Below are 72,089 nucleotides of genomic sequence, written 5' to 3' on the forward strand. Positions count from 1 at the left end.
GGAAGTCTGCCGTGTAGATTATACCGGCTGCTTTCCTTCCTCTAATTGAAGATGTCTTCACGTTATCAAACAAGACCTCAGTCTTAGTTAACACCTGACCTTAGTTCTGCCTCCGCGGTGTTCCCTCAACCTACGCACCTTCTCGGTATCCTGGTACATGGAGATACAGGCGCTCTCTACGCTGCAATAAGCAAGAAGAAATAAAGAACGAAAAGCCCCATGCGTTAAGTCTTCCTCAAAGTACACACTGCATACGATGCCCATCTGCGCGCCCTATTTCCGAACCACGAAGAGGCGCCAACAGATGGGGCCTTAGACTCCGAGGGTGAAATATCAAAGCAAGCCCGGCAGCATGGTTTGCGCCGCGGAGATGAAACCTACCCCAGCGTTTCCTATCGGAGTCTGTGCTCCGTACGGAAAGAAGGAGTCGTGGCGCTTCGCAGCTTCGTCGTGTAGCCGCACTGCGATCGATCCCGTAGCCTCGACGCGCCTGCTATCGTGTAGCCTCGTTGCCAGCGTGCAGCGAGCGATCCGCCGTCTGAACATGGCGTCCTCGGTATAAACCAGCGGTGCATATTCGTATGAAAGCGTGCTTCAGAGTGGTACATTCCAGTGGCGTGTGTCTAGTCGGCGACTCGGTCGCGCTGTGTTTGCGACGAGCGCGATGACTGAGCTGCGACGCTACGTGGGGCCGATCATTCCAATCGCAGCAGTGTTCGCGGGAGGTGAGCTGTTTGGAAACTCCGAATTTCGACCCCTCCCGATCACACTTCTTGTTGCGCGCATTGTACTAACCTGCCTCAAGATCGAATGTCGTGTTATTCGACAGTACAGCTAGATATCTAGCTTTTTTACGAGTAATCAATGCCAGCTTTCAAGCTAATTGGTTCTCGTTGCAAACGTCACTTCCTGGTTCCAACTGACGTTGCATGCTGCGCTTCCAAATTTGAGTCCCTCTAAATGAATATTAATGTTTTGAAAATTGTAAAACTACTTTGTTCTAACCAACCCACGCGTGCTCCATTGTAAAACAACATTTGTGCCATGCATATGTCATCGGCATAGTTTAAACCTAAGTGATGCGCATTTCATACAAGCCTATCATCTCTAGATATTTCTCAATTTAGCACAAATCCGTGCGTTACACATGAGAACGCGAAACTACCGTAGGCGCGAACGTAGACACTTAGCAAAGTCAGGTCAGGATCCCGAACTCTCTCAGCCGTTTGTGCATTTAAGCATGTTCACGTGCACTGACGCAACTAAACCTCCCTGCAGTGCAAAGCTGGCTTCTCCGCGTAACTAGTCTTAGTGAAGCGGTGCACGCTTTACAGGGACATTCTGTTACGAGCGTGATGGATTTCATTGTGCTGGAAACTTGCGAGTGCTTTCGAACTACACCCGAGCTATAACCTACAAATACAAAGAGCACCCCCTCGGCCGCACTAAGCTAGCTGGAAATTCGCGCACTAAAAGAAAGCATAGGTCACAAGTTCATCCATTACACATGAGAACGCGAAACTACCGTATTTCATTTCATTTTATTACCTTAAAGACCCCAAAGGGGGTATTACATAAGGGGTGGGAATACATTAGTACATAATTTGCTTAATGCACGACTAAACACAAAAAAGAAAAATACATGCACTAAAGCACATAATTTGCATAACACGTAACTGAACTCGAGAAAAATACAGAAACATACATGGGCTAAGGTGTTACATACGTCAGCACAAGTACAATAAATAATACGTTAGCACTAGTACAGTAAAACTATAATTTCACTTTTTATTGCGAAAAGTGCGCAGTGATACTCTCCACAAACGAACACGGGCAAGTGATGGCGGCGATCTGGTGGGGAAGGTTGTTCCAATCTGTAGTGGCATGTCAAAAGAATCAGGCGGAAAAGGTAAGAGTGCGCATGCAAGGGCGGCCCACTTGGAAAGTGTGCCGTGTACGATGAGATGCTCGGGCTGCGGGAAGGATATAGGGTGGCTGATGAAGCGAGGTGTGATAAAACTTGTGGAAAAGAAAGAAGGCTGCAGTGCGCCGGCGCGTAATAAGGGGAAGCAAATTCAATTCTTTCGTTAAGTAAGATGTGCACGTCTCATATGAATAATTATAATGAATGAACCTTGCGGCACGATTCTGAACGGCTTCGAGTGCGTTAATGAGATATTTTTGGTGAGGATTCCATATGACAGATGCATATTCCTGTTTCGGACGGACTTTTGACTGGTAGGCCAGTAGCTTAACCGGTTTGGGGGCGCATTTTAGATAACGCTTGAGAAAACGAAGTGATTTGTTAGCAGAAGAAATGATGTTAGTGACGTGTGTGCGCCAGGACAAGTCGTTCGATATAGTAACACCTAGGTACTTGTAAGACTGCGCAGAACACATGGGAATGTTCCTGATTGTGTATGTGTAAGGAAATGGGTCGTGCCGACTTGAAAATACCATCAGTTTGCATTTCTTGGGATTAACTTTCATTAACCAACGGTTGCACCATTGCTGTAGACGGTTGAACGTGCAAAGGCAGGTCATTGATGTATATTAGGAAGAGTAAAGGTCCGAGAACAGATCCTTGCGGTACGCCGGAGGTCACTGGTAGGGGGCTAGATGCACGGTTGTTAACTGTAACGAACTGAGATCGGTTTGTCAAGAACACTTCAATCCATCGCAAAATTTCGCGGTTAATGTTCGCAAGAGCAAGCTTTAGTAATAGACGTTGGTGTGGTACCTTGTTGAACGCCTTTGCGAAACTTAGAAATATCGCGTCTGTCTGGAGGTTAGAATCTAAGTTGGTATGAATATCATGCAGGAAAATGGCCAGTTGTGTTTCGCAGGAAAAGCATTTGCGGAACCCATGCTGTGAAGAATGAAAGTATTTGTTCGAGTCAAGAAATTTCATAATTTCTGTGTACCTGACGTGTTCCATGAGCTTACAGGGCACACTCGTTAATGAAATGGGGTGATAATTAAGCGGGCAATTCCTGTCACCTGCTTTGTGGATTGGAACAACCATTCCCACCCTCCAGTCATATGGCATTTCAACCGTTGAAAGTGACTGCGAGAACAGCAAACACAGGAAAACCGCGGTGACATGTTTAGTATTCTTTAACAGTTTCGAATTAATCCTATCCACGCCGGCTGACGATGTGAGTTTAACCTTGTCGATGAACGATCAGATGCCATCTGGGAAAAATGTAATGTTTGGCATATGACTTGTTGCATTGGTACGCAAAAAAAAGAGGGGGCGTGGTGAACTCTTCTGTAAACACAGACACAAAGGCTATATTAAAAAGGGTCGCGCATTCTATATCGTCGAACGTTTCACCTTCTTCATTAGTAAGTGTTACGCTGTGCCTTTCTTAAGGATTTATCACCTGCCAGAATTTTTTTGTGTTATTGATGAAAAGTTTCGGAAGGTCATCGCAAAAGAACGCATCTTTCGCCTTGCGAATTGCTGATAGGTATGCTCGTTCAGCAGTGTAGTATTTTTTCCCATGCAAACGTGTCCATCCTGCATTTAGCGGCGCGATACATGCGTTTCTTTTTGTTTTCTAGTCTTTTGAGCGAATTATTAAACCATGGTTTTTGTTCATGCGTTCGAAAGGTAATTTTTGGTATGTACCGGTTCGCTAAGTTGTTTATTTTCTCTTTGGCATGAACACCGTATGCATGAACATAGACAACTAACAAAGTCAGGTCGCAATCCCGAGCTTTATCAGCTGTTGTGAATTTGCGTATCTCCACGTGCACTGACGCAACCAAACGTCCCTGCTGGGCAAAGCTGGTTTCTCCGCGTAATTAGTCTTACTGAAGTGGTGCATGCTTTACAGGGGCATTCTGTTACGAGCGTCATGGATTTCATTGTGCTAGAAACTGGTGAGTGCTTTCATACAACAATAGAGTTATAACCTATAAATACAAAAAGCAGCCCCTTCAGCCACACTAAGCTAGGTGGAAAATCGCGCACTAGAAGAAGGCATAGCTCACAAGTTCATTAATTACACATGAGAACGCGAAACTACCGTAGGCGCAAACGTAGACACCTGATATGTGGGGTTTAACGTCCCAAAGCCACCATATGATTATGAGAGACGCCGTAATGGAGGGCTCCGGAAATTTTGACCACCTGGGGTTCTTTAACGTGCACCCAAATCTGAGCACACGAGCCTACAACATTTCCGCCTCCATCGGAAATGCAGCCGCCGCAGCCGGGATTCGAACCCGCGACCTGCGGGTCAGCAGCCGAGTGCCTTAGCCACTAGACCACCACGGCGGGGCCGAACGTAGACACCTAACAAAGCCAGGTCGTGATCCCGAACACTCTCAGCCGTTTGTGCATTTACGTATGTTCACGTGCACTGACGCAACTAAACCTCCCTGCTGTGCAGAACTGGCTTCTCCACGTAATTAGTCTTATTGAGGCGGTGCACGCTTTACAGAGGCACCCTTTTACGAAAGTGATGGATTTCATTGTGCTAGAAACTTGTGAGTGCTTTCATACTGCAATCGAGTTATAACCTACAAATACAAAGAGCAGCCCTCTCAGCCACAGCAAGCCAGCTGAAAAATCGCGCACTACAGGAAGGCGAAGTTTTAGGGCACAGGCCTGCACTGATTTAAGCGCGAGTCACTGTCAGTGGGTTACTCTCGTTTCTCAGACCAATCAGTCTGTATGGTACATAGTCGAAATGTTTTTGTACTTTAGTTGAACGATGTCATGCTTTTATAGTCTTTGTGTTGGCATATTGCACTTCGTTTCTATTAACTATTTCTTACGTAAAGGCTAGCCACCAAAATAAACTTTCTCTAGTTAACCTCTACATTTTTAACTGACCTATTTCTTTCTCTCACTACATTTTATTCTCAGTTTAGTAAAAAATATAATAAACATCATGACCTATAAAGTAACGCTAGCTGAAGCACGAAGATATACCATTAAAAACTACGATTATGAACTTTTTTTCATTTTATGTGCTTACGAATATACGTCGGCATGAGTTCTGTAATAAATGCGAGCTTTCAAGTGCCACAATAAAATGTTGTATGAAGTTTATTTTGAGTTTACCATGCCTTTCCTATGCAGCTGAACTGTACCAAGAGCTTAATTAACAGAACTAGGACGATGATGCTTTTGACTTTTACCGATAACAAGTTTCGTAGTCCCTGCAAACTCCACCAACATGTATGACATCACGGCGATTGGTGCAGGAATATTGAAGTGACGTCGCCACCTCCAAATTTTTCGCGCGTGTTTTTTTTTTTTCACTTGCCAAGCGTATTCTCGCAGTAAACGTTGTGATTCTCTATTGTGCAAGAGTAATTCGCCAATACAAAAGAAATTGCTTTTCTTGTTAGTGTGCCTTTCAACGTAGAGCGTCTCAATCTCGTTTTTCTGTTTCTTGCATCCCAGTCATCCTTTGTAGCTACCTCGTTCAAGCCCTCGACTACGAGGAGACCATTGTTTGGCAGCCGGACCCCCAGCACAAGTATGTCGCGCTGCGGGTGAGTGTTCGGCACGTTCCTTCATAAAAGAAGTCTTCACTTCGGTCGGATAGGGTTATTGATTGCACGAGATAACTGAGTTAAGCCAGTACCAAATCTACACAATCAGTAACAGCCTTGTAAAGCACAGTCACAGTTAGCCGTAAAACAACAACAATAAAGCAACGTCTGGTACGTTTAAGCTACAGAGTTGGTGTATGCATGTTGACCAGCCGATGAATAAACGCTGACCAGAAGCGAGGTTGTCTACATCTAAGTGAGCTTAATAACTTATAATAAAAATATTAGTCCCTTTTCCCATTCCCACAGCGCAGGGTAACCAACTGGGCAAGTGCCTAGTTAACCTCCCTGTCTTCCCTCTTGTTGTTCTTCCTCCTCAACTTGTAATACATACACCACGAGGATTCTTATGTGTAAATTAAGTAGGCATGAAAATGATAACCGAAGTGGACCCAACGGTGGTGAAGGGTTGATGGCTGTGACTTACAATAGCCACTGTTCAGGACTACTAATACCTCAACTGTACGACGGCTAGACAGAGAACTAAACATATTGGAGATTTACAGTACAAAGGAAAAAGTAAAGGCAAACAAGAAAAGATACACGAGAGTTGTGACTCCGGGTTGCGAAGGCCTGGTGCGTGTGATCTTTATGTTGAAACACAGGAAATCTTACTCGAGACAGAATCTCGAAGCGGAATTTTCACACAGCGCTTCACTTCTTGTCGCTATGATCGCGTGTTGACATGAGCCTTCGGTTCGCGCGTTGTAAAAAGCTGCAATTATTCGCAGGAGGTCAAACCACGAGTCCAGAGCCGTGCCGACGATTCAATAAGCACTGATCTGAGAGAGGAGACAGACCAAAACGGTAAGCTTTGTTTTTTGTTATTTTGCTATGCGACGTGCTCTTTTTCAGAATTGCATTTCAGTGAAACCAAAATAGCCTTAGGCTGCGGACTCAGATGCTTTTGTACAATTATTACATTCTTGTAAGTTGTTTTATATGAGAACTTCAATTTCAAATTTTATCAATCCAAATAGTTTCAAATTTCAGAACTTTCACTTTCATACTTTCAAATAAAAAACACCAATAAACAAGTAAGAGTATACATACCGGCCAGGAAAAGTGCGTTTTTCGGCCTACTACTGCAATTGCTTAGTCGCTTAGTGCTTAATCAAGCTGCAAAAACTGCAGCTTTTTTGCCGTCTCCCCATTCTTCGCCATTGTATTTGTTTTGGTGAAAATAAAAAAAAATGAGAGGGAGCGGTAACAACGATGAAAGCATGCGATCTCGAATTATACTGTAGACACTGCCGAATTCTGTCACGTTGTCAAATTTATCTTATTTGTGTAGGCTGGTTGACCCATGCGGGATTGCACGTGTAGTGATGTTTGGGCGTACTCATAGAGCAGACACATGTATTTTGATTAAAAGAAACAATCATTTAATCAAAACAAGGGCAACGGCAGGAGTTAACAGGAAATACGTGCGATGAAATAACAGCTACAAAACAAACTTTGCTCTAAAGGACATAACAACACAAGGTACAACACAACGTGGAATGTTAATAAAATAACAATATAGTGGAACTGCAAAGTGACACAAAGAAGAATTCAAGAAATTATTGCTCGCGCTTCGGAGTTTCTCCGTTAGACTTAGCGCACGCGAACACGTTATTTAAAGCAGGGTATAATAAAATTACGGTTACAAAAATTACAATAAAAAGTTCCACGCGAACCAAATCAGCTCCTGGTGCCCATAGGGGAGTTGACAAGGTGTTCCTGAAGGTCTGACCAGCTTCGGTAGACGACGAGGGTGCCCGGTGTTGCAGCCGACTCAATTCGCAGCACGGGACACTCTGTACTCGCCCCCTACGCGAGACTCGCGGCACGGATGACAGCTCTCTTCACTGGTTCAACGCCTATTGCTGAAGCAGTCAAATTATCTTCGGGGCGTACGCATCCTCCTTTTAGATCATTTTTCTCCCGAACACATGCGTTCCTTTTCGCGGCACGTGACGGGAAGACGCGGCGGCGCCGTTGCCGAGTTGTCAGTTGGCGGAAATCTGTTTCCCAAAACAGCGGCATCCTCCCTTCGATGAAGGGGCGCGGGGTCGAGAAATCCAGACGTTTATGAGGATAACACTTCTCCAGCTAGTTGGTCGTACATTATCCAGAATGGCGCCCAGCCCGTTGACACGGTAGTGCAAGGAGTTGCGTTTATTACGAGCCGGCGCACACTAAGCGTACCAGGTATACATTCGTATATTTTTTTCGCATTGGAGCTCCATCCGCGATTGATGCTCGCGCTGACGCGCGAAGCAAGAGCGAATCCCAATAGCAACAAGTTGACTGAAGATCGCGGGCCATCAGGCATCATTACAAATCTACAAATTAAAATAAGTTCATATTCAACGTGCCTGGCTGGACCAAGGGAGAGTGTAGATTAGTCTACGAAGTCACCTTGGATCATGCGATTACCCTTGCTACAGTCTCCAATTGCACTTCGGGCAGCGTTATGGAAACAAAGTTCTCACTCATTTATTAGCCGATGCTTGCGCAAAGATAGATTATATTTAGCTGGGAGTTTCACCGCACTTATTGATGCGATAGAGTTAATGAGTCCATGTCACAGAAAATGTGGATTCGGCGTAAGCGAGCTGAGCGAAATATAGGTGTTGACAGTGAGCGAAAATTTCCGATGCATGCAAAGAATAAAGATGGGGATTCAAGCCGGAATGAAACCCAGGTAATGTGCGTCAAGTGTTCTAACATAGAGCCACGACATCACGTGAAACTTAGGAAGAAGGAGCTATGCAGTGGCGATGCGGGGCAAAGAGCCACATTGGTATTACCTAGCATTGATTGATATGTGGGGTTTAACGTCCCAAAACCACCATATGATTATGAGAGACGCCGTAGTGCAGGGCTCCGGAAATTTCGACCACCTGGGGTTCTTGAGCGTGCACCCAAATCTCAGTGCACGGGCCTACAACATTTCCGCCTCCATGGGAAATGCAGCCGCCGCAGCCGGGATTCCATCCCGCAACCTGCGGGTCAGCAGCCGAGTACCTTAGCCACTAGACCACCGTGGCGGGGCGGTATTACCTAGCAGAAGCGTAGAATCGTGGGGGGTGCCCCACCACTCGAGCTGCCTAACGAGTGGGCTGTGAAAAGCTGCCAACCTTTTACAAAGGGCTGAGATATAGTTCATCGTCATCGCTGTCAACATCACTCGCAACATCAACAAAGTGTGCCTTATAGACTACGCTTTACAGTTTTTACGAACTCCAAAGTATCTTCGTTCATCAAGACAGAATTTTTTTACGCCAGTGTCAATCAGTCACTTTTGACAGCAATATAACCTTATATGGGTCAAATTTCTTGATCGTGATTGGTTCATTTACGCAAGCTGCAGAAGGGAGCCAATCACTGTTGAGCAATATGATCAGCATTGGGCTGAATTGCGAAAAGCAGTGCACCGTTTGGCACCAGTATTACAAGATTTTCAGCGGCCACGCCATAAACTCAAATTCTCTTGCGCAGACACGGCGTCAGCCGCAAGGGTTCCGCCTTCGGACTCGCAGAAAGCGGAGCCTCCTGCCAACGGTGAGACGAGAGGAGATGCTATACGATACACAACGTTTTTGTTGTTTGTTTGACTTACAACACCGCAGTGCGTGGACGCAAGAGTTCACAAATTGCGCATGGCAATAGCTTTTATTTTCATCACTAAACGCGTTTCTCTCACTTGGGTATGATTCCAAATAAGAAAATGATATTTAGTTGTTTCATTAAAAACAAGTTGAAGTCATGCGCAACATTTGAACTCCTGAGGCCACGCGTTCTCGAGTCTCAAGTCATATCGAGCGCACCTGTACGTGGGTTTCTGTAAGGGGGCCCTGCGAGACAATTTAAGCTTGTTGTTTTGATCGTTTCTGCTGGAACGGCGGAATTTACCGATATCTTTCGCGCGAGTGGCAACGCCAAAAACGAAGCTGGTATAATTTTGTGCAGAATAACAAAAACGCCGACCAAGGTGAAATACACAAAACTTAAAAAGACGTTTCGGCTCCCCACACGGGAGCCTTGTTCACAGTGACCGCAAATGGCGTAGTGCGCTCTTCTTATGCATGTTTCATGACGTGTTGCAGACATCGCGCGTACACATTTTAATGACGTCAAGAACAAGAAAGTAGCTTCTAATGCCCTCGCAGAACATGTTGCGTCTACTGGGCACGCTATCGACTGGGATAAAGCCTGCATCATTGCCCCGAAAAGAAAGTTGTTACCACGATTGCACATGGAATCTCTGGTGATTCAAACTACTGCGCATACGTTGAACAGAAGTATTGGGACTCTTGGCCTGGTATAATTTTATTCCAACGGAGAAACCACAACGGAGAAACCCGGAAGTGACGTTTCATCACTTTGGAGTGACGGCACGGGCGTTTCGATCGGGTTAATGCGACAGGTTTCATGTAAAATTCATATTGCCCCAGCTACGCCACACTATTGTGTGCCAAAAAAACATAGAAGCGCTGCTTATACTTCCTAAGGTCCAAACGTTTTTTGTTTTTCATTATGAAACGTTGAAAACAATTCTAAAGCAAAGATAAGTGCGCTGTGCAACTGCCACCACCAGGAGAGTCGGTACGTCTCTGTAAAGGGCGCGCAGCGATTGGAACTGGCGTTTGACATCAGCGGGAAAGTGCACTGGGAAAGAACGCTTTTTTTTTTCCTTATCGACTGCGCCGGTATTGAAGTTCGAAGAATAGTAACTTCCGTTACCATGCCCCAATTTTGACAGTTCTTGTTGTGTTCTTCTCAGTATTCAATTCAAATTTATTCCACACCTGTCAGATGTTTGCAGCACGAACAAAAAGCATGCGAAAGGCTTGATTAAGTTCGTGCTTGGTACACAGTGATGGGGATTACATATTACAGCGCTTACAAAACTATGCATCATAACTATACATGAAATAGCATGTACATAAGGAAAAAGCTTGAATATATAACGAAACGATAAATTCACTATATTACAAACGAAGGTAACACACTAAAGTATTCAGCAACAAGAACAAACGAAGAATTGTACATTATAGAGACATGACAGCTGTGATGAACATTCCGAACATCTCGAGTATTCAGCACTATAAACACTCGCCAGCGCTGCAAAATGCTGACGAAGAAACGCCGCAGGGCCCTTTTATGGCGAAAGACTTGCATGTCTCGTGTGAACGTGGCCTTGAGAGGAAATAAATTCCGAGTCTTCGATAAGCGCCGCTTCTATGAACGCTGCCTTTCAGGACCATCCGCGGCGGCCGCTGCTGGCGGAGGCGTTGCGGCGCCAGCCCCGGGTTCCCCCGTGGTGCCCCCGAAAGCGCCGATACCGGAATTCTCGTTCGGCGTGTGGAACGCTACCGACGGCACTGTCTGCATACTGGCAAAGTTCCAGGTCTTCTTCACCATCACGTACGCCAGCAGAGGCGGATTGCAGGTGCTCTTAACCTACCAGCATTTGCTTCCAACTAGCCGCATTTCTCCTGTGTTGGTTTGCTCTAACTAAAGCAAGGTGTGGAAGTGGGCTAGTTGGCAGTATTCTCGAGAACAGCTCACGTAGAACATCACACGGTCAGATGCATTTAAGTAATGATGACAAGAAAGATTTTTTTTTCACATTCAATTGAAAAGATGGGCTGCTTTACGGGCGTTGTTGATGACTTGTTTTGATCAGTTCGCGCAGATTGGAACTTTGTTAAGTGAATGTTTTTTTTTTTTGAAAAGTAAACCAGTTGTTGGATAGCGCTCCTCTTTGCGTTGCTCCACCTTGTACCTGGTTTGTTTGGTGTTTTTTTTTGTGCAATGTCGCTCAGATGATTAAGAAAATAGCTTTACGAAATTCCGCAATATAGGTGGAAACTGGTTATGAAAGGGAATATATTGCCATCCTGAAGAGAAGACGCTCCCTCAAGCGCCAGAGTCTAATTGCACGGTTCTACACCTACGTCAATACGGGTGTCCAGGCACCACTGAACCTCAAAGGGTAGCTCACCGCAGAACGCGAGAGCTGGCGGACTACGTCTAGATGGTTCCTTGGGAGGACCCCTGAGCTGAACTAGACAGCCTGACCGGATACAACGGCACCACAATGATGTATCATCCAGCCGGAAGAACATTCCCATTACCACACCAAGGCCTAAAAAGGGCACAAGCAGTGGCCCTGCGCAAACTACAAGTACCTTACCGAACTCGTTTCACCCCAATTAGATGTTTCCAAAGACACACGCAAGATATGCAGACAGGAAAACATGATGTGGAAATGCAATGCCCAACACACCGACGAGTCGAACTCCGAGACCCTATAGCGCTGAGGTGGGCCAACACTCTGCACAGCAATGGCCTCGGCGACCAACTCTGAGCCATCCAGCAGGCCTGCGAGGTGGTGCTGAGACAATATGTTGACGTACTATTGTGGGATACCTGATGACGGATCACCCAAAACCCCACAGGACAGTGTTGCCACCACTACTTGTTTTTTTAGCAAGAATATTGATTTGAAAGGCTTCCAGCTTACTGTTTGGTGGATAAATACTTACGGCTTGATATGAAAGAGAAGTCTTTTGAAGCAAAATGCATATTTGACGCAAAATACAGCCTAAAAAAGCAATAGAAAAAAAGTACTGCCATCTTGGCCCATGGCGTCGCCTGCATTCTATGTTTGAAACACAGTGTCTTATTTTGCCACGCCCGCTTAATTTTATAGTTTCATGTCACTGAGCCGTCGCACATTTATTCACTGCCCTATGTGAGCCGCACCAGAATTTCCGGATCATTTTAGATCGTTCTGATTAGCTTCAATGCACAACGCGAACAGTTATTTTAGATGTAACGTGATTACCAATGATAAAGCCGGAATCTTCGATGTGATATGTCCAACGCCGCTTACCGCTGATAACTTTACTGACGGTCCCGATTGACTGCCGCTATGAGTGTACAGCGTGCTGTGCTTGATCTGCGGGTTTTCGTTTTACGGACAAAACTTGGCCCAATAAAGAGTTTCATTAATAGTCGACTGTTGCCGTCTTCGTCGTCACGACCAGTTGACTATAACACCATATAAGTCCCGCTTTAGAGGTGAAACTGATTATTTTTTTTTCGTGTATGGCAAGGACGTTAGGATGTTAATTATAATTTTGGTTATGATTTTGCGAATAAGTTAGCATGAAAGCGAATTGCGTCACTAGACCACTTCCGACTACAGCGTTAAATGATAGAACGTCAGTGTGCACAAAAGTAGTAGGTCGCATACTTTTACTTCATTCTCAGTGCTATTTTTTATGTTACTTTTCGAAACGCAGACGGTAACCCTGAAGATGCCCGAGAGCGCCAAAGCCAAAGGAATCTGTGCTACGGAAGACCAAGAGCCCGTTCTGGAACTCACGTGGCCAGTGTTCCGGTTCATCCTGATGTTCTCCAGAGTAAGTGTTGTAGAGGGGAAGGGGGGTGCTATCACCCTCCGTAAGGTCGTTCAAGCCTCGCCACATTTATTTATTTATTTATTTATTTATTTATTTATACTTATACCTACAGCGCCCTCTGGGGGCATTGTTGTAGGGTGGTTTACAAATTCAAAGTACATTTAAATCAGTGGGGACAAGTTGAGTGGGGACGTGTTTTGCGGATAAGCCACATTTAGGGTTCACAACCATCGCGCGGTAGGTGGCGTTGTGCTCGCTAGCTTTTTACCACCACCATCATTGATTGATTAATGTGATGTTTAACGTCTCAAACCACCATATGATTATGAGAGACGCCGTAGTGGAGGGCTCCGGAAATTTCGACCACCCGGGGTTCTTTAACGTGCACCCAATTCTGAGCACACGGGCCTACAACATTTTCGCCTCCATCGAAAATGCAGCCGCCGCAGCCGGGATGCGATTCGGGTCCACCACCACCATCATCATCATTGTTAGCGCGTGGCGCCAGCAGTAACGCCTGGCAGTGAGTTAGTCTGGGTGGAGGCACATGACACATTAGCGAGTCCTAATTGGCGCGCTGGCTGGCGGGAACGGTTGCCTCCCGTGGCGGGTTCATACTTGGACGAGACCAGGGCCGTACCCAAAATTTCTTTTCGGGGGGAGGCACTCCCTTAACATGGCAATTTTACGCTCTCTATGCCATGGTGAAAAAAATTAAGGGGGGGGGGGGGCGGTGCATGGTCCCGGTGTGTTACTCCCTGGCTATGCTGTGGGCCCTCGTGGTGAGTCGAACGTTGGCGGTGCCACCTTCGTGCTATCTTGTGTTTGCTGTTATGTTTGATTGAGTGTATCGGAATATTGTGTAAGGTTGATTTAGCGTGTTGACCACAAGTGATGTATTCATTCGGCTTGTGATAACGTCGTTCTAAACGTAATTGAATAGATGTGTTGTCTGCGTTGGTTCGACCGCGTATGCTGTGTCCGTGTGTTCTGAGAGCGGCGATCTAATTTCGAGATCCCACAGTATGCATACGCAGGCCACGCATGCGCACGAAGTCTCCTTGGAGGCGATGTGGATTAACCAATGGGCAGCAGAGTGAAGTCACGTCGAGCCCGTCTGCCTCACACACCCAATGTCTTCAAACGCTCGTTAATGCGGCGCTCTTTCTGTGTTCGTCGTGATCGCACGGGCGATCAAATTGAAGATGGCAAAGTTATAGAAGTTCGCGCTGCGTTAATTAGGCTTATCGCCCCCTCCCCCATGTTAGGTGACTTTTGTTAAGAAGCGGACACCACCCTGCCCCTCCCCCAACGGTCCACGCCTATGGACCGATGGGAAATGCATTCGAGGAAGGCAGAGAGATGAAGCGACGAATACTAAAAAGGTCCCAGTTATTAAAATGAATCAGATCGCATAGGATAATGTAAATTGAGGTAAGGCCTTCGTCCTGTGGTGGATATGTGAGCTGAATATGATGGTGATGATTGCTCGTATTCCGCATCGCGCAGAATGAAAGTAGCCGAAATGAAACGTTCGCAGGTTCCTCCGGTTAGCGACAAGGGCCGAGGATCGTGGAAGGTCAGCGGAATGGAGATACAGTTCAACACAAACTCGCCCTTCTTCCCGGGCGCCACAAACGGTAAGCGGGACAACTTTGCGACAGGAATGCCGAAAAAGTAAAAAAGAAAGATAAGCTACGCATGTTTCGATAGTACGGTGCAGATTTCAAGCGCATATTCGAGCGTGTGCCGTTAGTTCATCTTCGTCATCGAGTACGTTGAATGACAGAGTGCCAAGGAGACCCGTGACAAACACTATCCTTTTTGTCCCTGAGGTACCGGACGGTAACATGAAGCGCCTCAACAGGCAATCTGTTTCGGTGATGCTGGAAGGACTCGTGCCAAACGAGATCACAGACATCAGAGTGAACACGCGTAAGAACGTATTGGCCATCGACGTTCTGCATGCTGCGGCACTTAATGTACTGCGCAACGTCAACGAGTTGGGGGGAATGAAAGTTCGCGTCTACATTCCTGTGAGCTCTAACGTCGTCACTGGAGTCATCTACGATGTGGATACTGCCATTCCCAGCTCCGACTTCGATGTTCTGGTAAAACCGGTAAATGAAGCCAGCGTCATTGCAAAAGTTGTCCGTTTGGGAAACTCACGCTGCTTGAAGATCATGTTCAAGGGCGACACTCTTCCTTCACACGTAAAGGTGGGCCATTTTCGGCATTCAGTGCGACCTTTCATACCGAAGCCCTTACAGTGTTATAAGTGCATGAAGATGGGCCACGTGAGAAGCGTATGCGAAAATAGGACGGTGTGTCCTCGTTGCGCGGAAGCCCATTCTGTGGATGACTGCGAAGCAACTACCCTCAAATGCTCGAATTGTCATGGGTCACATGAAGCTTCGTCAAAAGAATGCCCCAAAATCCGAAGAGAAATAGCGGTATTGAAACAAATGGTCAGAGACAATTCGTCGCATCGAGAGGCTGCCAGGACCGTCCGAAAGAGGCGTCACCGTCGCCGCAGTTCATCAAAGAACGCCGCAGACGCTACATCGAAAGCACCACTCCACCACCCTTCTCTTCCACCGCCCTTGCCTCCCAGACCTAAGGCGGCCAGCGCGGTCAACAAAACAACGAGCTGCACAGTTGCAGATGAATCAGTTTGGCCTTCATTGCCGAAATCACAGCCACCTGCAAATCCCAAGCGCACATCGACAGTCACATCACTCCAGCCAGCCGCTGACAAGCTGCCTGAGGAGGACACAGAAGTCATCAGAATGTTCCGAACACTGCTGGATGCCATGCGAAAGCTGTGCAGCAGCCTGAAGTCTCCACTCGCTCAGAGTGCACTACAAGTACTGGAGGCTCTAAGTCCAGTATTTGCAAGTCTCCAGTAGCAACCATGGCTCGACCAATTTTCTCCTTCCGCAACGAGGTCCGACAAGCGTCGATAATGCAGTGGAACGCGAGAGGCCTGAGATCCCGCATCTCTTCGTTCCGTCAGTATATGTTCATGAATCGTATTCCTATGATAGTTATATGTGAACCAAACGTGCAACAACTTCCTAAACTATCAGGGTATGAATCTTTCGTTTCTTCAACGTGCGAGGAACGCAGCAAGGTGGTTGTTTACATTCGCACAGATTTCACTTATGTGCATCATGCAGTTCAACCGCATGATGACAATCAATATGTCTGCTTACGTGTTAAAAAGGAAAAAGTGTCATTCACACTCATTGGTGTCTACATATCACCATCCGGACGATTTGAACAAGACCGACTACGAGACATACTGACAACAACTACGGGCCCGTGGGTTATAACTGGAGACTTCAACGCACATCACTTAATCTGGGGTAGTTCGACGATCAACGCTAAAGGAAGAAACCTCGTGTCATTCGCTTCCAAGCATGACCTATGTTTCTTAAATGATGGCAGTCCTACATACCTGCGGGGCCTTACGTACAGCAGTTGCCTCGATTTGACTCTGGTATCCAGAAACTTCCGGTCGCAAGTGCACTGGTTTTCAGACATCGAAACGCATGGGAGTGACCACATTCCAACTTATATGCGAATAAGGGGTCTTACTAACTCCTTTCCTAAGACCACAATACGAAGAATTGATTGGTTCAAGTTTCAGCGACTCATGGAAAATACATGCCGTGAAGACCCTGACCAGAACTTGGAGGATGTCATCAAAGAGGCAATGAGGGAAGCTTCCTGTCTCCTCCCGTTCACCGGCAAGCGTTCAGATTTCGACGTTGAACTGGAAAAACTGTGCGCGCTTCGCCGAAGGGCGGAAAGAAGATACAGGCGGACGAAAGCAATATGCGACTTGAGGCTGGCACGACGCATACAGAAAAAAGTCCAACGACGTTTAGACAAACTTGCACAGGAACGCTGGAAATCATTCTGCGAATCATTGGATCCCCGAAAGCCGTTGTCCCGTTGTCCCGCATCTGGAGCACTATTCGTGGCCTGCGCTCGGCTCCCCAACAAAGACATCCTTTCATGGCTTTAGCCCTACATTCAGGCCACACCCAACTTGAAGTGGCAAATGAGTTTTGTACGCGAATCGCCGGTGTGTCCGCCTTGTCTGCTGGCACCATTAGGAGTGTTATCCCTGAACCCCGCATCTACGAAATGGACAATCTTTTCACTTTAGAAGAACTTGACGCATCTTTGGCGGCTTCCCGACGATCATCTTCACCAGGACCCGATGGCATCACCTACGCCGCTCTAGCCAACCTTCAACAGGAGGCAAGGGGACAGTTGTTAAGCTATTACAACCACTCATGGCTGGCGGGCAATGTTCCCCAGGATTGGAAGATAAGTAGACTTGTGCCACTACTCAAAGCAGGAAAGTCACCATTTGATTTGACATCATTTCGCCCTGTTGCCCTCGCAAGTTGCGTAGGAAAAGTCATGGAAAGGATGATACTTACACGCCTAGAATGGTACCTTGAGCGGTACAACGTATACCCAAACTGCATGACGGGTTTTCGGCGAGGTAGATCATCTCTTGACAACGTGATTGATCTCACAACATTTATCCAGCAACAGAAGAGCCTCAAGCGCATACCACTGGCACTCTTCCTCGACGTCAAAGGGGCTTATGATAACGTAACACATAAAGCCATCCTAGACTCGTTGGAAGCTGTTGGAATCGGTGGTCGGATGTTCCAATGGATCCAGGATTATTTGACAAGAAGGTCCTTTTTTGTACAAACCTCAGATGGACCTACCACCAATTACTATATCTCCCGTGGCGTCCCTCAGGGCGCCGTATTAAGTCCCACTTTATTTAACCTCGTGATGGTAGGACTTCGTGAAATTTTGCCAAGTACCATCCTCATATCCATATATGCTGACGATATTTGTCTATGGACTTCGGCTGTAACTCGTCTACAAGTACGTGCAAGAGTCCAGCAGGCTGTCACCTTGACATGCTCATATCTCCGCAAGCAAGGTCTTTCCGTATCTACGGAGAAATGTGCATTGGTTGCGTTTACCCGCAGAGCTATGACACAATACCCCGTTACCATCAATGGACAAAATATTCCATACCAGAAGAACCATCGCTTCCTGGGTGTGATCATTGACCGGGACCTTTCGTGGAGTGCCCACTGCAATTACCTGAAGAGAAGGCTAACTTCCATTGTCCATATAATGCGGTTCCTCTGCGGAAAATCTTGGGGCGCATCTATAAGGTCAATGATGCAGCTATACAGAGCACTGTTTCTGGGATTTTTGCGCTACAGCTTGCCGTTACTGGCAAGTACGTGCAAGACGAACATCCGCACTCTCGAAAGTCTACAAGGACAAGCACTACGCGTGTGCTTAGGATTGCCGCGATGCACCTCAACCTACGGGGCAATTATGATCGCAAGAGAGCATCCAATTCGAACATACATCACCACTGACAATTTGAGAGCCCACATAAGACACCTCTGCCGAGTTCCTGGTCACCATGTTGCAGTGTTGCCACTTCAAAGACCACACGCGATCTTTTCAAAGATTATTTCTGCCCATAGAGAATGCCTCCCTTTTGGCTTCACTCCCGCAACAAGACCAGCGTCACCCCCGTGGTGCCTACAACAACCACAGGTGTGCCTCACTATTCCGGGAATAACGAACAAGAGCCATCATTCAACAGTGGTTCTACGACAGGTGACATTGTCGCTACTCAACGAAAAATACGGCCAGAGGACCCACATTTACACCGATGGATCGGTCTCGGCTGACAGCTCCACAGGTGCTGTTGTCATCGCGGCGTACCAGGTCGCTATAAAGCTCAAACTGTCGCATAGGACAACATCCACAGCAGCGGAGCTTGCCGCTTTACGTGCTGCTATACTTTATATTGCGGAGGCCCGACCTCAAAAATGGGCTGTGTTCTGTGACTCCAAGGCATCCCTTCAGAGCTTGCAATCAGCTTTACGACAGCGGGAGCACCAACAACTAGTGAATGAAATAAGAGAAGTGATTCACGAAGTTTTATCGAAAGGACATGACTTGGTGTTCCAGTGGTTACCGGGACATTGTGGTATTGTCGGTAATGACCTTGCTGATAATGCTGCCCGATCCGCCCACGCGGACGCCCAGACAACCCCAATTCCATTGTCGAGAACCGACGCTGCAAGGGGCCTTCACTCGTTCGCTAACACCATGTCGGAAACTTGGCTGAGTGACCCCAGTGTCAGGAACCGCCGCCTACACAAATTGGACCCATCGAGAAAGCTTCAAGTTCCATCGGACCTCTCCCGCCAGGATGCAACTTTACTGTGCCGCCTGTGGTTAGGAGTAGCTTTTACAAAGGCGTACTCCTTTCGCATAGGAATGGCGGATAGCTCCCGATGTGATTCGTGCGACACTGACGAGACAATAGAACATCTACTGTGTTCATGTGAACGTTTTGCGAGCGAACGCAATTTGCTACGCGAAACGTTGGAGACACTAGACAGTAGACCTTTTTCCGAAGAGAAGATACTTGGCTCATGGCTGTACGCGTCGCTGGCCAGCAAAGCGACGCGGGCACTGCTAAGTTTTCTGAAGACGACCGGACTACGCGACCGCTTATAAGCGTGCAATGGACAAGGTCCCACCAACATACACGTTGCCCTTCACTTCTCTCTCTCTTTTCCTTTAATCCCCTCACCCCTTCCCCCAGTGCAGGGTAGCAAACCGGACGTGCGTCTGGTTGACCTCCCTGCCTTTCATTTCTTCCCTTCCTCCTCCTCCTCCTCCTAGTTCAAACGATAGCCGCCATGATGACCTATGTTGGTATTTAGGAAAGCAAAACACACACCCAACGCAAAAAAATGAGCTAATGGTTACAGTGCTCAGCTGTGAAACTAAATGACGTTCACTCGATCCCGGTTGCATTTATATGAAGGCGAAATGCTAAACTTAACACGCCCAGGTGATCGAAATTATCCGCAGCCCTCCCCTAGGCGACTCTCTTGACATAAATGAAGGGAGGGCTCATTTTCTGTGCTGCACACAACTAATCAAATGGACAAATAGTTAAGCCAAGGAAAGCATAAGACATTAGTTGTGTTTTCTTGATTGCAGTGCAAGTATTCTCGCTTACGTCGAAAGGGATTAGAGTGGACAAAAAAACGCACTTTCGGTAGCTGGGATCCCAACCCACAACCTTCGAATTACCTCGAGTCGCTTTAGTACGTTAAATTCCATAAATAAACTAACCAACCATTCCGTTCAGACAAACGATGAGCTTGGTTTTTTCTGGAAAACTAATTAACTAGACTGAAAAAAAATATCTAGCCTGAATCTGCTTTTACAAACTACACACATCAGCCGAATGTGTACAACCGCATATTTATTCCTCTGATGTATACAGAAGCTCCTCTTGAAGTGTAAATACGACTAACTAATGCATCAATCGAATTGTTGAAGTTCAGGGCTATATGGTTTGTTTTGCCATTTTCTTTTCATAGTGATTTTGCGCTGATTAACAAGCCCAAGTTTTTTAACAGTTTGAACAAAAGATTCCTTGCTGATTTTTGGCAAGGACATAAATCGGTCGGTTTTGATGCAGTTGCTAGTTCCACCGGGCGCCAGCACTGTGATGTGGCATGGGGACCCACTTAGGTAGTTTACAGGGTGGTTTTAAACAGCATTGTTAAAGAACAGGTCCGAAGCCTCCCCTGCAGTGCTTCGTTATGCCTTTACCAAGATCAGCTTCCATCCTCTGTACTTGTTGCTGTTTTATATCACGAGTCTGCGACCTCAGCTGGCGCGGCCTCCTTGCTGCTGCAGCCGGCAAGCGAACGGCCCGAAGTCCCGAGAACATGACGCTGTTCGAGACTCCGATGGGCGAGTCGTACTTCTGCCCGACGCCCAAACTGGTCACGCTGACGGACTCGCGCGGAGGACGCAAAGTGGCCGTGCAGTTCAAAGACCTGCGCATCCAGGCGTACGAATTCCAAGGAACCTATGGTCCAGGTGAGTGCAGTCCCACGTCCAGCTGTATGGCGTCGTGTCATGTTACGGACGTTGTAATCTTGACACTAGAGCGAAGATAACGGAGGCGGGACTTCCACACATTTCGTGCTAGTCCTAAAGCAGGGCAGCTCGCGGCTAATTTAGCTTTTCTCGCTTGGATCGTTGACGCGTTCCGAAAAATATATACAGAAAAAAATGAATGGTAGAAGCACTCCGGTTGTGCAGTGGGTTTTCTGCAATGTCTGCACAGTCACTGACGAGAAAAGCATCAGTAAAATTGAATACTATAGTTTTCGGTGCTGTTCCAGGCGTTCGCTTCGGTTCAGTAGCTTCCACAATGATGTCAACAGTTTCACGAACGGGCTGTTAACTTTGACGTTTTGTTATATTGAACAACTAAACAAGCAGGTTGTATGCGTATGGAAACGGCTGCAGGGTTGGTGCATTCAGCGTTTTCTGACCTCGGACCACGAGGTACAAAGCCAAGAAAAGGTTCGTTCAACACCCCCAGGTGTCGGCACCCATATGTCTTACGTAAAATCATCCACAGAATCTGCGAGAAAGGTTATGGCAAGATAAGACGCAGCAACCGTGCTTCAACCGAGATTAAGCGCACATCAGCACCTTGCTATACTGAATCCCGGACGTCAGCGCATTTTCTCTCATCGTTAACGCGATAACGTTAGATAGCTCGTTTCGCAGAAATTCCGGAGTCGGCGTTGTTGGTCGTCAGCGAAAAACTTCTGTAAATGCAAGTAATAAAAATCATGGTTACGAGCCGGAATTGAATCCAGGTATTCTGCGCGGCAAACAGGCGTTCTACTGCACAGCTATGCTGTGCTTAAAACAGTAAGTAAAAAAAAAGAAAGGAGGTGTATTGTTCGAAGAGTCACGTTAACACGAGTAATCTTGCGTGGCAGAAAGAAGTACAGGATCACACCAGGCATTGATTGATTTGTGGAGTTTAACGTCCCAAAACCACAATTTGATTATGAGAGACGCCGTAGTGGAGGGCTCCGGAAATTTCGACCACCTGGGGTTCTTTAACGTGCACCCAAATCTGAGTACACGGGATCACACCAGGCATCACGTCATGTGAATTTCGCAACGAGTTGTATAGGGCCTAAAGGCACAATTATTACAAAGTGCTCAGGTATAATAATTAATCATTACACGTGTAGCCACGTGGTCAGCACTGCTAGTTGAGATAAAGAATTGGGCGACTATATTTGGTTCAGCGGTTTGACGAACAGGTCCCACCTAAACTAAGACATGACTAGCCCACCCTCACACTTCAAAGATATAGGGTAGTTTGAAACGACCAAAGTTACGCGTAAAGACGTTTGCTTCCTCGGGTCACGGTTGAGGTGCCCACCAAGAAGCGCAGAAAGAGATTCAGACGGGACCAAATTACCCTATCGCGCTCTACTCTACAAGTTGGATATCAAGCTTCCTTCAAAAACGAGTCCGTGAAAAATAAACCCCCGTATAGGCTTCCAAAAGGGATCAAGGTTTACGCTGTCGCTACATGTCGAAAGTCTCGTTCAACGCCACCACATTGCAGAGCACATGCATTCCCGTAATGGCCACGCTTACTTTTTCCCACAGCGCACCGGTGCAGCCAGGTGCGAATGGCCGGTGTCCAGGATCCATTCCCGCAGGACGAGACGGTGCCCATCGCCGTTGGCTCCACACTCGCCGTCGCTGCGGTCGCTGTCGTCGTCGGGTACGCCCTCTACCGATCGGTCTTCGTGCGGCGTGTGGACTACAACACAATGAACTGAGCGACTGACACCAAGCGGCCACCCGCCGGCCTTCCCGAGTGCCACAAACGCGCTCGATCTGCCCGGTATACCTTCACCGGAACGCGGGCATTCGAGCAGTGAAACGTGGCGCCGATGGCGTAACCGTACAACAACTTAGCATGCCACCGATCTTAGCCGCGCCGGGTACGTGCTACGCGGCGCTGCTTATCGGTGAAAGCTGTCAAGCGGGGGACGTGATAGCGATAACAGATTGGTAGCGGAATGCGAACACTGTAAACCTGATCGATGCACGCCTGCGCAGTGGCGTCCATCGCAGGCAACGAAATGCTGTCTCACAATTGACGAACGCGCGCGTGCCGCGACGGCCTGAATTACTTGCTGACACGACGGGACGTGGTCGAGCATGACGTAGCTTATCGCCGCATCGGGCCTCACACAAAATACGCGAACAAAAAGCACGCAGCTGATCGGAAGCGTGCAATCAGACCTTTGCAAGCCGCATGCGGCAGTCCAGGACTGCGCACAGCAGCGCGGAGCCTTCCATTTATGGCATTTTGAGCGCTTAATTGTAGGCATGCACTTTCCGAATAAGAACTTGTTGCGTGACGAGTTGGTGAGTACATCACATCTTGATTTGAGCCTGTACTGTCTCCGCTCATGTGTTCGCCTTTTTGGCGCAGAAATCAAGAAGCACTTGCTTTCATGTGCGTCCGGATAAAAGAAAAGTTGAAACGTCTTACTCCGCGCATGACGCGCAATAGGATGTGGTGGTATCCCATCGTGCATTGCCTGTGGAATGCTTCTTAAGATTGATCACAAATGGTTCCGGGGATTAGAATGTCAGAGGCAACAAAAAAAAAAGGAGGGGGGGGGGGCACTTTAATTCGTAATGCTGTTCAGGGCCAGAAAGATCGGCAGTTTCAATGTCAAATTCAGTGAGTCACGAAGATCTATCTTCAAGCTGGGGCATCGAAAAACGTTGACAGCCACACAATGACATGCAAATCAACGAAGCATGCCTACGTAACATGCGTCTTGCCTTAGCGTCATTTATCCTAGAGATGCATGAATGGTATTAGCTGCAAGTGGTCCCTGTCACCCGCTAGTTGCTTAACTTAAAAACAACGAACAAAAAAAAAAGCCTACGATGCACTAAATGTAGTAAAATGTGGCCACTCTCCTCAATCTTCGATCCCGGCAAATACAATGTACCATGTGAAGATTTCACAGTTCAAGTCTCCTCAGTCGACCTGATACAGGCAACGGCAAAGTAAGACAACCGCTACGCTAGAGGCTTGATGGTCAGCCTGCATTTCAAGCCTCATTGATGTCACACTGTTAGATTGCCTGAATTATAGTATACCACATTATGCCTATAACTTCTTTTGACAAATTAAAACCACGCTAATACTGCGACAATACTCGTCAGATGTTTGAGAAACGCGATTTGTTAAGTTAAGGAAGACGGTATAGCTGGGAATGCATGTACTGCGCTATTGCGAAATTTGTTTACGCAGACGTAACCGAAACATTGAAGAATAAAAAAAATGATTTCGTGTGTGCACGAAAGCAGAACACGTGTCTTGAAGCTTCCAAGTAACACACGCCTGTGAGTGAGCATCAAGCGATTACATCGAACAAAAACTTCAGTAACACGAATATAAAAAGGGCAGTTTTATCTCATCTTCCATTCCAGCAGTTAAAGCATGGTTTATAGACTCTGATAAGGGCTTCCAGGTGACATGTTCAGCCTCCCTAAACAGCGCATATTTTGCTTTGACAAGACAGCAGAGTCATATTTATCATGTACTTAACGTCTTCCATTCAAAGCTGGAATACATTCTTACGTTCGGGCAGCGTGCATCAGGCCTGTGGTGATGAACCGGTCATAAAAGTTTTCTTTTCTTGTGCGTCAGAAAAGTCGAACGTCGATCGTGCTAAACAATTTGTAAAGAGGGGAAAAGGTTTCTCACGAAGTAAGCCTGTGTTCTATTTTTACGTGATGTCAACAGTAGTGCCTCAAAATATGCCGTAGAAAATAGAAGGAATAAACGGAACATAGCAAACCCATATAGAGCGCGTACGTAACCCTAACAAACGAATGATAATCCAACTTTTGTGGCGAACCTTTCACTTCGAGTTTGTGACCCACTCGCAGATAATGCGCTATCTACAGAAGCAGAAGCGTGAAATGCTTTTCCCTTTTATAAACCTTCCTCCAACTTGCCAGATTCCGCAGAACTGGTTTGGTGTGTAGCCTCCCAGATTCGCTCCGACCACACGCCGACCACGGGGGCCGCGCCATCTCTTCAGAAACATGTTAGTTTGTAACATATGTGTCAATGTCGATATGTTTGTTGAACAGATGTGACAGGTCTTATGCATTGTGATAATGTATTGTTCTTTGCCTACAATATAAGGCTTTCACTACATTCTTCAGCTTAGGTACGCCTCAGACTTCCTGGTTCAAGTACGTGTGAAATGCAAAAGGGCAAGGGAGAGGTGTGTCAACTCTGGCAGTAAAGCCCGCTTTCTGAATGCATGAAAAATGGAAAATTAATTTTTTTTCTAATATCTACTAAAAGGTCGATTAAAAAAATGTATTCCTGTATAACGGTCTTCAGAGAGAAACTTTAAACTTACAATTTACAGCAATTAAGCACAAAACTTGCGGCTGGGCCCGGTAAGGAGCTTATTAAAAGGATGTAAGAATGGGCATATTGGTGGTGAAACATAGTGAAAACTTGTGACGCACGAAAAAAGACATGAACTAAGAAAGACGACGTGATGATGCGCTGACTTTGCAGGACATTGTCACAAGCGGTACGAAACGATCATAATACGGAACGTCCTAGATGCAGCTTCACTGGATACAGGGACAACATAGTGCTCGCCAACTTTTATTTTGATCACACAAGATCAGCAATGCCTAACATAATGAAAATTTCGCACAGTTGTGAAAGCCAGATTTTCACAATTTTGGGCAATAGCAATGCATACTTCGACGTAATTGTGATTTATGTTTTCGTTCAACAAGCACTAATTTCAAGCTTAGTAATAAGAGAGAAAATTTATTTAGAGAAGGGCAGAGAGGTTGGTATGAGCCATAGTTTGCAACTATCAGTAATATTTTTTTATGTTTACGGTGTTCAGAGAACTGCCACTCAGTTGCTGAAGCTCGACCTTGTTCATAACATGCGCAAAACCGAGTGCCACAGTTAAAGGTACAATCGCAAAAAGAAAACATTTCTGCAGTTCTTTTGTACTTGAAAAGGGCACGCTCTCTTTCCAATCCTACATCTAGTGAACGTCAATCAGTGTCTGTTTACACTGACAGCACCGAGAAATAAGCGTTAAGTGGTAGTGGCCTTCACTTTTCTGCAGCACTCTGTGCAGTACAGCCTGGACACAGTTACCGATACTGTAATTTGTCTGTAAATACTGTAATTTGTGCAGCTGTAAACACAATGTGCACCCCATGGTAACAGAGGTGCAGATCCATCCACTCATTTTAGGGAGGAGCACTCACATGAAATATAACCGGAGGTAGCTGGGTCTGATTGTTTTGTTTTTAGTTGTATCACCACAAGAACCCTGTCCCAGCTGAAATAACTGTAAATTTGTGCTCACAGTGGTCTTACTCACTAGAGAGGTTGAGGAAAGGAAAAGACGCAACATGTAAAGCCCTAATTGGGAGCATGGCTCAGCGCCTCACTTACTTGTCCCAATCGGTGATAAGAGATGTATATGACAGGCACTAAAGGGAGGAGGGGGGTTGCTGACACAGATTGGGGCAGGGGATCACCTTTGCCATTTCGCTCCGCTATGGATCTGGCACTGTGGCAACATCAAAGCTTTCCAGTCCTGTACTGACGTTCTCTCTCATTAAGTGAAAAAGAAAAATACGTAAACCTGCTTGGCAAGCTTTACATTACAATTCAACGCACTGACAATGTGCCCCTGTGCAGATTGACGGTCACGCACTCGTTATTGTGAAGCTTGTTTCATTCGTAGACATGTAATTGCACATCATGAGGGAAAAGAATAAATGCCTTTGGGCACTGTCGGCCCACACTTTTTTTGTTTCGTTTCTTTTTTCTAAAAACGTATGCAGTCGGCAACAAATGCGCACAGTACACGGGATTCACATGAAAGCGGAGTCTCTTGACAATTGACTGGTGTCCTGAACTTTCCATGTTTAGAGATAAATGAAAGTTCGCAAACTCAGATGCATGGCGTCCTTAATAATTCAATACAACCGCTATTTCACAGCCAGTTCCGTTTAGTCCTAATGAATAAAAGCTAAGAGCCAATTGTGCAAGCCGGAGCGAGCACAAAAACACCATAATGTGCTGATACCACGTGACCACCCTTTTGACTATTACGTCAGTTTATAACTCTGAAAACGATGCTAGTCGTGGAGAAGACGTATATCAAATTAATCTGAACGCTCTGAAGATTCCTAGCATGTTTTTTTTCTATTACATTGAGTTCCCAGATCTCATTTAACGAAAAACAAAGAAGTAATAAATGTCAACTAAGGTTGCACGGCGTACTTGGTTATCCACAGTATCCAATGTATAGCGTATCCTGAACAGGACAGAGCAGGAGAAGCGCAGCACACACGCATGGCTGTACTCCTTTGGAGCACATAGTGCCCACTTCAAAGGTTTCAGCTAGAGCATAGTCCAAGAGCCTACACTGTGATACACTGAATTGCAAGCACAAAGCCGTACCGGAGTACACACTTTCATTTGCCACTGAATCCGTGTTCCATAGGCATTTGATGCCGACTGTAGATGCACATTAAAGTACGCTGTCAATGCTTCTTTAAGATATTGCGTGAAAGATGCAGGGAAGGTTGATGCAGCAAGGATAAATTTTGGTTGCAATCTTCATTGTGAATATGCAAGTTCACAAATCTCTAACGTCAATTGAAGAAATTTCTGTGCAAGAGTGAAAATTTGTGTTAGTCCTTCAAGAGCTTATAAAGAAATAAAATTTGCAAATTTGCAAACTCGTGGATCCGTTTTCATCAGTATTGCTTCACTATGTATACAACACTGTCCAGAAGTGGAACAAGCACGTATAATGTTCTCCGGGATGGAAATTCAATTATCATTGCTTTCTATAGCTGAATAAAAATGGAAGCTAAAAGCTGCCGATAATACAAAAGGACACTGCTTGTGCAGGCACACCCCAGGACACATATGACAAGCGGAGCGTGTGTGCTTGCGCACAATAAAGATTCAAATTAACGAAATAGAGTGGTAAAAGGAATGAGGCACTTAGAAGAGAACAAAAGGGGCACTTATAGGGAAGGGTGTTTCAGTTCCACTCGTGTAAAACCTGGGGAGGGGCAAAGCATGTAGTGTTCACGGGTTGATGCGTATGCAGCGAATCTTTATTGTTCAACTACGCACAGGAGAAATCTACCACCAGCACTACATTGCAGGTCAAGATCCAGTGCTTATATTTACGGTGTGGCCAGCGAATGGGACGAGCAGTCGATTTTTTCACTCGAGGAACTCTACAGCAGACCCTTGCCTACGTCGGCGTTTCATCTAGCGGGCGAGGGCGCACTCTTGTCTTGCGAGCTGGTAGGTCAGCGTTCATCGCAAAAACAGCGTTTCCATAGTCCACGCGCGCTACTCACCCTCTCGCGCCACGCGGCGAGCTCCAAGGCGGTGGCGCCATCTGTTTAGCTCCGACAGCAGCACCGTCAAGACAGCAGCAGCAGATGACAATGCACGTCAAGATCCTAAAGTGTTTCGCCCTTAAGGGGGGGCCTTGCCAGCATGTGCGCGGTTTAGGAGGCAACAGAACGCATTGACGAACCCATATAGTGTAGCGTACTGTGAAGCGAGCGAGTGATTTAAGAGATAGCAGGTGAAAGCTGCCCATGTCATCCAGTGGCTGCCACTTCACATGATTTTTAGCACACAGAATGAGCAGTTCTGCGGCCAAGCACAGATCAGGGCCAGAAGGTCAATGATGAAATGCCTCAGTCCGAGACAACACACGAGTAATTGTTTTATTGATTGTAGTGACGAAAATGCTCTTGTGTCCCCATCATTAGAATACACACGAAGCAGTTGGTATAAATGGCTGCTAATAACACTGCAAAGAAAGCTACTGATTTTCGACAACTTGAAAAAAAGCACATTTGTTGCTGCAAAGAATGCAAAGTTTGGCTGGCATGTCATAATCTTTATCTACAGATCCACAGTGTTTTCATGGTGTTCGAAAAGCGCTTCATAGCAGCTTTAACATACACATGCCTGAAAAGTCTCTAGAATTATCTTCAGGCCTCAACAAAATATAAACAGAGAAAAAAAATCAAGAATATTATCATTACAGATATGTTTATTGATCCATACTGCTTCTGAATGCAAATAGCAGACAAATTTTTATAAGAAAGATAGCTTTAATGTACATGAGAAATCAGTATTTACAGGTCATTGCATTTTCAACTGCTTAGTATAAGAAGGTCGTCATGTACATCTCTCTCTCTTATCAACGTTTCATAAGCCCTTGTATTCACAACTATCAGAGAGTACAATCCATTTTCTCTGGCATTGGTAGAACAAGTTACCATTTATCTTGAATATGCTCTCTAAACTACTAGAACATTTGCAGTGAAAACTTACATGAAAAAAAAAAAAAGTTATTCACAAGGCTCCAGAAACCATCAGAACTCTGCATAACGCCACAATACACCACGAGTGCACACAAGTTGCATGCCCCAATTGCTCAAAAGTAATAAGCAATGTATAGCCGCTGCTGACAAGTGACTGACCTTTACCTTTTGGCAATGAGTTATAGGCTACAAGCACTTATCAGTACACCAGTGCTGATATTTTTATGCACACTCTGGCATCGAATTTAAAAGCCCAAAATGTGAAAAGCACAAATGGGCAAAGCTGCCAGTTAACTCCTGTGACAAACAGGCTGTCCCTAAAAACAAACTTTCTCACAATAACCACAGTAAAATATGCTGCCTATTTCCTGTGTCCTTCTGCCAGCAGCATACTTCAACACAATTAGAAATGAGAAGTTTAGTAATGATTGGTTTATAAAACAAATATCTGAATATATATATATATATAGTGTATATATTTATGTATATGTGAGGTCAATATCTCGATGTATTGGAAACACCTCTTCCCCACTTTCTTTGCACAACAGACCTCAAGGAATAAGTTGGAGAGTGGGAGAGAGAGAGAAAGACATTAAAAATGACAAAATGCAAACATCCGATGTAGGTACAACATTAATAGTGAAAAAACAGTGCGAAGGGGCTCGTCATCAAACAGATTGGCAACAAGTTCCCACTGCCATACAGCACCCCTGGAATGTAATACAGCCAGCTAATAATATTGGAAGGCAGCTCCGGTACATCTTGAAAACAAACAAACACAAAATATACCCGGCTTTCCTAACAGCACCAGCTTCTGGCCTCCCCAAAACAGCTCATTAAAACATTCAAAACACAATATATAAGAACAACGTGCGACAGAACACATGCATAATGATTTCTGCACCAAAAAGAACCTTAAATAAAAATGCAGAAAAAGATAATGAAAAGCACACATATTTGTTCATGTTTAAGAGAAATTATGTCACTGCAAACATATGTGTGACCATTTACAACAACCTTAAAATGCATCACCCTTAACAAACTACAGCGTGAAAGTGAGGCTAGGTACTAGGGTCTACTTTGTGTTGGGCCTACTTGAAATTATAGAGAACAATGTAAAAATGGGCCCAGAGCTAACTATTACTACTGCCAATCATTTCTATGTACAAATATGCATAGCTTGCCATATGAACACAGCCCAGTAGACTACGTTATCCAATCAGCTCAGAAACAACAGTGGCAAGTTCCTTCACGACGAGTTATAGCCTCCAGTACTTCCTTAACGCTTGTCCAGCGACACAGAAACCAGGGGCCGTGCAGCGTGCACCATCTGCTGTAAATGGTCATACTTCTTGCATAATTAGTCACCTCAACTTTTCTGATATGTCAAGTGGTTGAAACAGTGAGTGCAGAGCGACAAAAAGTTGTCTGTGCTCTAGCAAAAGTAATGAAATTGCTGGTAAGGTGGCATCTGGTGCAGCGGACCACTGGCTTAGAAAAACATTGCAGAGCAACTGGCAGGCATTGTTAATGTATAAAGGAGGCTACAACGGGGTTTCAGCCTTACGGTACTATGTCCAAAAAAAAGAAAAAAATATATGTTTCTATCGACAATAAGCGTGTTAGAACTTTCATACACAGTTGTATAACTTCATCTCTACAACAAGCACCTTGGTGACCCAAAGCTGCCCTTTAGCCCTTTAATGCCCACAAACAGTTGCGCCTTCAAAAAAATTAATGATAAAATGCCGACTGCTTTTTACTCTGCTTGTAGAGTTCATTTAAAAAAAATATGTATGAAATTTGGTTTTAGGCATAACATATTTGTATTCATTTGAAATAATTAATTATAATATATGTAAGTCACTATGCCTTCTTCATGACACGTCAAATCTACAATGGCTGCTTATCATGACACCCACAGTAGCTTTTAGTAGCTTTATTGAGGTATTATATAGTATGATACAGTGGGCATTGCAGGGTTAATCTGCTTGGAACACATGAAGACTTTTGCTGTAAATTTAGGAGGCTGAATCAGGCTTGTACACAAGCTGTCCCTGTAGAATACAGCTCGTAAAAGTATGCATTTTTTTTGCATAACTAGCCCTAACTCAATCGTCTGCTGTCAGTTTACAAAAGATACCCGTGTCTGTTGAACACCCTGCGTGAAACATCGAATACTTTTCAACCAAGAAGGCCACAAGGCACTTGGGACTACTGACTGCAAGGCCACAAGCAAAAGCATGGAAACTTCTGCCTATGCGCTTTGAAAAGAGAAAAAAAAAACAAGAAAGATTCTTCAGAAGCAGTTTAGCACAATGGAAACACATCCATTCAGATGTCTGGAAATCACAACATGAACCTAAGTAACAATTTCTGACAGATACCATATTTGCAGGAATACCACAGTACTGGGTGCTTCAAGAAAAGTGTCTGAAAATCTTAAAGACATCACTGCAATGCACACGGTTAGTCACTGCACTCTAACCACCTCAGACGTGTGGTCACAAGTGGGTCTTGCTGCAAAAGTCATCACTTGCTGCACTGCTGTTTGATTGTATGCTCAGAGCACCACATTACACACAATTCTATGTGAAATTATGTAAAAATTTCCTTCATATAGTAGCTCCTTATGCAATATATTCTAAAAATGTAATGACTTGACTTGCTCAAATTCTTACCCCAGCTACATTCATGGAAATAGGATATCGGTGGAAGAAACAGGCGCGAAAGAAAAAAAAAAAGCTGCTCACACTGCATCCAGACTAAGCCTGTCATTCCCGTGGACCTTTTACAACAGCCCCTGTCAAGGCTACAGACAATGCATTCTTCTCACAAATGGCAGCTTACCGTATGGCCAAACAAAGCTCTCATCACCTCCTCAACATTACACACGATTGTTGGTCAAAATGTGCACTAGCACAAGACCAGTTACACTTAAAATACTGTCAGTCGAGAATTCGCCATGCACTACATCAGAGATTGTACTGATTGCAATTTTCAACGCTATTGAGCATGACAACCATGAGTTAGTCCTAATAATGTATCTCGCAAAGCAGAACGGGTCTGGTACTTCACGCTGCTAAGCCTATGGCAAAAGGAAAAAAAAACTGGGTCAATGGCAGACTGCAAAGAATATTACACACAAAGTCCGGATGTAGGCGCAGTGCCTCTTGCTCTCCAGATAACAAAAGCTGTAGAGCTGAAGTGTGGACGAAGTTGGGGTAACACGATTGTGCAAAAAGCAGGTAATTAGATGTCTTCTACTGCAACTACGTACATCCGTCAGTATGCTAGTAACAAGCGGTGTTATTGCCAAAGGCTGCCACCTAACACATGTGACCTTATAAAAAGCAAACACTCAAATCAATATGCTTCATACTAGTGCCAAAGCTCTGTATGACATTTTCGTAAACCAGTTACATGCTATGCGAATGCTCTATGCTTCTACAAGCAAATTCACAAAGAACTACGTTTATGAGGACAGAAATGCTTGTTTCACTAAATGTTATTGCATTACTTCTTGATTGCCGACACAGGGACGTATATCCTACACTAGTAGTAAATCACCAGAAATCCTCACACTTTAACAATGTAATGTAACTCTAAAAACAAAAATCAAGTCACAGAGCATCGTCAAACACCGATTTTGAAAATGACGTCTCGCCTTTTTTTTTTTTTTTACACCAAGATTCAACTGAGCTGCAGTGGATGTTGAAACTGAAGACCACATTCCCTGTGCCAAATTCAAAAATGCTAAAAATCCATGAACAAATGAAGTCCTCACCTAAATTTTGAGAGCCACTTTGCGTGTGACTGAATTTCATTTTTTCCCCTTTTTGTTTTCTTTTCCAGCAAGCTCAGTGAGAAATTTTTGCCTGCCAAACTTTTCTTGCCTCAAGGTCTAACGGTTTGTCACAGAAGTATTTCTCTTGCGGTTCAAATTGTTTCTGAAGTACTACTGCAATAAACATTCACAAATCCATAGTAGTCTTTCCCACATCTAGGTCATTGTCTGGTTCATTAATACTCTTTTTTTGCACAAAACTGGCATATTCCTCATTTTAAGACATTAAAAAGCCATTTGTAACTTGAATTTTGTTTTTAGCATCACTTTTGACATACAAACCACTCTACTATATCCAAGACATATTTTTTAGATTGGCTGACATAGTTTTACATTTGTTCTGTATGATAGATTTGTCATAAGTGATTGAAGTAAGCCTACAGGTCAAGGTACTACTGCCGTAAAGGGGCTTATCACATGAGGGGGAAGCAAGTGAAGTCACTAGCACGCAAGCACTACCATCTTATTTTCAGGTACCGCTATTGATGGTACCAGAAGCCCAAACTACAATCAACTACCACAACACTGCAAAGCTCTACCAGAAAAGTTTAAAAATAGCATGCTAAATATAAAACAACATTGCAAAAGTAGCAAGACTATTTCTCAACTATACGTGGATATTCTAAAGGCAGCCCTTGAAGCATTCTCGTAAGCAAGCTCACTAAACCACTGAAACGTTCAGACCAATGTCAATATTTAGGTCAAATCGATTTGTCACAACCTATCGAAACAAAATCCATTACAGAAACCTTCCTGGCACACTAAAAGGAGCACCAGAATTTAGCAACTTGGTGTCCAGGGCACTGGCAACATGCCGTCAAATAGAAGTGTTCCTAAGGCTTTAAACAAACGTAACGCAACAATTTCGAAAAATTACAGCAACTGTGTTTACTATACAATAATACATAATAATAATTGAGGTCTAACGTCCCAAAACCACCATATGATTATGAGAGACGCTGTGGTGGAGGGCTCCGAAAATTTAGATCGCCTGGGGTTCTTTAACATGCACCTGAAGCTAAGCACACAGGCCTCAAGCATTTTCGCCTCTATCGAAAATGCTGTCGCCACGGCCGGGGATTCGATCCCGCGACCTGCAGGTCAGCAGCCGAGTGCCTTAGCCACTAAGCCACTGTGGCGGGTAATGTATAATACTATACAAAGGCTTTCGTGTCGCTTGTTTACATGTGTGCACTATTATGAAGATGATGCCTTCTAGCACACCAATTAGATGAGCAGCAACAGTTGATACCACTGTTCAACAGTGGCTCTTTTAAGCACCTTTGTTTATGAAACTCGCTTCCAGAATCATCCGGCTAAACAGCGCGCTACTAAAACTCTCGGTTACTACAGCAAGAAAAATGGCAAAATGGTAACACGATGGCATCTCATACACTTAACAGTTATTTATAAATGGCTAAGAAAATTTTACACATTCTTAGAGTGTAATCTTGCACATCTTCTGAGATAGAAAGTTCTGTCATGCAGCAAACATTTGGTCAACAATTACGCGATGGTCAGACGTCACAACAGCAACCAGAAATGGCAGTGCTCTCAAAACTTTTGTCGCCTTCTATGCAAAAATGGGGGGCAGGAAATAGACAGCTGCAGTTATGCTTACTATAACGAATATAGAACGATCTCCGAACCACTTACAACATTGGATCGATACATAAGCGCCTAGGCTGGAGACACGAATTAACCTGCTCTGTGGCTGGCTTAATCTAATCCCACATCGACAGTTTGCTAAAAAGGCCACCAGTGACCACTACTGAAAGTCTCGTGAAATTGCGAACGCCACATAGTGTGCAATAAAGATATCCACTTCAATAAAATTGTTAAGGTTATCGCACTCTTCAATTTCAAGCTTTGAAAAAAAATGCTTGTAAAACTGATATTCAGCTATAATAGCTCTAATGCTTCTTCATGCGTTGAAAACATTTCTGAATTCCCCCAGCGTATGATCCAAATGTGATGCATTATTCCGAGGCACTTGCCCTTTGTTTAATGGCTGTTTCATCCCTCTCGCGATACTGCGTTCCGTTCTATCACAGAATGCGTACAAGATTGAGCCCCTGAGGAAACTTGTGCTAGGCTAACTTACACATTTACTTGCAAAGGTGTGATTGTAATGGAGTTAAATCTAGGGTACTAATGACTTCACTGATGACTTCTGAGACTGCAAATTCCGTTGCGGTTCTAAAACGTTTCAATGTACTGCACTTCAGAATGGAGCAGGCTCTTCAACAAGGTAAATTCGCGCATAAAACTGCATCGAAATTTCCACTACACTGCGTTTACACCAGAACAAATAGTAGTGGTCCCCTTCAGCTGTTTCAAGAGCAGCACAATGCATCACACAAGCCCAAAATCATAAGCAGTTTATGTATCATCAAATACAATATTGGTAAATTAATGCGATACCCCTACGTTGTTAAAGATACCCTCTAAAACTTCTCTCGCAAAAAGGCGTCTCCGTGCCTGTCTCTCCCATCAAAATGTTTTTTAATGCTCCATGAGTAACCATCCATCACACACAGCTGCTACCACAGCGTCACGACTTTTCCCTCTTTTTTGTAGTCTAACTTACTTGAAACTTTACTGTTGTGACACCATGCGCACCAGCCCATTGTAATCCTAAAATTTGTTGTAGTCTAGATAACAGACATGAATAACAAACATTCACAAGATGATGCACAGTAATGTGTGCTGTCTCATGTACAAAAGGCACTGAAAGTTTATGGTATATGAATTCCACAAAATGAATTGGTTCTGAACAATTTGTACCAGCAAACTATAGAGACTTCATATCATAAGCTTCAATATATTGAAATATTAAATATATTGAAGTTTTCAACTTTTTTTTTATCACTTCATGCTCATAAAACTTTGTCACAAAGGAAGGCCAAGGCAACTAACTCTCGTGGCGGATGTCGCATGTCACATTAACGGTTGTCCGCAACCATATATTTATACCATTAGTACCGCGTAAATAATGTATTACTGCAATGTAGTACAGCTCAGCTGTATTGTACATGGATGTTATCAAATTAACCTTTAAAATTTTGAGCCTAGCCACCGTGCAACTTTTGTAACAGGACACAACACATTTTGCCCCTTCATTACACGTTCTTTACATAATGGTGAAGACCAGTATGATCGCAGACTTTTGAAAAATTAACTGGCAATCATGCAGAGCTGTCTATGTTACAGCAGGACTGAGAAACAATGAACATCATAACGCTAGTTGGTATGTTGCTCTGAATCATATTTGCGGGAACCTCTGATACTAATTAAACCCAAATCCTGAGAAGTCTCCAGAAGTTTGAATTCCCAAGAGCACACTCTACTGCACAGTAAAGGGCAATTGTGAGATGGAGTACTGCTTTTAAAACAACTGCAGGGGATTGTTTCACAATCTATAGTGTAAGTTTACCCAAGCCATTAGCTCCCTATACAATCATCCTGAATAAACCTTACATTTTAACGCATACAAATGAAGCATCATATGGTGCACACGCCAAGACTGTTGCCATAGAAACACCTCATTTCACATTCAGAAGGCTGATTTTTTTTTTGAAGAGAGAGAGAGGGGGTGAAAAATACCGGAGCCTCTTTCACAGAAATGCCAAAGATTTGCACTCATTCAACACGCAACCACGTCGAACAGCCCTCGCGACAAATTTCACATGCATTTCAATAATTTCTTATGGCTTCCACATCATACTTGCTCTCCTTGCAAGAACTACAAAGCTGACAAGGCATTCACAATTTTCACATTGATTACATCGCAATATTTTAGATGTTATTTTGAGGATGCAGAATTGTCACCAAATGTGTAGAATATGTTTCAAATTATGAAGGAGTGGAACTCGTACACATTCAGCCTTGGTTTGATTTCAGCTCACGTGCTTGGCACAGCTGGCTTCAGGCCGACCATGCGAGCAGAAAGTGAACAACCGCAAACCAAGCAACGACCCAACATGCACAAAATTTTCCCGCAGCAATAACTTGTTAACTTTACTAATAATATAATGACTGAACAATACAACCCAGAATAGGAAAGAGCTCAGTTAGTCTGCAGTATTCATTTAAAAAAACTGGGCACGCAAACACAAACACATGAGAGAAGTTAAGACACTGCAAACTCCCAGCTTTTTAGAATGAACAACACAACTTGCGTATTATCTGGCAGAATTTTTTTGGCCCTCAAATTGTTTCAATAGAAAAACAATGCATTAATATATACCATTATTCTAATAATGCCACAATAATTGTTGAGCCCATTGAATCGCACTCACTTTACAGATATTGCATGCAACCGATATGGAACTAGTGATTTCGGTGCAGATGATATGGAAGACATATGGAAGTTTATGGGAATGCATGTGAAACCATTCTCGACACGGAGGAAAAGCGCTAACGCAAACACGACCCCTGCGCTGTATGTGCGGGCGGCAGCCATGGCACGCCTTGCACTGGCATCATCAGCAGGGGCTGTGCCTGAAGCTGCGCATGAGTGGCACTAGGAGGCTGGGAGGACCTGCCTGCCTCAAGAACGGGTGCTGCAGCAGCTCGAAGGCCGTGGCCCGCTGCGCCGGATCCCGCACCAGCATTTTTTCCAGGAAACCCTGAAGCCTGGGGGATACCTGGTGGGCGAGAAAATATTAAATAGGCATGGGCAAATATCTGAAGACTTCGACTCAAGTAAAGATTATCCAAAATTGCGAAGCATCTGAAATGAACAAACACATTTTATCGCTCATAACCTGCTGCAAAGGTGGTTTCACTGCAGCAAATAGGGTGCTATGCTGTGAAAACACCCATCTAAAAAAAAACCACATTGCTGCGAAGCCACACTTCAAGGTTAAATGTACATACAGTTAAACTCTTTCATAGAAGGGCATGCTCTGGGCAGCAACTTGTCTTTTATATGAGATGTCTCTTACAAGCGGGGTACGACATATGCATTTTCTTATCAACCCGTATTTTACTGTAGGCACACTGGTGTCTTTTAAACAAGTTATGAAGGCTCAGGTCTTCCTCAAGTAACAAACGCCACTTTTTTCTTTCCGGAGCCTGCCCTCATACTTGAAATGAAATTAAATTTAAATTGAATTTGAGTTTATCTCTTGTATCAGTGCCTCTTATAAAGGGGTTCAACTTTATTACCTTCACCTTGGTTAACTACCTTTTCAGTTTAAAAAATTGTTAAACGGGCTTACGTACACTAAGTATAGTAAATTTCAAACCCTAACATAATTTAGTGCTTTCAACTTGGGCCCTATTATTATCCAAATCCTGCCACTATTCATTTTGCTTCCACTTCATTAAAAAAAAAAAGTAACATTTGCACACAGCTAGTTCAATTTGCAAAAACATTGCACAAGCTTGTTCGGTTGCAACATGTGCCCTTTTCTTATATGTAACACATACTATTCAAACTATTCCATTTGAATCATTTGATGAAATCAATTTTAATTTGGAACCTCAAATTTACTATTCGCTCATCCCTACCAAATTGCCATGCACTCATTCATAGCATGAAGTTACAAACAAGGCAATACGAACTTCCAGGAAAACACCCCCCCCCCCCCCAACTGATGAGAAGTTTGTCCTTAACAAAGAGGAGGATAATTTTTTCACCAGTTGGAAAGAGAAGGACAAAATTTTCATCAATTAGAAAGCTCAGTTCTTGTGAAGTCCAAATGAATTTCGTTAGTGCAGCTTTGTGCTGTAAATGGGCGGATAACTGTTGCACTCTCTTTCCAGATGACATTTGCCCCAAGTAAAATGAGCCCTAACCTTGTGCGTGTTCTTGAGCTTGGGTGGCGGCATGTCTCGGATGCGCCGCATGGCCTGCAGCGGTGGCTCGTTGAAGAAGGGTGGCTCGCCGTCCACCATCTCGATGCACATGATCCCCAGGGACCAGATGTCCACCTCGGGGCCGTACGGGAGCCGCGAGATCACCTCGGGTGCCATCCAATAGGGTGTGCCCACGAGGGACTTGCGCTTGGGAAGCTCCACGGACACTTGTGCACAGAAGCCAAAGTCTGACAGCTTCACCTGCACATCATGTGCCGAGCGTAGCGTTCAAGACTCGACTACTCCACTAGTTCAAAAAGCTACCATTTTTCATCTTGTCTGTTGTAAGTGATTCGGCATGTATGTGCACATAAAATTTAACTTGAATATTTATGAATTAGAAGACGAGAAATTGAAGAGCACAATCCTTGTTGGCAACATATTTATAAATAAGGCTACAAGTAACGAAGCCATAGCAGAGGGGGGAACTAGCCTTTTCAGCATCTTCAATGCTTTTACCTTCGCTGCGTTCTTATACAGCATATAGTGATTCAGTTACAGCTGTACTGTGCTCAAATCAGTATAGCTGTACTGTGCCCAAATCAGTATAGCTGTACTGTGCCCAAATCAGTAATTTACAAAGCACTAATGAACAATGAGAAAGCAGTTCAAAAATTTGCAAGAACCAAAATTCATGAAGGTGCCTTAAGCCTTTCCTGTCCCCAAGTGCCGCCAGCTTGGCATGGTCTGAAAGCACAAAGCTTAGCAATTTCATTCTCACCCTTTTTGCACAGAGCTGCTGGATTCGAAAATGGGAAAAATAAAAAAAGTAAGGGTAAAAGAAGGTTCAACAAAATTCTGAATTTATGTAGATCTTTGATTAGAGGGACAGGGAAAATGTCTTCCATGAGAACTTCCCTCCACTGAGCAATGTACTGGGGTGCAGCAGTCAAGTCCAAAACTTCAGCAGTCAAGTCCAAAGACAATATTGCATTCATGACGCAATAAAGTTACATGCACAAAATGGTCACAATGCAGACTGCATCACTGGCGATGCTGTAGCAGCAAAAAAGCGTTTAAGGGGAGACGCTCCTCGAAAGCACTTTTTTTTTGTTATTCAACTTAGAGCTTCAGAAATTGGACCACTGATGCAGTTTTTCCTCCTGATTCCAAATCTGTAATCAGTTTTTACATAAGTGCAATAGTTTGGGAGTTGTGTTTCAAGTAATGGTGAAACTTGATAAGTTTTCCGGGAACTTTCGCGCATACTAAATGTTCATGCAGAGAGTTGTTCAATGGCTCCTTTTGCTCCCTATTAGCCATAGAGTGCCGATATCTAGCTAGAAATTGTGCTCCAACTTTGAAACTATGAAAAAAACATCTGTGTAGCAAAGTACCCTTTTTTTTCCACTCGACCACCATTAAATTTATTAATAGATATTTACAGCTGATAGGTTGTGCTGATTCAAGTAGATATCGGCACCCTACGCACTCTCCTCAATGTGTGTGCCAAATTTCGTCGTCGTATGACCATTCTAAGTGCCCGAAACACTTCCCGCAAAAAATGCAAATTGGCCAAAATTGCGAAATGAGAAAAACGCGTTTGAAAGTTTGAAAGTCTGTATTTACAAAAATGAAAAACGCAGTAGCACGAAACTTGTGCTGAACACATACACACATGTCCAGAGGGAATATCAGTTGTCTAAAACTCTCCAGCACCGTAGGTTTTCCCTTCCCGGCTGGTGCGGCAGGACTCTTCCACCCGGGCCCTCTTGGCTGCACTGCGACGGTGTGCCCTCGCCTCAGCGGTCTGACGCACATTCATCTTGTGCATGCGCATGCTGTCTCGGCGGTCGCTGAGGGTAACCAGGGCCTCCGAAGGAAGCACCCCAAGCTCTTCCAGCACCTTTTCAAAGCTCGCGTGGCCCCGGTTGAACCACAGGACTGCAATGGCTGTGGCTGTTTCCACAGCAGTCCGGGAAGCAAACCGGGTCTTTGGACACAGCAGCCATATTTTGCTGTTCAGGGACTCGGCCGCGTTCTGTGTCTTGCCGTGGAGGCACCGGGCAAGCAGCTTCGCATCTGTGAGACGCTTGTAGATTGGGAGGACTGCCAAACCCTGGGCCTTGGTCAGGAGGGGGGTGTGGCACGGTGCAGGCTGGCCCTGCGCCTCAGCACGTCGGTGCTTGCACCACGAGTCTGGGCCTGCAGGACAGAACTTGTGACTTCCAGCACCGTCTGTTGAGCACGAGTGCAAACATGAGGCCCATATGGCAGTGTACATCTTGTGGACATTTCCCCGATTGTTCACAATGGCCACCTGAAAGTAAGTTTGAAGCTTCTGGATGGTGGTCTCCTTCAGCTTCTCCCCTCGTGGAAGTGGCGTTGGCAGCTTCCGCAGGCCGGTGCCCAGACGTTTCGCCACGTGGTTGGTGCACTCCTCTTTTTCAATTGGAGTGTCAGGGTACACGTTGGCATCACAGACCCCGTTGTAGGCCTTGCTGTCTCCATCGCTTAGGAAGATGGTGAACCGCAGGGGTGTCTCATAGTCCACAGTCCTCTGCCAAATGCGCACTGCAGCTTCGGCCTCCATGGCATGCGAAGAACAGTCGCAATTCTTCTCACAAACGGGATGATGAAACGCCTGCCATGTTTCTTCATCGCCTCCCATGTCGTTATGCAAACTGCACGCCAGGCAGAAGTTGGAAAGCACTTCATAGTCCAGGCACAAACCAGTGTCCAAGGACACTACAGTTCCCACACCATTGTGGCTTTTGTGGCCTCTTTTTTGCCATGTGCCGTCAAACATGACTGGCACGTCACTGTTACCAGCCACCTCTTTGGTGACGCTGCGTGCCCTTTGCATGTTTTCACAGACAGCCTTCACTGCCGCACTGTGAATCTTTTTGCCGATAGCATGGAAGGTCTTATGGTGCATAGGGTTTGGCAATCCAACTACTGCACAAAATCGTGAAAGTTGCTCATGCCCGATACCGACGGCACGCGCTGCAAGCACCACTTTCAGGTTCACGGCAAAGGCGTCACGCGAACTCCCGCTGTCGTAGCTTCTGCTTGCACCGCGGCCGCCATCTGACGCGACCCGCTTCGACGAGTACGCGGACGAAAGGATGCTCTCCGAGCACTCCGCATTCTCGCAGTGTAGCTCCAGAAACGCCGAAAGGCCTTTCCGCTTTTTATTCGGTGCCCGAACTGCGAGTTTACTCTCGTGACAAACGGGGCATGCCGCGCCTGCGACGACGGCCGTCAATGCACCCAACTCGCACAGCACTACGCTTTCGGCACGATCGGCATTCGGCCTGACGTCGTTTTCGAATAACGCGATCTTTTTCTGCGATGCACTCACAAAATTCACTGCAGCGTTGATCTCGTCGTCGCAGTTGCCATGGTCGACGTTGCCGTGGTCGATGTTAGGCCTACCGGCCGCTGGCCCGTCGCGGACATTTTCGTTGGCGGTGGCTTTCTTGTACGTCCTCCGCCGCTTCCCTCTAAACTTGTTCTTACTTCTGTATTTCCGATGGTCGGCAACGGCCTTTTTCGGGCTTGCCATCGCACGAAAACAGCGAAAAATAACTCCGGAAAACAGTGAAGCGAACTACGGCAAGAAAACACGGGTGCTGTCAGCCAATGGCGGCCCTGCGTTAGTGGCGCGCGGTTTGAAACGGCGGGAAAAGACTGTTTTTGTTGCTTTTTTTTAGATTTTTCGTGAACGTACGAGACTTCAAGAACCGGGATCGTGGAGAGTAAGGACAACTCTACACGAGCCAGCGGCCGCAATATGGCGGACAGCTCTCTTCGCGGCCCCGCGAGCACGCGAACAGCAGCCCGTTTTGTGTAAATTTCGTGATGCCGCGCGTCACTGCCGCTCACTCAGACGCGTTTTTCACTGACTTCTGATGCTTATTTCGCTGTGATATTTTCAGATGTCAAAATATAATGTATAAAGATGATAAAGCAACAAAAAACAGAAAAGGTGAAATTTGGAAAAAAAACGCGACTTTTCGACCCGCGTCTCCCCTTAAGATATGCACTTTGCTACCCTCGTCAACTAAAGGCAAAAATGTGAAGTTCTGCAACAAATAAGAAGTAAACCAACATTTGTGGAACCATGCACGTGTGCGACCGAAAATGTCTGATCAAATGACGCACCCTTCCATCGCTGGCCAGCAGAATGGAGTCGGACTTGATGTCCCTGTGAATGACGCCTTGGGAATGGAGGAAAGCCAGGGCCTTGAGGCACTGTTTGCACACCGTTGCAATCTGCTCTTCATCCATTCTGCACCGAGATAAACAACCCAGAGCTGTGTGACACATGATTACAAAGAAATGCATTTTAAGTATTTTACAATACTGAATCGTGCAATAAAGAAATGGTGAACATCAGACTTGCTCATTGAACGGAACTTAAAATTGTATTAAGTTCACCATTACACTGGCAGACAAGCAATATTCAAGCACGAAAGGACAAAGTGGAATATCGTATTTACTCAAATCTAAGCCGACGCCCAAAAATGAAGCTGGGAAAAAAAAATTATCTCGAATGTAGGCCGAATAAAACAGTGAGGAAAGTGTTCACAAAGAGAAAACATTTATTGAACATGAAGATGAAACAAAGCGATTCGTTCATTATGCAAATAACTCGAGAAACATACAACCGCTCGTCCTGTAGTGTGTTTCTTTGCCGTTATTTGCCGCGCTGCTTTTGGTTATTTGCATCATAAAGATGCCGCGCTCATTCTGAGTCGTCGTCGTCTCTGCTTCCCTCATCGCAGTCTTCACACAGTGCGCAATCCTCAGTGCCATCAAGTGCATTGTACCGTATTTACTCGCGTAATCCTCGCACTCGCATAATTCTCGCACCCCCCACATCGCCCAAGAAAAATCCGACTTCTTTTTTTCCTCGAGTAATTATCGCACCCCCAAAAACTGCCGCAATAATGTCGTCTGCTCGCTCCAGCCACTGATGATGATAGCGAGCACCATCTAGCGCCATCTCTTAAGCATCACGTGTACTATTGCACGCAAATTCAATCCAAGCCAAGTCGAAGTGGCCAGTGCGCGTTGTGGCGTGTTTTGTATGCTGTGTCGGTAATTTTGCCACGTTATGGGGCGATACTGAAGCTACGGGGCTCCTTCAAGTTGCAAGTGATAGATCATGCACTAAACGACGGCAACAGGGCCGCCGGTAGGCCCTTTGGAGTCTACGAGTTTTGTGTTCGCTACGAGTTTTGTGGGCCTGCCATGGGCCTAAAACAAGGATTGATGGTAAACTTTATTTCTTCAGAAGGAAGTTGCGGACGATTCTGTTAAATAGCCATCAGCCCAATACTGACGTCCTACGCTTACCTTTTGAGGGCTCCTGTTGAGCAACAAACGCTACCGCTACGCCCGCAATGCCCACAAGCTTTGCGTATGGTGTTCTGATTCTCAGCTATTTGCTTGCACTTTTTGTGTCTCAAATAAATCTTGCCTTGTGTTGAACCTCTGCTTTTATTGTTGAGCTAAGTTTTAATTAGTACTTCTTAAAGCTTGCTGTAAGTTGCAGGTGTGAGAATCCCGATTTGTGGCCACTTCGTTTTCTTTTTCGCTGTGTACGTTTTCGTGAAAAGTTTTCCCCGCATAATTCTCGCACCCCCCAACTTTCCATCAGTTTTCCGGCAAAAAAAGTGCGAGGATTATGCGTGTAAATACGGTATATGCCACACTTCTTAAAAGAGCGCACACTCAAAGTTCCTGGAACGTCGTCCCATGCTCCAGCCCCTCCAGTGACGCACACTTTTTTTCGTCCATGCCAAAGTTCCGGCACGGCTTGAACGTTCGATGACGACTCCGTGGCTAGGACAACTTTCCTTTCATAAGTGGCACTATAATGACACTGCCTGTTCGGCACTATTTATCTACGCCACACACAGACCACCAGAAGTGCGACTCGAAATGATAAACGGCTCGCCTCAAGCCTCAACACTCGCCAGAATGCTCCAATTCATATAAAACTTGTTTTTGCGCATAACCACTTCAGGCATACTTCTTCATGGACGTCAGTCACTGCATAAAAAAAAATTGCACAGAATTCATAGCAAGTGCGTAGCGGATACCACGCTTCACAAAATCATTACAAAGGATAGCGTAGTGAATGCTGACCTACTACACAAAAATTATGCTTATTAACAGCGTAGTGGATACCCAGCAATGTGCTTGTAGCAGTTACCCGAAGAGTGTTTAGAAAAAGCTCTGAAAGGCTGCTCTTCTAGCTTTCACTGTGACTGTACTGCGCAATCCGCGCAGGCAAGGCGTTTTTTTTTTACTGGAAGCTCTAATAGCATATTTTTATGTTCACTGCTGACCGCCTTCTGATGTTTGCACACGCTTTCCAATTTGAGGTATGCACTGCGTTTCTCTACATAACCTGTGCTGGGGTGAAGCTTTATGCACAAGCACACTCAACAGACTGACCTGGCATGTGTGACAATGTCGGTGAGGGCTCCACCTTCAAGGAACTCCATGACGACCCAGAGCTCATCGCCCACAAGGAAGCTGTCGTACATCTCGACGATATTTGGGTGATGGTAGTCTCGCATGATAACCACCTGCACAGAAAGGGGTCATAGCATGTTGGATATTTGACCAAGAATTACACTTATTTGCAATCTGCACAGTCTACGTTACTGAACAACTTGTCATGAAGGCCTTATGGCTGCGGGCTGCCAAACCATCCATACTCTGATACAAAACTGCTCCTTTTTTCCTTAAGTTATGACAAATTTTTCTTTCGTTTTCCTGAATTTGCACAAAATTTCTCGCTTTACGAAGATTACACTGCTGACCTCGTTAAACAGAAGCTCCCTGCGCTGCTGCTTGCGAAGGTCCATCTTCTTGACAGCCACCTGACGGCCGCTGGGCTTTTCGGTAGCTATGCACACAATGCCAGTTGAGCCTTCACCAATCTTCACAAAGTTGTCCAGGTTGTCACGGGGGTCACCCGAACTAACCACCATCTGCAGTGCTGCTCGGAACTGCAAGCAATGCCATAACAAATAGTTTTAATCTGACAATATGACAACATACCAAAGCGCTTGTTGAGGCCGTTTCACATGACACACAAAGTAGTGATTTTCAGGCTGCGAATTCGCTCACAGCTAAAAAAAGCGCAGTTTGCTCTCGCCGCAGCAGTCCACGGCGAGCTTCCAACATGTTGGAAATTTTTGCTCTGATCGCAGCGGCGGGAGCGATTTTTGGTCGAGACCCATCGAAATAAGGCTGGTCCGGCGAAGCCCACAGGTCGTCAAAATAGAGTCGACGTGTTTGTTTTGGTAATGGCCGATGCTATTTGTTTTAAAATGAATTTAAACTGGAAAGTGTTTCTAAATGACGAAACAAGTGGGCCCTTCGTTACTGTTCACAGAAACTTCATGATATCACAATGCACATATTATTGCATTACATTCGTATCTGTCACAAAGAGCAATGGCAAGAATTCGCCACTCCAGTTGCAAAGCGAAAATCGCGGACCGTTCCAGTCATTGTGAAACGAAACCACCATTAGCGACGGTTGCGAACAGAGCGATTAAAGCGAACGGAACCATTTTTTTTCGCTGCAATCACGGCATGTGAAACAGCCTTTAGATAACCATATAACAAACTGTGGGATGCCATGTCGATAAAAGTACGCATCCCAAAATAAAATGTGACGATCGTTTGTTAGCGTGGTAGCAGCAGTGGGGCAAGCATGCTGTTGCTGCGCTCGAACAGTTGGAGAAGCAAGGATGATACCCAGCTAGGCAGCTTGAGTATTATTGCCTACAGTGGTGACGTAAGCCTCCGGTGAAGCTGTGGTGGCGCTGTCCATTATCAAAAGCGTGTTGCAGCAAGTGACCGAGTCATGCCGGGCTAACCAAAGAAGAGAAGGATGTTGCGCAGGTTCGTGAGCAGTGGTCGTCACAAAAGCATTTCAGCTTTTAAACTTTGGGCCCATATAACATTATGCATATGTTGCATCCATACAACGAAATGTATTTATATGTTATATCAAAAGAACAAAGTTTCACTGCTACCACTGGGAAACACCAAGGCAATAAACTGAAACTTTTGCTGGTGCCCGTTGTATCATGGTGGACTTGCATGCGGTTTTTGAAAACATTATTCTAATTGTTGGTGATGTTGAATAAGCCACTTATCACTCGAACCTTTACGGCTACTTATGGGGGTAACTTGTCACACAGTGATAGTTCAATAGTATCTTGGGCACTGATGCAAGGCACGTATAAAATGTGAAACTATGCTACATCAACTAATATGCATGCTGATACACATGCCCACTTGTGCCTATAGCCGTTCCAAGTTTATCGCTTCAGTCTTTCCTTCAACCACAGTGAAGCTTAGACAAACAGTTAAACCGGGCAGAAGTTCTTGTTTTTTACACAAGGTGTCTTTTGTGAACAGGGTACTTCGTATGAATTTTCTTGTCTACCCGTATTTTACTGTAAGCACACTGGGTGTCTACTATACCTATTTTTCATCTTATATCAGTGTCTCTTATAAAGAGGTTCGACTGTATTGAAATCACGCCTAAACAAGCTTCAATTCATCAACATATATGGCACACATACAGAGACTGCAACGCAATGCAGCTCTAAATGGTGTTGCAAACAGTACGCCAAGGAGACAGACCTGCTCATGTGACAGCCTTTGGTGCTCAGGTGGGTGATTTGACTGAGGCTTGCCTGCCACCGGTGGTGGTGCATGGTCCATGGTTGCTTGACCTTTGGCCATTCCATCCTGGTGAAGATGGAGGAAAAAAAAAATAAAGAGCCATGGATCAAGCACCTCTAACAAAGAAATGTGCTTCACAGTTGGCGGCTCTCAAATCTCTTGCATTCGTCCAATGTCATCATCATTGCGTTGCTGAGATTCGCTGTGTATGTGTCTTTACATGTAGGCTTTCACAATATCACACCACCTACAGGCACGAAACAGAAAGGATAGTTTTCTCAGATTTTGTTGAACAAGGCATGATAGGCATGTGTGTAATTTACCGTATATACTCGTGTAAGGGCCGCCCTCGTGTAAGGGCCGCACCCCAACTTTGAAAGCGGATATTTCGAAAAAAAAAAAAAAACAAAAGTTCAAAATGTCCCGCCAGAAAAGTGTAGTTAGTTCATTTACAGCCAGATGGCGCTGCACGCTTTTCCGCTTTTATTCTACTTCCGCCGACGCGCCGACCACGCTGTTGACAGCGCGCCGCCATATTTGCCTTGTGCGGCCTCTTTGTTGGCATCGTTCCTAGCATCGTGTCGATACGTTGGCAGCGCGACTTCAGATCGGTGTCGTCGGTGTCACTTTGTTGGTTGTAGTGAACCCTGCAGAAGCCAGCGCACGTGACGGACGATGGGCCGGCATCTGAGATCATTCACTGCAGCATTTAAGCTGCAAGTGATTGACTATGCCGAGGAGCACGGGAAGCGGGAAGCTGGACGAAAGTACGACGTCGATGAGAAGCGCGTGCGTTACTGGATGAATCAGAAAGATGCCCTCGCCGCTACTAACAGGAGCCGAAAGGCGTTTCGCGGGAAAAAGTGCAAGTACCCGCAACTCGAAAGCGAGCTCGTCAACTACGTCGTCGACACACGAAGGGACGGCTACGCCGTATCGACTGACATGATACGCGTCAAAGCCCTCAGCATCGCTCGCCACATGGAAATACCCCCGGCACAATTCAAGGCAAGTCGGGGCTGGGCTACGCGGTTTATGAACCGTAACCAGCTTTCTATTCGGCGCCGAACGACGATTTGCCAAAAACTGCCGCGCGAGTACGAAGACCACGTCATTAAGTTTCATCGCTTCGTGAATGCTCTCAGGAGGGAGCATGAATACGACCTGTCCCAAATTGGGAATGCGGACCAGACACCTGTGTGGTTCGATGCACCGGAAAGCACCACAGTGGATTTAAAAGGTGCGAAAAGTGTGTCTGTGCGCACGACTGGTGCAGAACGCCAAAGGTGCACTGTGATGTTGTGCATCACGGCAGACGGCAGGAGGCTTCCGCCGTACGTCGTATTTAAAAGGAAGACTCTCCCAAAAGAGAAGTTCCCTCAGGGAATCGTCGTACGTGCGCAAGAGAAGGGCTGGATGTCCGAGGAACTGGTCGTTGACTGGATTAAGACCGTCTGGGCAAACAGACCTGGAGGGCTGTTACAACGGAAAGCCCTCCTTGTTTTGGACAGCTTTAGGGGCCACTTGACCGACCGCGTCAAGAACCGAGTTGCCGCAACTCGTACGGACTTGGCCGTCATTCCCGGTGGCCTGACGAGTGTGCTGCAGCCGCTCGACGTATGCGTCAACAGACCATTCAAAGTGGAATTTCGCCGATGTTACTCTGAATGGATGGCTGGAGGCGTCCACGAGAAGACCCCTACAGGACGGCTGAAGCGGGCGTCGCTCCAACAGGTGTGTGAATGGATTTTGAATGCGTGGCGTGCCATGTCAGTAGAAGTAGTTGCTAAAAGCTTCAAGGTAACGGGAATTTCGAACTCCATGAACGGCACCGAAGATGACCGTCTCTGGGAAGACGCGGACGCTGAGGCGAGCTCCTCCGAGAACGAGGACAGCGAAATGGAATCCGAATAAAAACATTTCTGGCATGTCATTTGTGACTCTTGCACTCTGCTACTGTTGCATAAACAGTACAGACCTTTGGCCTGTACTGCCTGTACTAAATCGGCCTGATTCGTGTAAGGGCCGCACCTAGCAAAATTTTCGAAAAAAAAGTGCGGCCCTTACACGAGTATATACGGTACCATAATTACTCGAATCTAACGCGCACCTTTTTTCCCGTTAAGCGAGTTCATAAATCGCATGCGCGTTAGAATCGAGTACGAAAAACAAAATGAGTACGGTCATTCTATTGCCATCGGTATTCCAAAATGGCCGCCCCCTACGTGCGTCGGCCATTTCTGCCTATGGATTTCGCATGTGCAGCACTTCGTACGTGTGCTGAGGAGTTCGTCATCTTGGTGTGCATTAGCATCGAAGGCATGGAAGGGCCGACTCCAAAAACTCGACGAGTGCACCACGATGCCGCTTTTAAAAGAAAAGTCATCGCGCGTGCCGAAACGGACGTAAATCGGGCTGCATCGCGGTCGTTCGGATTTCCCGAAACGTGCGTGCGGGACTGGCGGAAACAAAAGCAGAATATTGTCGACAGCAAAGATTCACGCAAAGGCTTTGCGTGAGCGGACCACAGCAGGGCCGGTTTCCACAAATTGAAGAGCTGCTCGGCGAGTAGGTGATTGAGCAGTGAGCGGCACAGCGGCCCGTGACGACAGAACTGCTCCAAGTGCAGGCTATGCAGTTAGCCTTAGAAAAAGAGCTAATGCGGAGCCAGTTTAAAGCCAGCAGGTGCTGGCTAACTAACTTTATGAAGAGAAAAGGCTTTTCCCTCTGAAGGCGAACGGGCATATACCAAAAGTTGCCAGAGGAGTACGAAGAAAAGCTTCAGTTTTCAGAGGTTCGTTCTAAACTTGCGGCACAACAACGGCTCCCTGCTTGGGCGAATCGCGAATGCCGATCAGACACCTCTTTACTTCGACATGCCTGGCACCACAACCGTCGAGAAGAAGGGGGCGAAGCAAGTTCGCGTGCTGACATCGGGCCACAGTAAAACTAGGGTGACGGCAATGCTCCGTTGCACGTCAAATAGGCAGAAGCTTTCCCCGTACCTCATATTTAAACGGAAGACACTCCCGAAAGGAGTCTTTTTCCCGAGTGGTGTGATTGTGTGGGCCAACTAGAAAAATGGGTGCGCGTTGCAATCGATGTCTTACTTTTTTTTTTCCCGCCGTCGTGGAAACCCGGTGCGCGTTACAATCGAGGGCGCGGTGGAATCGAGTAAATACGGTACTTGTCAGCAAAATGTGAAAAATTTATTCAAGCATATCTTCTTTATTTTTTTCAAGGTCAATGAATTTCTTTGAGCCACAATAAAACCGGAAACCATGATGATGTCGTATCTAAAGTGAAAAAAATTACATCTACAAGTTTGGAATGGCATAGAGTAACAATGTAGTATAGCTGAGAAATGGGGTGGCTGGAATAAAAACAACTATGAGCGCTGATTATTGAAATCCAGTGCTCTACTTTCTGTCGCACGTTAGAAAGAGAGGAACAGGAGAACCAGCAATAGATAAGAAAATATGGGCGTCACATGATAAAAGCTATGTGGATCAGAGAGCCAAGGTAGCTGACAGTCTAGCAGACATACAGAATAACTTGTGCAGGTCGTATAATGCTTGGGGCGATAACTAGTGTGTGAGTGGGTAAAAGAAATGGAAGCCAAGGAAAGCAGGTGGTGTCAGATGGTGGTTGGTTGGATGATATTGAAGGGGTGACTAGATGAAAATTTTAGGGTTTTTTTTTTTAAATCAAATGAAAGGACACTCAGGTGCTGGTAAGCATAAGTGCACCCTGAATAATTATTTGCAATATGTATTTAAAAGCCAACTCTGGTTCCTGCTGCACCCCGATGTCCGCACATAGCAAGAGTCTCGTCACGCACTCCCGCAAGATGTGTGCATCACCAATGAATTCACGGCGGCTCAGCTCCAGGGATCTATTGATGATGCACAAGGGGCCATTTTGTATGTTTTCGTACCTGATGTCATCACAACAAGCCATACTGGAACGTGAAGTCACCAGATTCAACGCTGTAGCCTGACATTTCACGATAGTGTCGATGTCAGTAGGTGCGCCATCAAAAAATCTATATGAGAAAATAAGATATGGAATGGAATAAAAAATACTTTATTTTTGTCCTGCAGGGCACGCTTGGGGCGTAGCGAGCGTCTCCCGCGTAGGGACCGACAGGGAGCCTAATCAGCATTTACTAAGCTTCAAACATGCTCAGAGCTTCCACTGTACTCAGTATACTTGAATGGTAGAGTAAACTCAGCTTTGAAAACTGGTTTCAGTGCCCTTTCAAGTTTGCAGATACAGTCAGCAGACATGTAATGATACCTTCACCTAAAGCAAAGGTTGTATGTTTGGCCCCTGCCGGCAGAAAGTTTTCTCTTCGAGTCCACTTCACTTTCTTCATATTTTTATATTTACTAAAAATAACATCCCCTTCACTTTCCTTGGAATTAAAGCTAAAAAAAAGAGAGCCCCTGAAATTTCCCTCGTGGTACATGAGAGGGTAATTCAAGGTTACAAAGTGAAGTCTATAACCTCCAAGGGACATACTGATGTCTGGAAATGTGTACTGAGTATGTGCAGAAAAAAAATTAGTAATAATAAAAAGAAATAAACAAATAATAAATGAAAATAAGAAAAAGTAGGGAAGAGGTTGACAGGAATACACATAAAGAATAAAAGACTGGTACTGAATGTGCCTACCCTTTGTCTTTATTTCTTCATGCTGCACATAGCACCAAGTATAATCAAGATACTATCGAGGCGAAAGCCAACTAGACCACCAGTGCATTCTTCTAATACTGATGTTCATTGCAGGCCCTCAGTATGGCCACTGCAAGATGAAGACTGCTCACAGTGACGAAACTCGTGAGCTGAAAATTGATTTTTGCCTTGCTAGATTGAACCACCCAGTGTAAGAGAGCACAAAGTAAACTTCACTGACCCGACCACCGTCCACCATGGTCTGTCCTCCAATATGTGGCTGCTGTGTCTGCTGCACAGGCACCTGTGGATGTGGTCCCGCAGGCTGGTAATGGTGGTGGTGATGGTGGAGATCGTTTGGCACTTTGGGCTTTGGCGGGGTGGCTGGCAGTTCCTTGGCAACTGGTGCTGGCCCAGGCGAATGGCTGTGGCCCGGGTGAGGTTTCGACTGTCCGTACTGGTGAGGATTTCCCTGGGTGGCAGGCCGGTAACCATCGGGCGGCAGGTGACCCGCCTGCGAAGCGTAGTTTGTGTTTTGCGGAGAGACCCTCTGCTGCTGCTGGAGTTGGGACGGAGGCAGCTGGGAGGCCGGATGCTGGTATGGGGCAGCATTGGGGTAGCCACCAGGATGCTGTAAATCCAGCGAGAAAGTTCATTGGATGCAACACAAAAAGATTTTAAATTGACCCCTTCAAGCACCTCCTATGAAGAACTTCTTATAAGTGCGTAAAATTTGCCCAACACTATATAAAAAAAACTGAGTATTGTATTGCAAGAAAAATATTCTTACGATACATTGGTTTTTGTGTTTTCCAAAAAATTTAATTAAATTATATTTGCGAGCCCATATACTGTGAAGTCATTCATGTTCTTTAATGCATAAGTAGAATCAAATCTTTGGCTAAAAATCTCTTGTGATTCTGTTTTCAATTATCTCCATTCCTAAAAAAAAAGAAATTATAGCTTTGGCACCACCCACACAAAGCAGCACATCAAACAATTTGTTGACGGCGGAGGTGCCTTCAGCGAAATATGCAACAGTACATTGCAAAATGAAGTTAAGTGAAGATATATATTATGCTGGAGGTTCAGTGCATCCAAACCTTAATGCGTCTTGCACTTTCTTAGCTCCCGATTGACAGAAACAGAAATAAATTTCATACACAACTGTGTGGAAAGCACCTTAAAGGGACCCTGAAACGTTTATTTTTAGTTTTGTCAGCGTTTAGAGTAGAGCATCATCAAACCATTTGCACCACAAATTTAGTGACCCACCATATACCAAGGCCGCTACCGACAATAATATTGTGCGCTCCTTCTCATCTCTGCCTGGCCTCAACTCATGAGGCGCACTGGCGATAGTAGAGCTCTCACGAGTGCCACTCGACGATTTGAGCTTTTACCAATCTGGACCCTTGGAATAGCCGACAGGTTGTGCACAACCTCGGAGGCCATGGTGCCCGGCAACACGCACGCCATCTGGCAACAGAGACCAAGTAGTTCATATATGCTCCAACAGATGCTGCCACCTTACCAGTCGATCTTATTTTTGTGCATTCTACACCCCAAGAAGCCAATCAGGTCGGATGCCGCGGTGACGTGGCTGTTGACGTGCTCTGGCCAAAGAGCATGCCACTCTATGAATGGCCAGTTTAAAACGCATTCGGCCGAGTCGCTACGATATGCAGAGATTTTCTGCTTTAAAGCGTTTTAATAAATTACACGGTCTACGCAGAGAGCTCAAATCGGTCTAAATAATACTCGTGACTTGGTCTACTGGCCCAATGCGCTCGTACAAAATCGCCAGAACCTTTCAGGGTCTCTTTAAAAGGTCAACAGAAAATTCATGAGGCAAAGTAACAAAGCCAACAGTGTCAACAAAAAAAAACTTCTCTCCCAATGAAAAATTGAAATGCCCCTAAAATGCCTGCTCCGTACTCTGCGACTCCAACAGCTCAGGTCTGGAAGACAATAACAGTGGTGCATTTGAAGCCTGAGAATTTTATGCCTAGGACTGACAGCTTCCTGCTGCATGTATACAGTCGAGCCCATATATAACAGCCCCACTTAAAACGAACTTTTGCTTAAAACGAACAATATCCGCGTGAGCGTGAAAATATACATTAGTTCAATGGCACGACATCGCACTTACAACGAACGTCTCCGAACGCCGCTGATCGGTTGCAGCAAACGGAGTCAGCGGTCTGCAGACTTCCCAGGAAACTACTTTCGACCACCGATCAGGCATCGAGGAGGTGCCCATACATTGTTATTGTTAAACGCCCACCCTGCTTCCGCGACCCTCCAGTTGCCGCTCTCCCCGACCCATGGAGGAAGGAAAGCTGTTTCCTTGCTCCATGACTGCTTTTTGTTATAACTGCTTTTTGTTACGCACCCCTCCGTCCTTTGTCCCCTCTTGCCCCCTGCTACTCTGAGCACCCCGCATCGCCAGACCAGGCCCATGTTTTCACACAGCCACCGATCTTTGGAAGACCGGTCGGCCATCTGCCCTGTTTTTGATCGATGGTACTGTCGTTGGCGTCGCCGGCCTGGAGTGACCACACCATTTGCCAACATCGTTGGCCACCAACTATCCGATAGTCTGAGTCTAGTGCACGCACGTACGCTACCCCATTGACTCTGATAATTTGCAATTCGTTTCGTGTTTAGGACATGTTCTCGTTCACTTCGCACTCAACTCAGCATGCCTTCCGCCCGTGTGCGGAAGCGCGAGAACGGCTGTTAATTTGGGCGAAACGAATCGGGAAATGTCGAAGTTCATGAGGCCACGCAAACCCGGTGGTGCAACAATGATTTTTTGACCACGGCCGCCGATTCTTCGAACACCCCCGCGCGCACCGATCCAGGCGGCAGTGCTATGACTTCTCCGCGCGCGGGCACTCTTCCAAGTCTTTCTACGCGCGAGTTTCGCGAACCTTTCAAGCAAGCTACCTAACCTGCCTCCTTCCCGTGTGTTTTGGTTTTCAAGGTCGCCCTCCCGCCACATCCTCTTTATTGTCTTTATCGAAACACCTTGCCCTTCTCTCGCAAATCTGCTCTCCTTTCTTGATCACAACCCCTTTGCCCGTCTCCACCGCTCCCAGCTTAGTTTCGTTTTCTAACTGGAAACAGGCCCAGAGCTGTTCCACGCGTTCTGGCATGTGTGTCATGTGTGTGCGTCTTGCTCGCTCTTGGAGTGCGTGTATGGTCACGATGGCAGACAGGAGGACTTGCACGCTTTTTCCTGCTGCTCAACAAAACATCGAAAATGTGACTGCTTGGCTTGAGCGTAATCCGCGCCATAACAAGCAATTGCCAGAACTTGTTCAGTTGTACTAGCATCAATGTGACATCTTTACATGATATCATCACTAGGTCAAAGGTGGACCGATCACGAAGGCCATGTAAAATTTGGTGAGGTGCTAACTGTAAGGGGTATGAGGTTAATGGCAGGTACGGCGGGCTTCTTTATGGTAGCTGGCTCCCCGCCGTCGTCCACATAGCTGATGCTCGCCAGTGAGGAGACGCGTTCTTAGAGGAAACGAACGAAGGTTCATTTACATGATGAGAAAGATTGAGCTCTACAGAGGTTCAGCTCTATAAAAAGCTTTCAGAAAGGAGCAGGATAAGATTGCCTGAGAAGAAAAATGCGAGTTTAATTTGTAAGACTCATAAGTCGACTCACCTCATTTACAGAGTACTGAGGTGGCATCCCAGAAGGCGACATCCGGTGTCCACCGTTGAGCGCAGGCGGTACCTTCCCGTTTGGAATGTGCGGTGCTGGGGCCTGGTGGGACTGAGGGACACTACCACCGTGCGCCGGATGCATAGGCGAAGGACCCCTCGGGTGTTGCTGGTTGACGTGCGTTGGGGGATGGTGCATGGTCGTGGCATGCGGAGGTTGTGTGTGGTGCTGCTGCGGCTGTTGAGGTGGAGGGTGATGCACCGACTGTGGAGGGTGGCCCCCTGCTGGCGGAGGAGCACCTCCGTGGTGAGTCTGTGATCCGGGGATGGCGGCGGGTGGCCGGGCGTGCGGAGGAGGCACGGCGGTGCCGTATCCAGAGGACTCCCATTCGCCGGCATCATAACGATCCTGGCCCGAGCCCCAACTCTCTCGGTGAGGCGACGCCTGCCGCAAGTGCTGCTGTTGCGAAGGTGGCTGCTGTTGTTGCTGCCCAGCGTGAGATGGCGGATGATGCATGTGTGGTGGAAGGTGTGGTGGAGCGTGGTGCGGATGTGATGGCAAGGTGTGTGAAGGGGGCAGGTGGTCTCGGCTTCCATAGTGGCCTGGGTGTGGCTGTTGCCCATTGTGCGGTGGCAGTTCCTGGAAAAAAAAAGTATGAATGAAATTTTCCCAAAGTCAGAACTAGTGCCACTAACCCAAGACCTAAACTAAAATGCTACTACCTGGTTTATTTCATTCTTTCATTTATCATAAGCAGATAAGGTGTGTGTTTGTAGTGAACAAAGATTTCACTAAATAAATATTACAGTGCAAGCTGACTCACTCAATTGGGCACAATATAAATTTTGAATATTGCATGGTTTTCAATAAAGCTAAGATTGGAAAGCTGAGTAATTAAATCACCAATTTTGCTAAATTAAGGTACAGTCAAACCCTGCTACAACGAAATTGAAGGGGCACGGAAAAAAATTCGTTGAAGTGAAAATTTCATTCTAGTGAAATTAAGAAAATATAGCCGATCTTAACTAGCAAAACGAAGAAAGGTTTATTCTCAAAATCCAAAAAGTTTCCGCTGCTTTTTATTCTATCCCAGCAGCGTCACGACGTCATTCCCACCCATGTATAGCGAGGCCAATGTGAAAAGCACGTTGAAAAAATTACTAAAACCGCTTTCATGAACGATCAGCAGCTGTCCGCCGTCAAAACACTACGATGGCAGCAGGGTATCGTGGAGCGGTGACTTTTGCCCTATTTTATGCTATTCTTATCAACCATCACTCGCGGCTAGCTGATTTTGTTGATGATGCGGGCGAAAAGCCGCTCTGATTAGTTACTACAATAGTCAAGCGCGAACCAAATGATAAGCATTAGAATCAAAAAAGGCATCGTTCCGCAGATGCACCCAGCAGCTGCGCGAAAAAACCATGAATTAAGCAACTGAGCTTCAGCTTCGGATCGTCTGCGGCTATACAGTAAACCCAAGGTTTAACATTTTGATGCATTTTCAGAACCGGAAATGCATCAAAATGTTAAAGTTTACTCTATAGCAATAAATATCCGAGCCTGGAATCGCATTGTGAAATTTCGTTGAAGCAGGACGGCAGAAGAAAAAGTGTTCGTTGTGGCGACAATATTTGTGCATTGACTGCTATGGACTGCTGACGGGAATCGTGAATTTTTCGTTGTAGCGGGAATTTCGTTGAAGCGGCGTTCGTTGTAGCAGGGTTTGCCTGTACTATCATAAAGTGCTCAATTATAGCAATACAATTTGACAATTTCATGGATATTGAATATTGTAATGTTGCTTTGACTGTACAGCCTGAAGAGACTCCAAGGACATCCACTTTTTTCAGCCCCAACAAAATCACACTAAACAAGTGGTTAGCTAAGGTAACACTGCTGTGGTACTTTGCAAGTTGGTGATGAAAGGTAAAAGCATCGAACATGGAAAACCACAGGAGCCACTACAAAATTTGGGCTTGCTACTTCACTTTAGGTTTGCACATACGGAAAAAAAAAAAAAAAAAAGCATGTGCAAATTTTGACATGTTATTGCGCCACGTACCTGTTCAGAATAGTAGCTGCCATTGTGTGATGGAATGCCGTGAGGTGGCTGGGGCGTGATGTTGCCAGGCTGCTGGCGTCCCTGCACAGACATTGGCCAACGTTAACTTCCTATGTGCACTGTTTTTCTCTTACCCTAAGAAGGCAACAAGTGGCAACCTCTTCTACAGAGCAGTGTAAACAATCTCTTCTAGTGATCAACTGTAGCACTATTGGCATTGGCAATCCCACAAGAAAACGAGAATCTATAAATGGGCATTGATGCACGCAAGGTCAATCTATGTGTGCCCCCAACAACCATAGAGTTTCCTTTACATGGAACTCTGGCACTTGTGTCTATGGAAGCTGCAACGCATAGCGCAAGCATGGGAATTATGGGTAGTACGTGGACTTGCCTAATTTTTGTATTTAATGCTCAGTTTGGCTTTGCATGGCTTTATTCTGCTATACCCATCATGTGCTATACCCGTCATTTCCGTGGTGGCTGAACGATGGCAGTGCCAGAGTCTCTTCTAGATGTGTTTAGGAAACTCTATGCCCACAGCCTGCACACACCTATAGTGACAATGTGCGACTCGCCTGTGCTGTGTGCTGCCCAGCATGTGGTGGGTAGCCCTGGGCGTTAGTGGGTAACGACGGGCTGTCAGGGGCCTCCTGCGAGTCAGAGGGCCTGTGCACGTCCTGCTGAGGGTGGTCCTGTGGGTGAGGCTGCTGAGCATGCATGTAAGCAGGGGCATACGCATTCGAGTGGCCCTGGAGGTGGTCAGGTGGGAGACGCCCTCCTCCCATCGGGTGCTGAGCCTGTATGGCAAGGGCACAGTGCTTGAAATGAGAAAACCATCCACATAACGTGGAGCTGCAATGATGTGCAATGAGCAACAAAGAGGAAAAACATCAGAGGTTAGTGTTAATGCTGAAGCAAAATGACTAATTAACCAAGAGAACTAATCAAACCATTTGAATTGTAGAACCTGTATACAGAAAGCTGATTATTCTTTACTGACAAAGCTTTTGGCAAACATACTACTCAGTGATCAAGTGATGTGCCATGGAAATAATTTAGCGAGAAGCAGACATGAAGAAAAAGTAAAATAGAGTTAAACCTCCTTTACACTGATATAAAGCCAAATTGGGCATAAGAGACACCAGTGTGCCTATATCGAAATAGGGGTTGATCAGAAGATAAGAACGTTGTGTCCTACTTATCTCACAGAACGGAAAAGAACAAATCCCCAAAGCCTGTATCTCATAAATGAATTCAACTGCTTCCCATGAACGGAAAAATGATATAGTAGTGATTGACTTGGACTGGGAGATGGGCTCTTGCAAAGAAAAGTTTCATAGGTTATGCAACATACAGAGAAATGCTCAACAGTTCCTGTACACAATTTGCATGACAGATGTTGATTGATTATCAATTATAGAGACAGGATGGGTACCAATTAACAAGAATGCAGTTGAGTGTGGCAGAGAACTAGCTAATGCTATAAATTTAGGAAACTTGAGATATTGACAGTGGAACTGCATAAATATGTATCGGCTTTCAATGTACATGAACACTTGAATCATGAGCATGATGAGCATGATGACAAGAATGGTGCCTAGCAGAAAGCAGGAGATGGGAATGACCACAAAACCTCACCTGTGGATGCTGTCCCCGAAGTGGTTGCTGCCCCTGGTAATGTGCATATGGAGGCAGTGTGTGGCCCTGAGGTGGCATTGGGCTGTTGTCTGGGAATGTGTCATGCTCGGGAACAGGTGGCGGGAGCCGGCTCATGTCCCGATGGATCATGGGGGGGCTCTCCTTGCGGAGGGAGTTGGAGCGTGTCACCGAGACAGGCCCGCCCGGGCGTGACGGACATCGACCCGCGGGGCTTGTGCTTCCAGGAGCACCACCTCTCACGATAGTCTAAATGAGAAATAGTTGTAATAGTTCTGTGCATTAATATGAATGCCGCACTTAAGCGTATCTCTCAAATCTGTGCCTCTAAAACAGCTCAAAGCATATTACTACAGAAGAAAATCTTATTGTGCTTTTCTCAAGTGAAGTTACCACCTATGGATATATGGCTTGCACCACACATCTCAACCTCACATCATTTAAGTGTCATGAAGCTTCCCGTATATAGGAAGAAATTGCCCAGTGAGTAGCAATATTCAAAATTACCAGGTAAGGTAATCTATACGCAGTGCTCACAATTATGTGTATATATATTTATACACGCAAAAGATGCAATGCCCTACATGTTTATACTGCAGGGAAGGATGTAAAATTAAGTGATGGAGTAAGAAAGCGCGAAAAGTAGTTCTTGTAGGTAGGTGTCCTCTAAGACACAAATAGTGCATTGTGAGATCTTTCCACGTTGGAATCTGCAGGTTAAGGCTAACCCGTCACACCACGGGCTCTCCAGGTGACTCTAAAAGGTTGCCCGTTATTGAGGCTTCTGATGGCAGAGCACTACATGGCTTGTTCGGCTAGATCAGGGCCCAATAATGAGGGGGATCATCAGAGCATGTGATCTAGATTAGCCAACTCTCTGCAATTACCTCGTACAATAGCCACACCTTAACAAACATCCAAGGTTCCTTAAAAAAAATTTTCTAACAAGCCATATCTATTATTACGGCGTGTAGCAACAGGTGCAACTCACATGCAGCTTCATGTCCAGAATTTCAGTGGGGGTGATATTGGAGGGGTCGATGATGGGCTTGGGCCGGTCTTGGCCTCCACCAATCAGGCTGGCCCATTGCGGTGGCAGTCCGACAAAGCGACCCTCCCGCCGGTCGAAGCCCGTGTGAACACGGTGCTCGAAGTTGCTCGGTGCCGAAATGATCGGCTTCTTCTTTTTCTTGGCGAACATCCTGGGAGCCCGTCGCTGCTCAACCTAGTGCGGGCCCAGGTAGTTCTCCCAATGCTGCTGATGCTGTCACTGCAAAGCAAAGGTACAAATATTTTAGGGTCGAAACTCCTTAGGGTGTGGGTCGTTCCCTCCTCCGTATGTAGTATGTAGTCAGCTCTAGTTTGATTTGCTCACTAGATGGCGTTGTGTGTCCATAAGTAATAAGGGAGGGGGGGGGGGGTCGGATGAATTGACAGGCGGATGGATGCACAGACAGAGACAGGCGGACTTAGCTTTAGTTGTGCCAGCAACACAGGTCCCTTTGATAAGGGCAATCTCTGTGCCGAGATTAGCTTTATTGGAACAGCACTATCTCATCTGGGGGAGAACAACAGTTTGTTGCTTTGGAGATCATGCCCATTTCATAAGCTCAAAGCATTCAACATGGTCTGAGAAAATTCATAATTCAGTTATCACGAAAAATGAATGACATTGGTTCTTAGATGGGCTATTTGGTTCATGAGCATTGGGGCATACAGTGCTAGAAACAAGACAAAGAACACAGGACAAGGTACTGTGTCCTGCGTGTTCACTGTCCTGTTCTTTGCCCTTTTCCTCCACAAATGGCAAAAGCTAACAGGATGAAAGCATTCGACGAGACACTTGGGCTAGTTGGTGGTAGTTAATTACGCAGGACGAACAGCGTTGAAAAGGACAAGGACCAAGAACAAAATGACCCAGGTGCTGGTGCCTGTGCACAGGCATTGATGACAGTGCCTGTGTTTGCCTGTCTTCATCATTATTTTAAAGCGATAGCGTTAAAGAGCCCGTTTCATAGAAATTCCGGAGTCGGCGATTGTGAGCGAGAAATCATCATCTTATGCATGACCGAAAAATCGAGAACTATGCAAATAAAAGAAATAAAAAAATCCTGGGTCAGAGTGGGAATCGAAACTGGGTCATTTGCTTGGCAAGCGGATATTCTACTACACGGTCACATGTCTACTTGTGATTACATACAAAATAACTTCCTCTGCTTGGAAATGCAGTGAAAGTGACACATGATGTACCAACACATGCGTCCTGCATACGTGCTTCACAATACATCAAATATTGCAGTAATAATGCATGGCACAAGCTGCCAGTGCAAACGGGCATCAGAACATACGATTATCATAATTACTTTGTAATTTAAAGCCAGTAACCCACTACAAAAGGCACAGACGCTACTGCGCCTGTTTCCTTAAGGCCACGTGAGGTGCATAGCAAGTTCGAAAAGGTATCATACACTAAGTGTTCGAAGTACACACTAGAAACAGAAGATCACTATCGCGTTCAGGCAAAGCTTTAGGGTCCCATATTTCTTTAGTGCTGTTCCTGCATAATGAAGCAAGGAAATGAGGAACTAACACAACTGAATTGTCTGTGCTGTTAGCTCTTGACGTTATCATCAACGTGCCCAAGAAACTGCTCTTTTAAGGCAAAAAAAAAAAAGACCGTCTGTAACGTCACTAAGCTTCAAAATTTTCTTGCACGCAAATACGAACCATTTACGAACCTTCTCGTGGCTGGAATGAAACCAAAAACGGCAACGAAAAACGTTTTCGTTCGAACACTCTCGGGGGCGGCGAGTTTGAGAGATAGGCCGGGCGCCATAGTGGGGCGTTTGTTTGTACTTCGCCCCGCAAACAAAACAGCCGCGGATCCAAGGATGAGCCGCTGCTGGCCGTAATCGCGGCGGAGAGGCCTTTATCACTCGCGCCGATCCCCGGCAAGTACTACCGGCTGCCTTTTATAAGATATTGTTTTTTCCTTCTTCTTTCGTTCTTCTGCACCGTGAACGTCGCGAGCAACGCGTCAGAAAGAAGCGCGCACGCGAACACCGCTGCCGACGCGTCGGGAGCCGCATTCCACAAGGCGTAGTCGACGGGCTCGAGGTCTCCGCGCGAGCAACTTTTCTTTTTTTCTCTTTTTTTTTTCTAAGCAGTTGCGCGTTCGTGTTTATGCTAGCCTCGCACAGCTTCTCTTTCCCGCTGAGCGCTGCCGGGAGCACGCGTCAGAGTTACCGCGCAGGCTTTTTTTTTTTTCGTGTTTATTGCTCTTTCTCTGCAAACCGCCCACGCCCATGAGTTCGGTGCGCAGGCACGCGCAGCCGATTCACTAAACAAACGAGCTGCCGTGTTTTCCGCGATTTAGGCAACCCTCCCTCTTTTTCCCTCACTTCCCTTCGCGTCACCGACGCCGCAGTGGTATTTGGAATTAACGAATGAATCTAACACGGTCACTTAGGCCAAGGAAAGCATGAGGGCCACTAATTGTAGTACTTAATTGAAGCCTAGTAATTGGAACGTAAGTTGAGACAGTGCGGATGAAAAATCGCCCTTTCGGTCGGTGGGATCTCAACCCACGAAATTTGTATTACGCTCCGAAATGTCTGTTGGGTCAATTTGATTTTGTCTACTAAAAACAAAAATGACAGTCAAAAAATTCCCCTTTCGTTATTTTTTTCCGAGATGAAAGGCAGTAAATTGGGCTATGAAACGTGGTCGAAAACTTGCGAGAATTTAATGGCATAAAAAATAAACGAAAAAATCGAAAGATTCTGTATGCCTTTCGCTTCAGACGACTCGTATCGGGGAAATCCATTCCATGCGATTTTTTTATCGCGCACTTCATGTCGCACGAACTCTGCAACGACGAAGTCACGCCATACCTTTGGTCAATTTCTTACCCGCCAGCTTTTTGTTCAAGGTTCGTTCGCAACTTCACACGACGCACACAAAGCTTTCGCCTTTATGAAATACCATCCCTGAATGCACATCACACCCGATGCAGCCGACAAGATATGAAAGTAGGTATAGAAATGATCGCTTTGTTAAACTTACTGCTGTCGTGCCATTTGGGCATAATTTTTAGCATCACTGTTGGATTGTAAAAGCGCATTTCCAAAATCTTCCAAGCGCAAGCACCCGACACACTCCCCCCCCCCCCCCCCAAGCAATAAACACGTCTGCGCTCTAATTACTTTTGGAAATGATCTACCAACATGTTATGTTCTCTTGTATATATAAAAAAAAGATATTTCTTGCAGTTCACACGATTCCTTCCCTACCCTTTACCCCTCCCTCCTCCTCTTCCGTTGGCACAGGAATGAGCGCGAAACACCCGTCATCTACAGCGGCGCTACCTACGTAGGTATAAAGGCCTTTGTACTTGGCCTTTGAGATCGGCAATTTTGGAGTTTGCTTTTAATTTCAGAGGCTAAGCCTTGTATTGAAGGAGTTGTCTGCTAAATGACGGCGTCACTTACGTAGGGTTAATTATAAGTACGTTTACGCCTTTTCAGAACTTTTTCACGTTATTTTTGTAGCATATAAGCTCCAAAAACGTATACATTTATTTGAGAACACCCCTACTTAGGTGGCGCCACTATCACAGTTCCGACGACGGCCGCTTTCCAAGTGACCGCCGATAATCTGGCAGGCAGGGAAATCTAGTAGGCTATGGCAGAGCGTACGTATTACATTCGCGAAAGCACGGCACCAGCGGCGGGGTGCGTACTGGCATGTACGCGCAAGCGTTAGGCGAGGGCGTCGCCAAGTAGGGCGGGGGCGTCGTGATCTACGGAAGCCGACTCAAGAAGCGGCGCCGCGGCATCAGAAGCGATCGTCGCACATTTTACACGCATATCGTGCGAGCGTTCGCTGCTCTTATACCTCACGCGGGGCATTTCACGGGCGCACCTCGGGCATCGTCGGACGACCGCCAACGACTACGTTTCTATTTTAATGCCAAAATAGGTACTATCGCGCAGGTTCAACGTCAAGAAAAAGCACAGGCTCTCGCGAAACACTCGGTAATTCATCGCATTACTCATTACAGCAAGTTATTAGGTTCTTGCACGTTTATTATCGCCAAAAAAGGGTATAACATAACATGGAAACAATCATCATCATCATCATAATCATCATCAGCCTGTCTACGTCCACTGCAGGACAAAGGCCTCTCCCATGTTCCGCCAGTTAACCCGGTCGTGAGAGCGCAACTAATGACGACACATCTAGTTGGAAGTTTGCGCCTGCCGTGTTGCCATCTTGTTATATCATTCCGAAATACATATACACACAATGTCATCTATTGTGCGAGTCAGGCTCATAATCTAGCGGTGGCTACATACTACATACGGAGAAGATGCGTAGAAGGGAACGACCTACGGCCTACGGGGCCCCGCCGCGGTGGTCTAGTGGTTAAGGTACTCGGCTGCTGACCAGTAGGTCGCGGGTTCGATTCCCGGCTGCGGCGGCTGCATTTCCGATGGAGGCGAAAATGTTGTAGGCCCGTGTACTCAGATTTGGGTGCACGTTAAAGAACCCCAGGTGGTCAAAATTTCCGGAGCCCTCCACTACGGCGCCTCTCATAATCAAATGGTGGTTTTGGGACGTTAAACCCCACAAATCAATCAATCAATCAATCTACGGCCTACGGAGCTTCGTCCCTAAAAAATTGACGAAAACAAAGCTGTTGGCTGCTCCGAGCGCGGTGCGTTCCGAACGCTGGCGTTCCAAACGAAGCAGCCCTCTCGGCTTGTGTGTACCAAATTAACCACCTAAAATTAATCACGTTAAATTTATCACGTTAAAATTGCGTGACGCCAGAGCGAGACGAGTACAGGGCGGTGCCTTACAGTTTAAAAAGGCGCATGTTGTCGGAAGCCGCGTCGTCATACTGGTGCGACACGAACGGCATACAGAAAGACGTCGCGGCCAGCCAGATACTTCGTATATATGCCGCTCGCGTCGCCAGATATGGCAGCCGCGCGCATACGCGATATTGAAATCGATAGTGGGGCGTGCTCGGCGCAGAAAAGCCGTATACAAGGCGATTTACCGCGACCACCTCTACGCATTTCGTTTACTGAACACGGCCCGGCTCGAACGAAGCCGAAGTTTGATGCACTGAGCTCGATTCTGCCACTTGTAATCGTGCACCGTTCTCAATGGCCTGATACCATCGATAACAAGGGCCTGAGCATCCAAGAAACGATAAGAACCTGCAGCACGTGAATTGCGAAAGTTTACTGTTCACGAGGCAATGCATTAAAGTGGCACTTAAGTTACACTATCAGTCAGTTTAGGTTATTGTTATCTGAAAGCGCCAATGCCGTTAATTTCTCCGTGACGTTTATTAATAGAGAAGAAAAACAGTTCAAAGTTTCGTTTTAAAAACGCAGCGCCGAAGACATCGTGCGCGACGTCACCGATTTCGAAATGTATTTTCTTTTTTCTTTTCTTTCGTTTTCTTTTTTTTTGCGTGTCTTGGCGACGTTGTCAGAGCGAATTTCCCTGAAAAATGGTATATTGAAGTTCATTGTTCCCTAAGAGGACAATGTGCTTCAAACTAAAATGTTAAGTTATCCAATCGGGAACCAGGCTTTCTGCAAGACATAACGAGCCGAAGTGTCAAAGACAAGCACTAAATTACCTTAGCGCCATCAGCCGATTGCATCCCTCCACACTCCGTTGCCTCATATGTCATGCGATGACGTCATGATTCGATGACGCAGATTTTAATTGGAGTTTTACGCCCCAGAACCACGTAACGCACAGCTCCGAAAATTTGGACTACCTGCTGTGTTCTCTAACATGCCCATGAACATACCTACAAGGCTTTACACAATTTCACTACGATCGAAAATACGGCCGCCGCGACCGAATTCGATCTCGTGACCTTCGGGTTATTGAGCATCATAGCCACTCGACCAAATTTTAACGGAATGGTGGAATTTATGTAACAATATGGAGAAGGGGGGGGGGGGTCGACCCCAGGCAACGCCTCCTCTAGAAAGATGCCTGAGTAATGGCTCGCGCTCCCAGCGGAGTTGGCCTGCCTTCAGTTTTAAACAAGCGCCGTGCGGTGGCGCTTGCGACCGACACTATCACCACGGCGGCGGACGGTACCGTACCAGCTAGGCGTTTTTCATCTTCGACCCATAGGGGCGCGTCAGTCGAGAGTTGTTCGAGACCTGCAACTGTACGCCACTGTTTCGGAGGCTATGCAAAGTGTTGCGTTGTTGCATCGTCCATCACAGGTGACGCTCGCGACCAAGAACATTTTAAAATGAAAGAGAGAAAGACTGTGGCAGCTGTTTTTCCTCACATGCGGCAGGCATCTTTCTAGAGAAGGCGTTGCCCCAGGAAATGTGGTATTCTCTAATATTGGCGAGACTTGACGAGATTAGCGGAACGACGATGAGCGCCACACCAGACTTTTCTGGACACGTGATCGTGGTGCTCTAAGCAAGCGGCGTATCGTACGCCTCTACGCACAGGTGTGCTCTCTGCGCTGGCATATCATGTAGAAAATCTAGTAACTACTCGCCTTTAATTAGTTGGTTACCATCTCCACGGGTTGACGGTCGCGCGACATTATTATAAAAATAGGTACAGGGCGTGCAAACACGGACACAAGAAGGAATGAACAGCCGAAGAAGCGCAAAACGACGGAAAAGATAGGCGCGAAAACTTATCTGCGCATTCCGGTGCAATATGCGAACCCATCAATCTGGCACCCGTGGGCGTCTACGTGCAATTTGATTTCATCAATTACGCGAGTTGATCGACGGTTGGCTAATGCATGCGCTATTATCGATATGCCTTGCCTCAATCATACGACGCGTTTCTTAATTCCTACGCCGGTATACAAAACTGCGCATTCGACTAATTTTGGCGTGCACTTGCGCTTTCGACAATACCAAGAAAAATTACACTGTGAGCCAATACGTACCAGCTGGCAGCTATAGCTCTATGCTATTCTAAAATTATTATAAGATTACAACAGTGATTGATTGATTTGAGGGGTTTAACGTCTCAAAACCACTATATGATTATAAGAGACGCCGTAGTGGAGGGCTCCGGAAGTTTAGACCACCTGGGGTTCTTTAACGTGCTCCCCAATTTGAGCACACGGGCCTACAACATTTCCGCCTTGATTACAACAGTGTAAATAGCTTTAACGCGGGACGTTATTACTGTATCGTAAACGGTAATTTATTACCGTCACTGCTGACAAACAACACGCATCGGCTGCAGGAAATTACCCGCCAATATCGACTTCAAGCCCACCTCCCATCTGTCTGGGGGGTCGACCATCGAGGGCTGCGAATATCTTATCTCGTTGACACGAGTGCCGATCAACGGCCGGTCATATTTCATGCGATATGCTGCCACGACGACGCGGGAAATCAGTCTCTGCCTTTGCCGTTGCAACGGATCGGTTATACTGAGAGGTCACAGCGGCAGAGGGGCGTCACACCTGCACCAATATGTCGAAAGGTACGGAGTGAATGACTCTTGTCGAAGTTAGCGAAGACCAGCGCGAGCATTACTGACGTACTAGTCTTGTTCGTTCTCTTCGCTAGGCGCGATGCTCCTGCCTAGCTTTTCCCTTCCTCCATGCCGGAGGTTGGACCTTCATCCGCGGAAAGCCGCCATTTTTAGAAAGGTGAACACGCGCGCGGCAAAAAGCCTCGTGCCACACATGCTTCGGTTCGCAAGAGAAAAATATGCATGGGAAAAAAAGAGAGAGAGGGGTGTCGTCTCTTCTACTGCCTACCCAGCAGTCACGAATGTGCGTACTTGACACTTTCATTGTGATACCTGTCGTCTGTTGGGACATTTCAGCGAACAATAATTGCTTTCGATAAGGATTGCCATTATCAAAGCTTCGAAAGCTGCGCAATGCTATAGCTTCGCTTCAGGTAAGCACGGCGTCTGCTATACGCGGTGGGGGCACGACACCTGCGTTACACGAAGTGATGAGGAAAAAAAGGAAAACTGCCAGAAGGGGTGCAGGCAATAAACGGAATGCCACAACTCTCTCCTTTTACTTAATTTATTGATATGTGGGGTTTAACGTTCCAAAACCACCATATGATTATGAGAGACGCCGTAGTGGAGGGCTCCGGAAATTTCGACCACCTGGGGTTCTTTAACGTGCGCCCAAATCTGAGCACACGGGCCTACAACATTTCCGCCTCCGTCGAAAATGCAGCCGCCTGCAGCCGGGATTTGATCCCGCATCCTGCGGGTCAGCAGCCGAGTACCTTAGCCACTAGACCACCGCGGCGCGGCTCTCTCCTTTTACCTACACATTTCGCCACTGCGCCGCGCGATGTGCGATACAATCCATGCAAGGCTGCTTGCGCTAGCGTGTTCCCTTTCATAAAAATGACGGCTGTACTTGGCAGCAGAACACTTCTGTTGCAACAGGCAACAACGACAGTCAAGCTCTAATAGCCAGGTAGCAAAGAAATGCTGCACCGTTAAACGACAATTGAACTCTATGAATGAGAAGAGGAAATTCTGACAGCTCATTTTTTTTTCTTTTTTGACACGGTCTTAATGAAAACCAGAAGACATTGAAACATCGGACTGCCATACTGGGAACGGCTCATCGCTGACAAACGCCCAGTATTGAGAGACCACCAATTACGTTAAATGCCATGTGCGACCAGCGCATTTTCGAGGGCTGCATTTATGTACGCTCACCGGCACCGTCGTTTTTTGTTTTTGTTTTTTTCGCGTACGACGCCGCCACCGAAACCTGGGAGTCGCATACTTCGCTCGAAAACTGACGCCACATGGTGGCCCCTACACGCATTTTACCGAACTCTATGTTCTTGAAGTCGAGTGACTGACGACCAGTAAATTCTTGGTCAATATCCCCCACAGTGGGTATACGCGCCACAGTGAACAATAATCGCGCAGTTCTCGCCCAAATATATAGCAGGTTCTCGCCACTCGACTATACCACGGAAATCGCGTCACTGTACAACAGCTACGGCAACCAATGAGGTTTAAACATCGGAGCTGACGTGGATGACTCGGCAGAAATCCAACGAAGCCGATAGGTAGCCCCCTATAAAAATAAAAGTGCTATGGTTCCAGCACAACTATGTCGTGTGTCGACTGTGATATGCGCCACTATTCTGGTCGACGTGTGTCAACGTGCATGCCTCATCACCCGCTCCTTTTATTTCTGCGCTGTCCCCGTCGAAAGGTGATACCAGCCAAAGACGCTGACGCGTTTCTCGGTTATACGATGTGCGCGTGCAACGAAAACCACGTAGGGAAAGAAAAAAAAGGATTGCTACTAAGTAGCCCCGCAAGCATTTAACGAGAACCAGCGCCGAAACGGGGCAGAGAGTCGGAGCGGACAACGCCGCGCAATCAGTGGTCCCATCGAATGAGGCCGCGTCTGCGTGTAGTCTGCACGGGCGGGGGACGACTGAGAAAGCTGCAGTGGAAACACTGTCGGCACGCGCAGCAACCACAGGGGGGGAAAAAAAGTAAGCGCACAAACCGATAGACTCCCGGGGTCACAGACGAGAGATCGACTAAATACGTCGGATCGAATGATCCAACGTTCTGCGTGCTATCTTGGGGCACGCGGAACAGTGCCCGTGGTGCTAGAAGAACAAAAGAACTCTACTTTTCTGTTTCGTTTCTTAATATACTTTTCTTTGCCCTTAATCATGTATTGCTCTTTGTGCCACACGGTTTTTGTCACATGGTTTACTGTCTTCTCTACATATTTTCGCGCTCTGCGCAATAAACTCAGTTGGAAGTTAGCGCTCGAGTCCTTCGTGTCCTTCTTGTCTCTGTGCCATCGTTCCATTCTCGCGCTATAACTATCGTCATGTCACACCAACTAGCCCAAGCTGCCACACTTCTAGTCGAAAGCTTTCGTCGTAAAAAGTGGAGGCGCAGTTTCGCACAAAATGCAGATGAAATTGCCATCAAAAGCATTATAAAATGGATGAACTCAACACTGTAAACACTAAGCACTGAAAATATCCTCTTAAAAACAAGAATTCGCAAAAGAATGGCAAGTCTAATTTTACGCCCCGCATAGCCTTTTCGTTTGCATATTTCAAACTAAAACGCTCTTACTAGCTGAAGGTTTTACAAATGGGCGAAGTGTACCTGCTAACAGAATTAATAAACAAACACACACAAAAAAGAGGAGGTTGGCTACGATGGGGGCCACCGTCAGCGAAACTGCAACACAACATATACTCGGACCCCGCCACGGTGGTCTGTACAGTTCGTACAGTGCACATTTTGCCTAGTAAGAAGGTCTTTAGGGAAGAGGCAGTAACCACCAGCGACTTGCGAGTCAATGGTTGCGTTCCCGGTAACTTAACGGACCGAGCGCCCATACATCTGCGGGCGATGTTCCAGACACCCTATGCCATAGGCAATGAAGGAGTCTACCCGAAGAGTAGTGGAAAGCTATCAGACCTCAAGCCTGACAGATGGGGCTGGAGAGATGAACAAGCAGGCCGGCCACTGAGGGCGCACACTACGCATGCTCAGAATTAAAAAAAAGTTTGTTCTCCTCCTGCCCACCGTTACGGGAAACCACGCGGTCAGTTATAGTTTCGAAATATTTTACAACTGTCCTCGGCCAGAGTGAATATCGCGAATGTCCCGAAACAATGCACCCACCACACGGCGCATCTTTCGAAACTTACGCGTTGCACGCGAGAACAATGCGGCCGCGGGGGGGATGGGGTCGCGCGAATTAACCCGCGTGTTGCAAATAACAGGAACGGTGCCGTCACATTGTGTCGAAGTACAGTGGTAGCAAGCGGCGCGCGCACGAGGCCTACCGGTCCTCACACGGCCAAGTGTTGCATCTCGTTGCACGGCAACCGCATCGAGTGCGCACAATTCGGGAGTCGCTTTTCACCGACGCCGCCTCTTGCAGCGGAGCTGTTACGCGTTCCGTTACCGCGTGTCGACTAAGCCAAGTTCTTCGAATACGTGGCACACATTCACGAACCGGCTAGTTTTCATGAAAGACTTCTTTATTAAAAAGTTAGGATTGGTCTACTTGAGAGAAAGTGATGCAACATAACGAATTTGATGGTGAAATAATAAACTGTCTTGGAATACAATGAAGCGGCGCAATTGAATTAAAAATGAATTTGGAAAAGTGAAAAACAAATATTTAGCCAAGATTGATTTCAAAACTTTAAAACTTCTTTGAACCTTGCGTCA

The 72,089-nt window shown here is 46.0% G+C and overlaps 2 protein-coding genes across 4 annotated transcripts in view; one reads left to right on the forward strand and one right to left on the reverse strand.

Moving 5' to 3' along the window:
- The first annotated feature begins 529 nt into the window (after positions 1–529).
- On the forward strand, positions 530–27,758 carry LOC119166897 (lysosome-associated membrane glycoprotein 5). Of its 2 annotated transcripts, XM_037418289.2 has the most exons (9): positions 530–725; positions 5,423–5,514; positions 6,306–6,381; positions 9,061–9,123; positions 10,824–11,014; positions 12,876–12,995; positions 14,536–14,635; positions 20,790–20,975; positions 22,584–27,758. In XM_037418289.2, exons 1-9 carry the CDS (start codon positions 665–667, stop codon positions 22,757–22,759), a joined length of 1,065 nt encoding a protein of 354 aa, XP_037274186.2. In that variant the 5' UTR covers positions 530–664; the 3' UTR covers positions 22,760–27,758. The 2 variants fall into 2 exon arrangements, with proteins under 2 accessions (XP_037274186.2, XP_075723679.1); XM_075867564.1 differs by lacking the exon at positions 9,061–9,123.
- A 9,625-nt stretch (positions 27,759–37,383) lies between these two features.
- mbt (serine/threonine-protein kinase PAK mbt) overlaps positions 37,384–72,089 on the reverse strand; it is a 41,619-nt gene continuing 6,913 nt past the window's right edge. The window contains exons 1-13 of one of the 2 annotated variants that reach the window (XM_075867565.1): positions 62,585–62,679; positions 60,838–61,116; positions 59,829–60,095; positions 58,766–58,987; positions 58,188–58,268; positions 56,123–56,761; positions 52,679–53,068; positions 47,719–47,826; positions 45,876–46,064; positions 45,505–45,638; positions 43,201–43,327; positions 39,034–39,294; positions 37,384–37,877 (exon numbers count right to left, since the gene is read on the reverse strand). In XM_075867565.1, coding sequence (XP_075723680.1) covers positions 37,716–37,877; positions 39,034–39,294; positions 43,201–43,327; positions 45,505–45,638; positions 45,876–46,064; positions 47,719–47,826; positions 52,679–53,068; positions 56,123–56,761; positions 58,188–58,268; positions 58,766–58,987; positions 59,829–60,095; positions 60,838–61,047 — 2,790 coding nt within the window. In that variant the 5' untranslated portion in view covers positions 61,048–61,116; positions 62,585–62,679 and the 3' untranslated portion in view covers positions 37,384–37,715. Of the gene's footprint in view, positions 37,878–39,033; positions 39,295–43,200; positions 43,328–45,504; positions 45,639–45,875; positions 46,065–47,718; positions 47,827–52,678; positions 53,069–56,122; positions 56,762–58,187; positions 58,269–58,765; positions 58,988–59,828; positions 60,096–60,837; positions 61,117–62,584; positions 62,680–72,089 lie in introns of those variants that run through there. The other variant, XM_037418290.2, reaches the window with a different exon arrangement.

The sequence above is a fragment of the Rhipicephalus microplus genome, chromosome 6 (assembly GCF_043290135.1).
Source record: "Rhipicephalus microplus isolate Deutch F79 chromosome 6, USDA_Rmic, whole genome shotgun sequence".
In the NCBI taxonomy this organism is placed as follows: Eukaryota; Metazoa; Arthropoda; class Arachnida; order Ixodida; family Ixodidae; genus Rhipicephalus; species Rhipicephalus microplus.

What these genes read in the sequence shown, in the direction of transcription:
- LOC119166897 (XM_037418289.2), top strand. Translation starts at nt 665, where the DNA reads ATGACTGAGCTGCGACGCTACGTGGGGCCGATCATTCCAATCGCAGCA. An exon ending in AGAGGAGACAGACCAAAACG is followed by an intron (nt 6,382 to 9,060) that starts GTAAGCTTTGTT and finishes TCTCTTGCGCAG; the next exon opens with ACACGGCGTCAGCCGCAAGG. An exon ending in AGCGGAGCCTCCTGCCAACG is followed by an intron (nt 9,124 to 10,823) that starts GTGAGACGAGAG and finishes GCTGCCTTTCAG; the next exon opens with GACCATCCGCGGCGGCCGCT.